Source organism: Ursus arctos, unplaced genomic scaffold (genome assembly GCF_023065955.2).
Source record: "Ursus arctos isolate Adak ecotype North America unplaced genomic scaffold, UrsArc2.0 scaffold_23, whole genome shotgun sequence".
In the NCBI taxonomy this organism is placed as follows: domain Eukaryota; kingdom Metazoa; phylum Chordata; class Mammalia; order Carnivora; family Ursidae; genus Ursus; species Ursus arctos.
Genome location: NW_026622908.1, coordinates 36,342,152 through 36,414,240, shown reverse-complemented (window position 1 = coordinate 36,414,240; position 72,089 = coordinate 36,342,152). Strand labels below are relative to the sequence as shown.

General features: G+C 39.2%; 5 protein-coding genes and 1 pseudogene across 5 annotated transcripts; 5 read left to right on the top strand and 1 right to left on the bottom strand.

The window, feature by feature from the left end:
* Positions 1 to 8,172: 8,172 nt before the first annotated feature.
* Positions 8,173 to 9,117, bottom strand: LOC125282273 (olfactory receptor 5B3-like). The gene has a single exon (XM_048216564.1). The coding sequence runs from the start codon at positions 9,115 to 9,117 to the stop codon at positions 8,173 to 8,175; it is 945 nt and encodes a 314-aa protein (XP_048072521.1).
* A 16,435-nt stretch (positions 9,118 to 25,552) lies between these two features.
* On the top strand, positions 25,553 to 26,500 carry LOC113246423 (olfactory receptor 5B2-like). The gene has a single exon (XM_026487033.2). The coding sequence runs from the start codon at positions 25,556 to 25,558 to the stop codon at positions 26,498 to 26,500; it is 945 nt and encodes a 314-aa protein (XP_026342818.2). The 5' UTR covers positions 25,553 to 25,555.
* Positions 26,501 to 31,240: 4,740 nt separating this feature from the next.
* LOC113246422 (olfactory receptor 5B2-like) lies at positions 31,241 to 32,188 on the top strand. The gene has a single exon (XM_026487032.2). The coding sequence runs from the start codon at positions 31,244 to 31,246 to the stop codon at positions 32,186 to 32,188; it is 945 nt and encodes a 314-aa protein (XP_026342817.2). The 5' UTR covers positions 31,241 to 31,243.
* Positions 32,189 to 41,363: 9,175 nt separating this feature from the next.
* LOC113250112 (olfactory receptor 5B3-like) lies at positions 41,364 to 42,307 on the top strand (annotated as a pseudogene).
* Positions 42,308 to 51,956: 9,649 nt separating this feature from the next.
* LOC113249822 (olfactory receptor 5B2-like) lies at positions 51,957 to 52,898 on the top strand. Its single transcript, XM_026491266.3, has one exon. The coding sequence runs from the start codon at positions 51,960 to 51,962 to the stop codon at positions 52,896 to 52,898; it is 939 nt and encodes a 312-aa protein (XP_026347051.3). The 5' UTR covers positions 51,957 to 51,959.
* Positions 52,899 to 61,802: 8,904 nt separating this feature from the next.
* On the top strand, positions 61,803 to 62,750 carry LOC113249826 (olfactory receptor 5B17-like). The gene has a single exon (XM_026491269.3). It carries the CDS (start codon positions 61,806 to 61,808, stop codon positions 62,748 to 62,750), a length of 945 nt encoding a protein of 314 aa, XP_026347054.3. The 5' UTR covers positions 61,803 to 61,805.
* Positions 62,751 to 72,089: the final 9,339 nt, after the last annotated feature.

Here is a 72,089-nt window from a genome sequence, read left to right as displayed (position 1 = left end):
TTATCTCACTCTTGCAGCTTTTTGTTTGTTCTGGTTTGTTTATGTCCAATGAGAGGCCCGCTTTTTGTAAACAGGATGAAATCATCTCTTGGTCAATTAGAGAATCATCTGTGGTTATTTTCTTCATATCTTAGGGAAGTAGAAAAATGTTCCATAAGTATCAGTGAACTCCCTTTTGATGGAAATGTTTACAGTTATACCCTAGTCTCACCTCAGTATTTTGGAAAAACTTGGAAAATATCTATTTCTGTCCTCAAAGAACTCAAAGTTGGCAGAGCTGTCCCACCACTTCTGCATGGACTACACTTCTTGTTAAAAATGTTTATGGAATATGGATGCTTACCTGTCTGCTGGGAGAGCAGGAAGAGCCAGTTCTGAGTAGTGGGTCTGAATCAGAATCCCAGCTGCAGAATAATGCATAAATACTACTCTTAGGTCACGGTCATGAGGCTCTAAGGTCTCTAAGGCAGGGGAAAATGGAAGAAAGAACATTGACATGGTTCCATTTCTGTATCTACCATGCATTCCTTCTGTGTCCTTATCGGGACCCCTTACCTCCTCCTTACTTGTAAAATGAAGATAAGTTTACCTCTTACATCATTCACAGACTTGTGTCTGTAAATAAGAAGCAAGGGAGGGTCTGTAAAACGTCTCCATAGAAGTTATCATTTTTAAGTCAACGAGTGTAACTTTTATCTTGGGTGTTTCCCCTGAATATGGTTGGGGGCTCATAGCAAATCCTGGGGTAAGGCCTCTGTGCACTAGCAAGTATTAACATTTAAATGAATAAATGATCACAGAGTGGGCTCAGCATGTAGACTGGTGTCTCTCTACAATGGTGGCATGTGGAGTCATATTGGGATTTCAATGGCTAGTGCGTGGGGACGTGCAGAGAATTATAGAGACACAGAGCTCTCTGGGAATTTCCCTCGGGAGAACATTTCCAACACCTCATCCCACTTTCCCAGGACGAAGGCAATTAAGCTGCCTGTGGGGGCCATGCTGGTTATTTCATTAACATACGTGTTTTTGTATTACTCATTATTTCTTGTGATTTTTGTCAGTTTATAATTAAGTATAATTTCCATACAGTAGTATCCACAATCCCAGTGGACAGTTGTAAGATTTTGTCAATTAATGTCCAATAAGCACTATCACCTAAAAACCTTCATACAGACCTCTTCTGAGAAACCCATTCTCCCACCCACTGCCCCAAACAACCAATACACTGTTTTGTCCAAATAAAGTTGCCTTTCCTACAGTGTCCTTAACTGCAATCCTAGAATATGTACTCTTTGAGTCTGTCATCTTTCACTTAGCATCTGAGGCCCATCCATATTGTTTCCTGTGTCAGGGTGGAGTATTTTTCCTGCAGAGTAGTAATTCACTCTACGGTCGTTACCGACTGTTTATCCTGTTCTCAGCTGAAGAACATTTGTATTGATTCCGGTGTTTGGTGATTACAGATAAAGCTGATCTAAACATTTGCCTAAAGACTGTTTCCTGGTTGCCACGATGGCTTATGCTCAGCATGTGGTTGTGTAAGCCCTTACATTACACCACCGCTCTGACCACCAGCAAATGTGTGCAGGAATGGCAATGGGCTGCTGTGTCTGGGCTTTGTGAAATCCGTCATCTGCACTGGATTTACCTTCTCCTCTCCTTCTGCCATTCTAACGTGGCTCCTCACTTTTTCTGGGATAGTCCCCCAATCCTGGCTCTTTCCTGCTCTGATGTCTACATAAAGGAGATTGGGCTCTTTATCTCTGTAGATTTCAGTGTCTGTTTTGCCCTTATAGTTATCTTGAGCTCTTATCTGTTCATCTTCTTTGCATCCTAAGTACGTGCTCAGCACGGGGACAGTTACTCTGCTGATGTCACTTGGCTCACTCATGAGGTTGCACACCTTCTGCATGGTCAGCTGGGCTGAAAGCTTCAAGATGGACTTACATTTCTAACTGTTGATTCAGGTTACTCTCTACCTCTTGTCTACAAGGTCTTTCATCCTCCAGAGAATGGACCAGATTTCTTACATGATATTTGCAGTATGAAAGTACAATTTAATGGTTTCGTGAAGTCTAGACTCTTAGCTCTCCCAACATTTTTTCTGCCATGTTATACGAATCAATGATGTCCAAGGGCTGGCCCAGATTTGAGTATGAATCAAGCATGAAGAGTGACTCCACCTCTTGAGGAAAACAGCTGCGGAGAATTCGTACCCATAGTTAGTCTAACACAATTAGAAATCAGGTTAAACTGCTCTAACCACGAAAAACAAAATTCAGTGGCTTAAATAAGACAGCAATTTATTCTCAAACAGTGGAAGTTAATGAACTTCTGTAAGAACTATCTGTACGGCTGGTGTGTCTTGGTCATTCTGGGGCCAGGTTCAGGCCCTATGGTCTCTCTCTCCCATCTCCTAGAGTGTTGAAAGTCTGTCCTCATCATAACTATTCTATCTGGAGGAGAGGAGAAAGAGTGAGTGAAGGATAAATAATTTCTTTTCAAGAAAATGATATGGTAGCTGTATGCAATACTTCTGAGTACATTCCATTGGGAAGAATTCAGTCTTAAGGCCACAAAAAACAATTGGATAAACCAAGTTCAGAATTTTATCTCTAGCTGAAAGGCAATGTGCTTAGATGAAATCACAATACTCTGGAAAAAAAATTATGTTTTCTGAGGAAATCCAGGTTACTCCTACACAGTTAGTAACAATCTGAGCTTCTGAAACCTGTAACTTTCTCAATATAAGGTCAGAGAGATGAGTAGCCAGTGAAGATAAGTGGTGTCTAAGAGACCAAGTGATGAGAAATGCATCAAGAGGGAATGGATGTGTCAGAGGTGCTGGTAGGTTAAGCAATATCAAGACTAAGAACTGGCAATAAGCCATAATGATAGGAAGTTGGTGGGTGACTTTGAGTAGTTTGGGTTGGATGGTCAGGCACAAATCTCATTAAATATATACTCTACAGTCTAGTTCATGATTATTCTTTGTTTTACATAGTTTCTAAGTATTTTCCCAACCTGCACGGTAGAGTAAATGTATGTCGTCTTTTCCCAGAGTAGCTAGGGAGAGAGGGCTTTGAGATTTTCAACTTTGAGAAGAGAGATGAACAGAGCTTAACAACATGATGGGAAGCCAAGGTTTTAGGAGATGGCTGATAAGAGCTGTTTTGGCAGCAGGTGATGCTTCATGAACCTGAGGGTCAGTTACACAGAACACCTACTTTGTAGCAATCCACCATTCTGGGCTTCACTTCTGCTCCATTTTGTCGGAGTACAAGATCATGGTGTAACTGGTTCTTTGGCAGAATGAAGGAGAGGGAGTGTTTTCTGTCACCCTGGGGAAAAGCAGCGTAGAGTCAGGAAAAGAAGAGGCACAGGAGGTGGTGTGGTGCTTGAAGTCATGGACAGGTGAGACAAAAGCAGGGATTTGGAACAGGAACAGAGAGACAAAAAGAAAACTTATACACACATGATCCCTACTCAAAGCCACCTCAAAATCGTTTAGGAAGGTACTCAGCCTCCTGTAGCAGTTGCTATTTAATTTACCAGTTAAAGGAAAGAAGGCTGGAGGATTTGGGTTCATATGAGTTACAACTGAGAGTGAGATGGGCTCTTTGAAGAAAGAGCTGAATATCAGGTTGGGACAGGAATGGCACAAGACGAACCTGGAGCATCTTGCAGTCCAGGAAGTAAGGAGGAGCCCAGAAAACAAGAGGCTTGGGTGTATCAAAGGGAAACAAGAGTAAAACTGAAAGTGCTTCCAATGGCCAAAGATGCAACAATTTGAACAATAAAGTAAATAACATAGGACTACATTGTATCCCAAAGCATAAAGCACATATATGTAAGTCCATGCTGATAAGTAGAAAGAAACTAAGTAAGTAAATAAACAAATCTTTCTTATAAAAAAATTCTAAATAATATGTTTAGCCTCCCCTAGGAGGTGGAGTGTAGTCCCTTCCAACTGAGTGTGGCCTGAACTTAGTGTGATGTTTCTAAAGTGTACAGCACGCAGGGGAAAATGGTAGCATTACACTGAAGCACCTGGCAAACATACCTGTTTTAGGTGATAAAGGTGAAGATCCCGTCACAAGTCATGTTGGTAATATGTGTCCCCAGATCAGACATGATGAGAATGGCTCTTGTTATTTTTCTGAAAAGCTATTAAGGTGGTGAAAATCCGGGAAGGACTGAGACACTGTCACAGATCAGAGGAGACTAAGGAGACAGGACAATACATTCAGGGCTGGATACTAGATCAGACCCTGTAAGATGAAATGACATTAGTTGAAAAATAATAATCTGCATGAATTCTTGAAGTTTAGAGAATAGTAATGTATCAATCCTGGTTTCTTAGTTTTGACTAGTGTATTATGATAAAGTAAGATGTTAACACTAGGGGAAGCTGAGTGAGAGGTATGTGGGACTTGTCTATAATATCTCAGCAAATATTCTGATAATCTAAAATCATTTTCAAATTTAAAGATATATTTAAAGTAATTATTAAAAAATGGCTCCAGAAGAGAAATCATTTTCATAGACTTCAGAGCAGATATTTGTGTTTGTATCACACAGACCCCACCAATGTCAGCATGACCCTCTTAGGACATTCAAGAACAGGTTTGCAAATCTTGAGAAGTTGAATGCTTTTGAAATCATAGACATGGGAGCACCTGGGTGGCTCAGTGTGTTAAGTGCCAGACTCTTGGTTTTGGCTCTGGTCAAAATATCAGGAGGGTGAAATTGAGCCTGGCATAGGGCTCTGTGCTCAGCGAAGAGTCTGCTTGGGATTCTCTCTCTCTGTCCTTCTGCCCCTCCCCCTGAGCTCTCTCAATAAATAAATAAATAAATAAATAAATAAATAAATAAATAAAATCTTTAAAATAATAAAAAAACAGAATAAATAAATTAAAACCATGGATATAGGAAAAAGAAGATGGGTAAAAATTCCTTTGGATAACTTTATCATAAAATTGAGCTCACCTGGAAGTCAGATAAAATACACAATGGTTGTATATTATATTAGCATATTGAGGTAGGTTATGTTTATTGTTGTAAAGTGTTGTCATACCTACATTTTGTATGGATGTTTAGAGTCACTGGAGTTGATTGAATAACCATTATTTATGAAGGACTTTTGCAAATTGAGTCATTTAGGAAACTTTTTGCAGTCTCAAATCTTTTTTGATTATTTATTATGATATGTTAGTCACCATACAGTACATCATTAGCTTTTGATGAAGTGTCTTGTGTTTTTACAATTTACTAAATAAAATGTATTTCATGTGTTATTTTTCATTTAATGAGAAATTCCTAACAGAAAAGAATTAAGATGGTTTGATATGATTCATGTGATAGCATGACTTCCGAAAGTTATTTGTACGAAAGCAGGAAATGAAAATAGCGAGTGAGAGAATATAGAAAGTAAAGAGCCACATCTCCTAAAATGCTCTCAAATTCTTTTTTAAAGGATTGCCTAATGGGTAATCAACTATAATTATCAGTAGTTCAAATATATTGACTTCTGGATTCAAAGTTTAATTTATCTATTCATTAATTTAACAACTGTTTATTGAGAGATTAGTATGAACCATGGTGTAACTTCTGTTCGGGGATAAAGTTGTTAATAAAGAAGACAAAGTCACTCTTCTTGTGTTGTGTATGTGTTAGGTAGACAGGTAAATGAATAACAAGCTAACGAACAAGTAAACAGAAATACTTGAGTACTGATCAGGACTACGAAGAATAAAGCAAGTTGGGAACAGTGTCCATGGGGGGCGGGGAGACTGTGATATGGTAACACTTCAGCGAAGACCTGAGGGACGTGAGGGAGCTTTCTGGGCGCTGGCAACAGCAAGTACAAAGACCCTGAGGCAGGAGGGAGCTTGGATCGTCCAGGAACAGCAGGGCGCTCAGTGTGAGTGAAGTGCAAGGAGCAAGCAGGAGAGCAGCTGGACGTGGTGTAGCTCATCGGAAACCAGTGTCTCTGAATGAGGAGCACTAGCCGTCTCACAGTGTTCCCAGAGAGAAAAATAGCTCACGTGATCATTACTCCATGCCCTTATTTTTTCACAAATTATAAGAAAGGACAATTATAAACAGAAAACTTAGAAAATTCCTTTATTATATACGGATCAACTTTCTTTCTTCTGGCCTTCTTTCTTTGAAAATTGCTCCGTGATAAATCTGTTTCTAACAAATACCGAAGACAGAATATTAATCCCTTTAAAATAGAAGATCGGTAGGAGAAGAAAGGGATAAAGAAAGGGGGGGTAATCAGAAGAGGGAACGAAGCATGAGAGACTATGGACTCTGAGAAACAAACTGAGGGCTTCAGAGGGGAGGGGGGTGGGGGAATGGGATAGGCTGGTGATGGGTGGTGGGGAGGACACGTATTGCATGGTGCACTGGGTGTTACACGCAAATAATGAATCATGGAACATTACATCAAAAACCAGGGATGTACTGTATGGTGACTAACATAATATAATAAAATTTTTTTAAAAAAATAAATAAAATAGTGTATGTTGTAGCTCTGAATAAAATGTGCCACAAAAGGCATATATCTTTATTTAAAAACTTATGTCATGTATTTGGGCATCTGGGTGGCTCAGTTGGTTAAGTGTCCAACTCTTAATTTCTGTTCAGGTCATGATCTCAAGGTTGTGACATCAAGCCCTCATTAGGCTGTGAGCAAGCAGACTCCATGCCCAGCTCACCGCCTAATGCAGGGCTTGATCTCACAACCCCTGAGATCATGACCTGAGCAGAAATTAAGATTCGGACACTTAACCAAGTGAGCCACCCAAGATTCCTGAATCTGGGAAACAAACTGAGGGTTTTAGAAGGGAGGGGGGTAGGGGGATGGGTTAACCCGGTGATGGGTATTAAAGAGGGCATGTATTGCATGGAGCACGGGGTGTTATATGCAAACAATGAATCATGGAACACTACATCAAAAACTAAGGTTGTACTGTATGGTTACTAACGTATCACAAAAAAGAAAAAAGATTCTCTCTCTCCCTCTCTCTCTCTCCTCTGTCCCTCCCCCTGCTCTCTCTCTCTCTCAAAAAAATCATTATGTCATGTTTTACTTCATTTGGGACTTTTTTCCTCCATCTTAAATCATTTTTTTCTTATTCAAGTATAATTAACATACAGTGTTGTATTAGTTTCAAGTGTACAATATATTGATTCAACAATTTTATACATTTCTCAGTGCTTATCAAGATACTGTACTCTTAATCCCCATTTTGGACTCTTGTAAATTTTTCAACTATGGAAATAAATAATGTCGGACATAAATTTATATTCTAATATTTAAATGTTATTTTAACTTTTTTATTAAGAATTAGTCACACTACATTCAACTCCTTTAACTAATTTCCCCCTCCTGTGTGTGTGCACATATAGGATTCTTACACATGCTTCCATTCGTGGATTTGTGTGTGCCATGGTTTACATGGAGGCTTGCATTGCCACATGGTAGAAAAAATAATGGATATATAATTAATAAAGATTACTACAAGCAGGGCCCCCAAATTCTTAAGATTCCTCTTGGCCATCCCTCTTCGGATGTCACATATTTGGACATACATTTTCTCTTCTAGATGATAAATTTATTTCATTTTATTTTTTAAGATTTTATTTATTTATTTGACAGAGAGAGACAGCCAGCGAGAGAGGGAACACAAGCAGGGGGAGTGGGAGAGGAAGAAGCAGGCGTCCCGCTGAGCAGGTAGCCTGATGTGGGGCTCGATCCCAGGACTCGAGGATCATGCCCTGAGCCGAAGGCAGATGCTTAACGACTGAGCCACCCAGGCACCCCAAGATGATAGATTTTTTTTTAAGATTTTATTTATTTATTTGACAGAGATAGAGACAGCCAGCGAGAGAGGGAACACAAGCAGAGGGAGTGAGAGAGGAAGAAGCAGGCTCATAGCAGAGGAGCCTGATGTGGGGCTCGATCCCATAATGCCGGGATCACGCCCTGAGCCAAAGGCAGACGCTCAACCGCTGTGCCACCCAGGCGCCCCAAGATGATAGATTTTTGAACAAGAAATGGCATCACCTCAGTAATTTAGGTGCAGTGTGAGCATTAAAATGGTTATTGCATGTTAGAGACCTGACAGCAATGACACAGGTCACTGTGGATCCTACACTTTAAGAGGCAAAGCCTAGAGACAATTTTGCCTTCTCAACCACCTTCTTGAATGCAGTTTTAACCTCTTTGTTCCTCAGGCTGTAGACCAGGGGGTTCAGCATGGGGATGACCATAGTGTAGAACATGGATGCGATTTTGTCTGTGTCCATGGAGTGGCTGGAGCTGGGCTGCACATACATGAAGATGACTGTCCCATAGAAGATGGACACTGCAGTGAGGTGGGAGGCACAGGTGGACAAAGCCTTCTGATATCCCTCAGCTGAGTGCATCGTCAGGATGGTGATAAAAATGAACAGGTAGGAAATCAAGATAATGAGGAGAGCAAAAAAGATGTTGAAACTTGCTACAACAACAAGAACCAGCTCACTGACATGTCTATCAGAGCAAGAGAGAACCATGACTGCTGGAACATCACAGAAAAAGTGATGGACCAGACTGGACATGCAGAAAGACAGACTGAACGTGTCCCGAATGTGGATGGAGGCATTCAGGAAACCATAGATGTAGGAGCCTATGGCCAGACAGGCACATACAGTTGTTGTCATGGTCGTGGTGTAGTGGAGGGGTTTGCACACTGCTGCAAAACGGTCATAAGCCATTGAGGCCAAGAGGAAATTTTCCACGGTGGCCAAGGCTACAAAAAAGAACATCTGAGCAGCACATGCATTGTAGGAGATGACCTTGTCTCCCACAAGGAGCCCAGCCATCACTTTGGGAGTGACAGCCGTAGAGTAACAAAAGTCCACCAGAGACAGATTACTGAGGAAAAAGTACATGGGCGTGTGGAGACGGGAGTCCAAGAGAATCAAGACAATCATTCCCATGTTTCCAACCAGAGTGATGAGGTAAATGAGAGTGAACATGATAAAGAGGGGGATCTGCAGCTCTGGGGCATCGGTTAGTCCCAGCAGGATGAACTCAGTCACTTCCGTGTTGTTTCCCATGGGTGTTGTTGGGGAATCACAGGAAGCCCTGTAGGGATAAGAAGTAAAGAAATAGAATAAAAAACAAACAGGTAATCTAAGTGAAATTGAAAGAGATACATAGAAAGATGATAGACACATAGATAGATGTGCATGGTTTCGTTATACCAATAATGCTTACTTCATATTACTCAGATCTCAAGTGTGAGCTTGACACAAAATTTAATGCATGAATTATCTATATAGTTATACATTGCTAAAACTGAAGGATCTTCATGGATCATGTCCCACTTTCTAAATTTTGTAAGTTTGTAAACTGAGATGTGGAAAAAAGAATGTCTTGATCAAGATTGCTTGTCTATACCTTGGCTAACTGAATTTAAAGTAAAAAAAAAAAGTAAAAAAAAAAGATGGCATGTCTGGAATCAAATATATCTGTCATTTCAGTTCCATGGGTCATTAAATGTTTATACTTGTATGTTGCTCTAGACAGAAACTATTTTAGACACTATGCATATATTCATTCTTTTTTTTTAACAACCCTATGAGATTGACTGGTTACTACCCCCATTTAATTTATGAAGCACAGAGATTATGTCATGTATTTATGTTTACAACATTATACTGCCAAAGCCAAGTTTTGTACCCAAGCGTGTTTCTTCAGTCCACTGGTCTTAACTCAGGTAAAATTGAACTTAACTCAATTTGCAATTACTCATTGTCTCCATTGTCCCCAAATCAGCGTTTGGGGCTTTATACTTGGGTAACGGAGGCATACAAGCAGAGTAGATGTAGTGGGGTGACTGGAGCAGTAGGTAGGGGCATATACAACCAGCAGAGGCAATTCAGAGAACAAGGCACAGCGTCGGGTGTAGAGCTTGGGCTCTGGGAAGAGGGGCACATCAGCCCTATCCCTGACTACCGAAGGGTCGTTGGTTCCAACCTCAGTACCTGGACCTGATTTTCTCCATATACAAAATGAAGATTGTCATGAGATCTACCTCAAGGTATTGTTGAGGGAAATAAAGACATCATGCCTTATAAACAATGGGAACAATGGGAAATTCAAATCAAAACCACATTGAGATACCACCTTACGCCAGTTAGAATGGCAAAAATTGACAAGGCAAGAAACAACAAATGTTGGAGAGGATGTGGAGAAAGGGGATCCCTCTTACACTGTTGGTGGGAATGCAAGTTGGTACAGCCACTCTGGAAAACAGTGTGGAAGTCCCTTAAAAAGTTAAAAAGTGAGCTACCCTATGACCCAGCCATTGCACTACTGGGTATTTACCCCAAAGATACAGACGTAGTGAAGAGAAGGGCCATATGCACCCCAATGTTCATATCAGCATTGTCCACAATAGCTAAATCGTGGAAGGAGCCGAGATGCTCTTCAACAGACAAATGGATTAAGAAGATGTGGTCCATATGTACAATGGAATATTACTCAGCCATCAGAAAGAATGATGACACAACATTTGCAGCAACATGGACGGGACTGGAGGAGATTATGCTAAGTGAAATAAGTCAAGCAGAGAAAGACAATTATCATATGGTTTCACTCATTTATGGAACATAAGAAATAAGATCAGTAGGAGAAGGAAGGGAAGAATGAAGGGGGGGTAAACAGAAGGGGGAATGAACCATGAGAGACTATGGACTCTGGGAAACAAACTGAGGGTTTCAGAGGGGAGGGGGGTGGGGGAATGGGATAGGCTGGTGATGGATATTAAGGAGGGCACGTATTGCATGGTGCACTGGGTGTTATACGCAAATAATGAATCATGGAATATTACATCAAAAACTGGGGATGTACTGTATGGTGACTAACATAACATAATAAAAAATTATTATAAAAAAATAAAAAAAAACAATGAGCAAAATGCTGGGTGGTTAGCATGGCCTAACATATACGGTAGCTGTAGTATTATTTATTGGATGGAATGATAGCCCTTGTGTTTGTTTGAGAACGGTGGGTTGTAACATGTAGGGATTCGGGGCAGTGGGGCAGGGGGGATCAGTTCTGAAACCTTTGAGCCTCTCTTTGATTTCCTTGTTCTCACACACTTGGTCCACTGATGATTTTGTCCCTTCCAGTGTTCCTCAGTCTGTCCGTCCTCTGCCAGCTCGAGCAGCTGTTGTAGCCATTCCAAATGAGCCATTCTTTTGATTAATTTCTTTCTTAAAATCCATATTGTAGCATGAGTCAAAGAATGTCCTTTCTGAAACTCATTCTTCCTCTCCTTACTATCATCCAGGATCAAGGGCTGAAAAGTCCTCGTCTGTTGGCTGTCTTTGGCCGGCAGGTCTGTTTTGGTGGTGAGCTCCACATTTAAAACTTTTTTTATGTGATATGTTCTTGCGGAGGAACAGTGTCTTAAATCTTTTTAATTTGAGTTTGAAGCCTTTAGGAAGACATCTCTCTTCTGCTAATCATCCTCTCCCACTGTCCTCCCGCTTCTGCACATCTTCCCTCCAGAAGCCCAGGGTCCAAAGTCATTAGGTTTGTCAGCCTCTGACAATCGTAACCACTCTTAGAAAGTGGCGTGTTCTACAAACAGCAAGAGCTACATGCATATATGTTTTCTTTATGCATGTCTGTACATATATATATTTATGTGTGTGTGTATGTGAACACATATCATTTCATTTAAATTCAGGGTAATATTGTGAGGTATGTAGAATTATCACTTCCACATTACCATTAAGAGAACTGAGGATCTGAGGAATTAGTAAAGCTCTACAACTACTCGGCTCCGATGAGGAAGAGTCAAGATTCAAACGCAGCCATGACCAAATCAAAAGCCTGAGCTTTTAGTGACCTTATCATTGGCCTTCGCAGATGTGCCAGCAAGAATAATAAGGAGGACACTATGCAGGAAAGATTACAGTGGAGTACAGATCTGGTTAATCTAACACTTCTGTAGTTTATAGAATGTTTATTTCACTCTCTTCTGTTTTTCTTAACCTCCAGTGAGAGGAGAGAGAGAGCAGATAAGAGGAATTTAAAACTTACCGAATAAGAGCATCACCTATCTTTTTTTGTTTGGCTCATCCTTCTAAAGACAGCAGCATGAATACATTCCATAAATATCACTAAACTCCCCATTGATGGAAGTTTTGATATTTAAATCCCAGGCTCAGCTCACTACTTTAGAAATAATGTTCAAATCATCTATTTCTGTGCTCAAATAATTCATAGTAGATAGAGTAGCCCCACGGATTTCGCATGAATTATACTTCTCAGTAAAAATACATTTGCAGCGACATGTATGGAACTAGAGGGTATTACGCTAAGCGGAATACATCAGTCAGAGAAGGACAAATGCCATATGATTTTAGTCATATGTAGAATTTAAGAAACAAAACAGATGAACATAGGGGAAGGGAAGGAAAAATAAAAGAAGATAAAAACAGAGAGGAAGGCAAACCATAAGAGACAATTAACTCTAGGGAACAGGCTGAGGGTTGTTGGAGGGGAGGTGGGTGGAGGTATGGGGTAACTGGGTGATGGGCAATAAGGAGGGCACTTGATGTAATGAGCACTGGGTGTTATATGCAACTGATGAACCACTAAATTCTACCCCTGAAACTAACAATACAGTATATGTTAACTAAATTGAATTTAAATAAAGAAATATACATATGTATATATGTATACATAGACCGACATACATATCCATACACACATATCCATATATATCCATATATATACATATACATACATATGTATGTATACGTATAAATATACATATGTATATATATATATATATGTCAGTCTATGTATACATATATACATACACACACACACACATATGGATTATAGAAGCTTACCTTACTGCTGGAAAAGAAGGGACAGGAAATCCGGAATAGTGAGTCTGAAATCAAACTTTTCACCATGGAATAATGCATATATACTGTTAGAGACATTCTCTACCAGGTACTAGTCAAAATATTCCAAGACCTCTAAAGCAGGTAAAGATGGAGGAAAGACTCCAACAGGGAGTCATAAACCTGATCCATGTCCTCAATCCACCATTGATTCTTACCAGGCTTTTGGAGGAGTCACCTGTTCTCTCCTGATTTGGAAGATAAAGAATAAAATGACCTCTCCTACATCATTCACAGAATTGGGTCTGTGATAAGCCAAGGACGGAAGCTCAATAAAACACCTCGCTGAGGGGTTATCCCTTTAAAGTCAAGCAATACAACGTTCATGTTGAGATGTTTTCCCTGCCCATGACCACAGGCTTGAAGCAAATTCTCAGGGTCAGGGAGGAAGGTCTGCGTGTACTAGCAACTATTCACAGTCAGATGAATACATGATGGTCAAAGGGGCGCATGAATACATGGTCTGGTCCCTCTACAAATGATGTCATGCTGAGTCATGTTGGGATTTCAGGGCCTAACTCATGAAATCAGGAGGGAGTCATGTAGGCACGGAGATCTCTGTGCCTGTCCCCCAGGAGGGCATCCGGAGCTCTCATCCAGCTTCTCAGGGCGAAGCAATTAAGCAGCCTGTGGGGCCCTAGCTGCATTTGATTAAGGTGCACGCATGTTTTCATATCACTTGTTATTTCTATTTTTTCCCACTTTCTAATTAAAGTAGAATACAAACAATAACATCCCCAGTTTCTATTGTATAAATGTCGAGTTTGGTCCCATTTACAAGGTCATGTAACCGCTAGCACAATCGCGATACAGAGGAGTTCCATCACCTAAACCAAACCCCGGCTTCTTTGCAATCAGTCCCTTCTCCCACCTGCAGCCCCTGGCAACCACTAAACTGCTTTTGTCCGTGTAATTTGCCTTTGCAAGAATGCCCTGTAAGTTGAATCCCAGTGTGTGTAGACTCTGGATTCCTTCACCGAGCACGTTCTGTCTGAGGTTCACCCATATCGTTACCTGTACTAATTCCCTAAGATTGCCATTAAAAAGTACCCCAAACAGGTGGCTTAAACGACAGAGATTTATTGTCTTACATTTCTGGCCCTAGGAGTCTGTGGTCAATGTGCCGATGGGGCTGGTTCTGCTGGTGGCTTGTGATTTCTGAAAGGGAGAATTTGTTTCACATCTGTCTCTGAGCATCTGGGCGATGCGTTGGCATTCTTTGGCATTCCTTGGTCTGCTACATCTTCCTGACTTCTATCTTCGTCTCTACATGGTGTTCTCCCCTTATGCCTGTGTCTGTCTACATTTCTCTTTTTAAAGGGACATGAGTCCTATTAGAGGTGTGGCCCACTCTAACACCAGTACGACCTCATTTTAAGTAATTAAATTTGCAACAATTCTGTTTTTAGATAAAATCACATTGTGAAGTACGGTGGGTTAGGACTATAACAAATGAGACATTGAACTGGACTTTGGACTTCTCATAAGAGCATTTTGTTACTTATAGTGTTAAGTCTGGCTTTCTGTATAGGAACGTGGATTTGGACTTTCTATTCCTCCATCCTGCTTCTCTCACTCTCTGGTCCTTTATTATATGTTTAATAACTTGGCAGGACTGATTCTGCAAAGCATGTTTCCCCTGTAGTATGCAAGCTCTGATGTCCCGGCTCTAATTTTTTTCTTTCATTATCTTTTAGCTTGCCTTCCCGGGGATTGCTCTTGGGTCCGAATGAACCATTTACACATCAAAAATTATTCTTAAATCCCCTTAACCAAAGAGACACCAATTTTCACATTTTTACCATTGGATGTTTGTATGAGTTGGATACTGCTTTCACAGTTCAGGGACATTATAATTTTGCCCTACCTTTAGCCAAGGACTCGTGCCTCAGAAAATTTCCTTCCTATGCCTCCCGAGACGGTGTGGCCCTGGGAATGCACAACATCTTCCAGACCAACAGGGAGAAGCATGACTTTATGTTTAAGACTACTTATTTAGAGTCATGCATAGGTTAGAGTAACTCATTCTTTAGCCAGTGTTTGGTTGAAGATTGTGCTCACGTGTGCTTAGGGTTCAAGGCCCTTTGCTAATGGAACACTGTGTGATTTGGTAAAACTTTCATGTTTCCCCCCTTCCTGCTTTCACGGCTCTTAAGTGGATGAAGTCTAGGGTATGTATACAAGCTTCAGGCATGAGTGTGATTTTAGAAGGACTCTTCTTGACTCTCTCTTGCTCCTGTTCTCTCTTTGAATCTACTGGCCGCTCTACCATTTTACTTTTTGCTACTAGTATCATGAAATTTTCCAGCCCCCTTCTAATTGCTCCTCACCAAATCCTCCGTGGTTTTCCATAATACTCTCAGGCACGAACTTCTCACTTGCTCTAACTGAAGTCGGCCACCTCAGGCAAAGATTTGCAGCTCTATGTCCTTACGGACTGCTTAACCCCCTGGATAGAAACTCTGTGCCACTGTACTGGGACTAGGGGAAAGGACAGCATTCAGCTCCTCCCAGAATGATTCTCCTCTTTGTTGAGTAAGTGCTGGTGGGAAGACCGTAGGTTTCTTGGCTTGCCCCTCCCAATGTGGAATCACTGCCTATAAAATAAATGGAGGCAGGGGCGCCTGGGTGGCACAGCGGTTAAGCGTCTGCCTTTGGCTCAGGGCGTGATCCCGGCATTATGGGATCGAGCCCCACATCAGGCTCCTCCGCTATGAGCCTGCTTCTTCCTCTCCCACTCCCCCCGCTTGTGTTCCCTCTCTCGCTGGCTGTCTCTATCTCTGTTAAATAAATAAATAAAATCTTAAAAAAAAAATAAATAAATGGAGGCAGAGGCCACTGGGTCCCCAAATTCTCAGCCTTCTTTATGTTGGGCAAAGCTATTACCCTACAAATGGGATGGGAGATGACAACCCCTGCCTACCCAGCCTTGCTGAATGGGAACAGTGCTTCTGCAGGATGGACCTGGGAAGGATGAGAGATGCCAGTGTCTTGCTCCTCATAGAGGGATACTGTAGCCCACTGGAACCTGGAGTTAGAAAGTTCCCCTGCCTTCTTCGACATGTTTTCCTGGAATATAACTTCGACCACACATAACTGGGGAAGGTGATGGAAGCGGGTCATGGCTTAAATGCCATAGATTGCTGTTCGTAGTAAGATTGAGCGGATCTCCTTGAATAAATATTTCTCCATTTGCTATATGTCCTTAAGACAAGTTTAAAGGATTTCAAATTGCTGTTTTTTAAAAAAAATAATTTTCACCAATTACGTTGTTTCACCAAAGAGAAGGTCTGTTGAGCCCTTTGCAGGCTGTCTAGAGAACCCACCACTAAAATTATTTTTCATAAACTTTTAATGTTGGAATTGTTTAGAATTTACACAAAAGTTTCAAAGTCAGTACCAAGAACTCCTGTATAACCACTCACCTAGTTTCCCTTAAAACTTGCATCTGAAGTTTTATCATCTTATATTATCGTGCTGCACTTTTTAAGACGCAGAATCCAACATTGGTACTTTACTGTTAACTGAAGTTCAGAGTTTATTCAAATTTCACTACTTTTTCCACTAACGTCCTTCCCCCACTCCTTTGGTCAGGATCCAATCTTGGATACCACAGAAGCCAATAAAAATTGTGTTATTTTAAGCCATAATCTAGTGTGTCACCAGCAATGTGTCATTCAAGGAGACATTATTTATTTATTTTTAGCAGTTTCAAGTTTTTATTTAAATTCTAGTGGGTTAACATACAGTGTAATATCAATTTTAGGAGTAGAATTTAGTGATTCATCACTTCCATATAACACCCAGTGCTCATCACAACAAGTACCCTCCTTAATGCCCATCACCCATTTGACCCATTCCCTGCCTGGCTCCCCTCCAACAGCCCTCAGTGTGTTCTCCATAGTTAAGAATCTATTTTGTGTTGCCCCTCTCTTTTTTTCCATGATATTCACGTTTTGTTTCCTAAATTCCACATATGTATGAAATCATATGGGATTTGTCTTTATCTGACTGACCTATTTTGCTTAACATAATACACTCTAGCTCCATCCACATCATTGCAAATGGCAAGGTTTCATTCTTTTTTATGGCTGAGTAATATTCCATTGTGTATATATACCACATCTTCTTTATCCATTCATCAGTTGATGGACATTTGGGCTCTTTCCATAATTTGGCTATTGTTGATAATGTTCCTATAAACACTGGGTGTCTATGTCCCTTCAAATCACATACATTATTAAGTTACAAGAGAAAGGTAAGGGAGTATGGAGGAGAATAAATAAAGCAATCTGGAGAGTTATATCTAGAAAATAATTCAGAATGGGGTGACCAGAATATCAGAACAAACTGATAAGAAATGTCCAGGTTTTTTAAGGCACTGCCTCTCTAGGAAGGCTGTGCCTTCATTGAAAAAGTCTTAAACCACCTGTGGAAATTAAGAATTGCATAGATGGAAGTTGCCAAATGGTGTTCCTCAAGGAGACTAGACCCTTCAACACCACTTCAGAAGTTGTAAATAAAGAATAATGGATAAGAAAGCAACGTCCAAAAAATTAAATCAGGTTTTAAGAAAAAGAATGGCAAGTGCAGCTCTTCACAAAAAAAGAAAAACTAAGATCTAATGAAGAATTCACCTCCATCGTCATGGTTGAGGAGCCTTTGTAATGCCAACTCAAAAAAATTCTGGAATTGACTATGTCTTCCCCTCTTCACTTTCAAGAATCAGTTGGAGTTTTTTTCCTTCTTATCTTTACCCTATTTCAATATTATATATTGGTCGTGCATATGGGATGAGCTGCTTTCTTCTTCGTTCATAAGTTGTTGGATCAAAGGGACCCACACTTGAAGTGGATGGAGGGGACAAATTTGTCCCTTAGATACACTGATAATCGAGCTTCTCTACTCACTATAATCGCTGGAATTTCAGGTGCTCCTTCCCAGGAATTTTGATTGGAACTCTAAAAAGCTTTTATGTCCTTAATGTATTCAGAAATGTCCAGCCCAGTCCCTTAGCACCTCACTCCATTACCTTCAAAAGATGGATATATCCTGTGAGTGATATCGTCTTGATGCTTGAGACAGACTTCCTTCCCCTAGCAGTTATTTATTTTCTTTGTATAATGAAACCACCGAGGATTTTATTCCAGCTCTGTAGAAGAGTTTGTCCCAATGCTCCAGCCTCTCAGGTAACCCCAAACTCAAATACTACCCACAATGTATGAGGACTCTCATTTCACCACAGCTGTACAAACACCTGTCATTATCTGTTTATTTGAATGCAGCCATCCAAGTGTGTGTGAACTGGTGTCTCTTTCTGGTTTTAATATTTATGATTAATGATATTTTGTATCTTTTCATGTGATTATTAGCGTTCATACACTTTCTTTGTTAAAATGTCTCCTTAAATCTTTCCCCACATTTTTTTTATGTTCAGTTAGCCAGCATATAGTACAACATAAGTTTTTATTGTAGTGCTCAACCATTCATTAGTTGCATATAACACCCAGTGCTCATCCCAACACGTGCCCTATGAAATACCCATCACCTGGTTACCCCATCCTCCCACCCCTCCTGTCTGTGATCCTCCCCACTTTTTAATAGAGATGTTTGTTTTCTCATAATTGAATTGTAAGATTTCTATATTCTCAAAATAAACTAGTAAATCAGATATTAGATTTGCAAATATTTTCTCCCAATTTGTTATGTGTTTTTTTTTTATTTTACTAAAGGTGTTTCTTGATATAGAAAAAAATTGAATTTCGATGCAGTTAAAATTGCGACTCCAAAATAGCTGCGTGTTCCTTTTTTATAACTTCCATCTTTTTACTGATAGTCTTTATTAGGTGAATCATTGGCACCATATTTTACTTTCCGTGTTTTCTTCAGTTCTTTGAACAAATGTAAACTCCTCCGAGGGTTTCTATCGACTGCCTTCCCCTTTGTTTGGGTCACATTTTCGTTTTTATGTTCATGCCTCATAATTTTTTTTTTTTTTGCTAAAAAAGTGGACACTTCAGATTATATAGTATAGAAACTTTGAATTCTGACCATACCAGGAGTTTGTTTGTGTGTTTTAAGATTTTATTTATTTGTCAGAGAGAGAGAGACTACAAGCTGGGGGAGGGGCAGGCAGAGGGAGAAGCAGGCTCGCCACTGAGCAAGAAGGCCAATGCAGGACTTGATCCCAGGACCCTGGGATCATGACCTGAGCCAAAGGCAGACGCTTAACTGACCCAGGCATCCCCCAGGAGTTGTTGTTTGATACTCATTTTTGTGTGATTGATTGAACTATCCTGATCTTATTTTATTTTATTTTTATTTTTATTTAATTTTAATTTTTTATTATGTTCAGTTAACCAACATATAGTACATCATTAGTTTTTGATGTAGTGTTCAACGATTCATTAGTTGCGTATAACACACAGCGCTCATCACAACACGTGCCCTCCTTAATATCCATCACCCGGCTACGCCATCCCCCCAATCCTGATTTTAGAGTCTGTTTCACTCACCTTTGGCCAGTGAAGTCACAACTCCGTCTTTTTTTAGTCTTGCTTTTATTTATAAGCCTGTGTTCTTGGGGGCAGTCACTGTATCAGTAACCAGCCAATGATGCGTCAGAAGTTTTCCTTAGACCCATTTTGATGGAAGGGTCTATGTATGGTCTGGGAAATATATTCAAAGTTTGGACAACTTGACAAATCAGCCCTGGCTTCTGCTTTCTTCTTGGGTGGGACCGTAAGAGCCTGGGAATGAGGGACTGGCATCTGCTCTGTTTTACCTGGGTGCTTACATAGTGTTGAACAGGTGCGTACCCGGGAATATGTCAGAGCTTTTCTTTCCTTTTCTTTCCTTTTCTTTTCTTTTCTTTTCTTTAAGATTTTATTTATTTATTTGACAGAGGTAGCCAGCCAGAGAGGGAACACAAGCAGGGGGAGTGGAAGAGGAAGAAGCAGGCTCCTAGCGGAGAAGCCTGATGTGGGGCTCGATCCCAGAACAACGGGATCACGCCTGAGCTGAAGGCAGACGCTCAATGACTGCGCCACCCAGGCGCCCCTTGTCAGAGCTTTTCAAAGCCCACATGGCTGAATGATTTCCTAAATATCCCTTTAAAATGTCTGACTTACTTTCCCCAAACAGCATTACAGCTCTTGGCATCTGTGATTTATCTTCTGCAGTAGTTCCGCCAAATGCTATTGCCAGGCTAATGGACCTCTCTTAGCTCTGCAAGCAATGTAACTTCTCGTAGCCATAGGATTCTCAGGCTCTTCATGCTGTCAGGACTACTCTACCCTGGCGTAGACAGTACTAAGGGTTGGCAATGATGTGAAGAAATTGAGATTATCATGCACTACCAATGGAAATGCAAAATGGTGCATTACTCGAAAAAAATAACTTTTGGCAATATCTTATAAGGTTAAACATAAACTTACTATATCAGCTAACAATATCACTTCAAGGTATTTACTCAAACCTATGTTCATACACAGTTCTCTATGCAAACGCTTATAGCAGATTTAACTGTAATCAATATAAACTAGAAATAAACAATGTGCTTAGATCCACGTAGTAGAATACAGCTTAACAATAAAAGGAAACAAACTAAGGATACATGCAACAAATGGATGATCTCACGAATGCATTATGCTGAATGAAACAAGGCCGACTCAAAAAATTAGATCATGTATAACCTCATTTATATAACATTTCTTCCATAGAAAAAGTCATAAAGACAAAATCAGTTCCAGGATTGCAGGTGGCAAGGGGGAGGTTTCACTAAAAAAGAACACAGGGAATTTTGGGGGGCAAATGGGACTATACTTTATTTTGATTGTGTTGGTGGTTCCACGATCATACACCGTTTGTCCAAACTCTCAGAACTATACACTAAAATTCATGAAATTTGCTGCAATAAATTATACCCAAACTGAAAAAAAAGGAAGAGATGGCAACAAAAAATGTGAATACATCTGTGTGTTCACTCAACACACTAAGCTAGGTCTTTGCAGACAGTTTAATTGCTTTTTCGTTAAGTAGTAGGAGAAGGACCTGTAGCTGTCTTCACAGGGGCCCGTTCCCCTGAGGTCTCCAGGTCTCTAAAACTCCCTTCTGGTTCTCATTCATTATCTTTTAAAATCCCAACGCAGTTCCTCTGTTTGACATCATTTGGAAAGGGACAGACTATATACTAAGCCGCTTTGGTAATTTATTTACTCATGTGAATGTGAATAGTTTTAGTACACGTGCTGGCCTTCCCCTAAATTGTGGATTTTCTGTAAGTCTGCAACCATTGACAGGAAAACCTCCAGGATGAAAATTATATTGAGCGCAGTCAAAATGACAGCCCTTTACTGAGTTGTTTTATAGCCTTTTTATCTGCTATTCACAGCCACAATTCTATGAATTATGCCCATGTGTTCATAATTTTCTGTCTATTTCACAAACAAAAAAACTAAGTGTGGCATAAGTGACTATTCTAAGGGCACCTTTTGATTAGTGCCCAAGAGAGAGTGTCTCCAACTGGATTGATATACTCTTCCCTGGCAGAGATTTAGATCAAGGACTAAAAATTCAGGATTTCCAGCACCTGTTTTCAAGGGCCTGGTGAGTAAGCTTCTGTATTCTGTACACATTTTCAGTGAGAAGTATAATACATGTAAAAGTAGCAATGAAGCTGATGCTATGAGTTATTTGAGCTCAAAATACAATGTCATGAACATTTTTCTGAAACAGTTGGGACTTTATGTCTAATTACAAAATACTTCCCTTAGTAGGAAGTTCAGTGACACTCATGAAACGCTATGTTATGTTCCTTTATGGGCAAAGACATAAGATGGATGACATTCTGATTGAGCAGATGGTAATTTCCTCCCATTTATTATCTTTCCTTTTCATTGTAGGGGATGCTTAAGAGCAAAGTTTAAATGGACAGTTCTTTAGATTCCAGAAGGATCCTCATGAGATTATTTAGATCTGTATTCCCCTTTAATACTATTTTTTATTATATATATATATTTTTAATTTCAGGGGTAGAGTTTAGTGATTCATCATTTGCAAATAACACCCAGGGCTCATTCCATCAAGTGCCCTCCTTACCTCTCCTCCAGCAACCCTCAGTGTGTTCTCTAGAGTTCTGCATCACTTATGGTTTGTCTCCCTCTCTATTTTCATTTTTATTTTATTTTTCCTTCCCTTCCCCTATGTCCATCTGTTTTGTTTCTTAAATTCCACATATGAGTGAAATGACATGGTATTTGTCTTTCTCTACTGATTTATTTCGCTTAGCATAATACCCCTTTAATACTCTTTAACCCAAAGTCTCACCCTTTTCATGACATCTCAAAAAATTGACAGGGCAGTCATTCAGAGCCATAAATTGTGAAATTAACCATAGAAACATTTGAATCTTGAATCTGCTTCATACTAGACATGTAATTTTAGCAAGTAAATTTTCAGTTTTCTTATCTGTTAAAATAGTGCCAAATTTTAATATTGTTATGACGATTAAGTGAAACATATCAATATCTGAATATATAATTCCCGTATTAGTGAACACTGGACATTCTATTTGTTTTAAAAGTTATAGGTTGTATTATCATGTGTGTCAGAAACTTATAAACACAAATGCCTTTAGGGACAGGAATGTAAAGTGAAGTTGCAAAATGGCCAGGAGGAAAGAGAAGGTAGATAGGAGGTCCAGAAAAGTAGTTACCAGAGAATGGACATACTTTCAAAAGTTCCAAATTCGAATTAAAAATTAAAAAATCTGTTCTTACCACAGAACAGATCTGGAGTCTAGAATTAAACCTTTGGACCATGACTTTGAACCCTCCATCTCTGTAATTCCACTGAGGAACGAGAGTAAAGTGAGGAAGAATGGGTTTTATAGAATGAAACACCTTCAAATATGGGCCAGCAGGAAAATTAAACAAGATAGGCTGAACTACCCTGGATTCTCATGAAATGGCTGGCATAGAGTGAGGAATACAGGAGGGATTGGAGAAGGTTATGTGAACCCAATGTGTGAGGAAAGGCCAATCGAGGATGTAGCCTGCCAGACTTTAGATTCACTCCAGAAGAGTGAATCTAAGAAGAATCTAGAAGCCCTGCATCTCATCCCCACCTTTCCTGAACCAGGATGGAGACAAATAATAACATAGTAATTCCATCCTAATAATAACATAGTAATTCATCAGGATTGTGCTGAATACCCATGTTGTGCTTTTTTATTTTTTTTAAGAGAGGGAAGGGGGAGGAGCAGAAAGAGAGGAAGAGAGAGAGAATCTTAAGCAGGCTCCACACCTTCAAAGGGCTCAATTTCAGAGCCCTGAGATCATGACCTGAGCTGAAATCAAGAGTCCAACACGTAACTGACTGAGCCACCCAGGCGCCCCCCATGTTGTGCTTTTAAAAAATGCATTCTCTCATTTAACTATTATAATAATCCCTTTTAAGTCATCCCATTGCCATCTTTGTTTTATAAAGAAAATGAGGCTCAAAGAAGTTATGTTAGGACCAGTATGTCTCTGGTTGTAAATGGTAGGATTGCTATTTGAATGAGTATGCATTTCTGGCCAGGGCTCAAGCTCTAACAGTCAAGGCCATACCTTCTTAAGAATTGAATTTAACCAGAATTTCTGGTTGTACATGCCTCTGCTGCTGGTGTGCTAGTATCCCACTACATCTAGTATAGATATACTTAGCTGCTCTGCTGTGCACCTGTCAGCATTGACTTTGGTCTAATGGACACAATGAATAAATGTGAACTCAGTTAAAATAAATTCAATTAAACTTCATATCCCTTGGCATCAGGGAAATACCAATCAAAACCACAATGACATACCACCTCACACCAGTCATGTGTGTGAGGCTAAAATTAACAAGTCAAGAAACAACAAATGTTGGCGAGGATGTGGAGAAAGGGGAACCCTCTTACACTGTTGGTGGGAATGCAAGCTGGTGCAGCCACTCTGGAAAACAGTATGGAGGTTCCTCAAGAAGTTAAAAATAGAGCTACCCTATGACCCAGCAACTGCACTACTAAGTATTTCTCCAAAAGATACAAATGCAGTGATCCAGAGGGGCACCTGTACCCCAATGTTCATAGCAGTAATGTCCACAATAGCCAAGCTGTGGAAAGAGCCCAGATGTCCATCAACAGATGAATGGATAAAGAAGATGTTTCATATATATATATGTATATATATATATATATATATATATATAAAACATATATCTGAATGTGTGTATATATATATATAAAACATATATCTGAATGTGTATATATATATATATAAAACATATATCTGAATGTGTGTGTGTATATATATATATAAAACATATATCTGAATGTGTGTATATATATATATAAAACATATATCTGAATGTGTGTGTGTATATATATATATAAAACATATATCTGAATGTGTGTGTGTATATATATATAAAACATATATCTGAATGTGTGTATATATATATATATATAAAACATATATCTGAATGTGTGTGTGTGTATATATATATAAAACATATATCTGAATGTGTGTGTGTGTGTGTATATATATATATATATATATATATATATATATATATATATAGTATATACATATGATGGAATATTACTCAGCCGGCAGAAAGGATGAATACTTGACATACCATTTACAATGAGGTGGATGGAACTGGATGGTATTATGCTGAGCGAAATAAGTCAGTCAGAGAAAGACAATTATCATACAGTTTCACTCATGTGGAATATAAGAAATAGAGCAGAGGATCATAAGGGAAGGGAATGGGAAGTCGTCAGAGAGAGAGAGATAATCCATGAGAGGCTCTTAACTATAGGAAACAAACTGAGGGTTACTGGAGGGGAGGTGGGTGGGGGGATGGGGTAACTGGGTGATGGGCATTAAGGAGGGAATGTGATGAGATGGGCATTGGGTATTATATGCAACTGATGAATTACTGAACACGACATATGAAAATAATGATGTTGGCTAATTGAATTTAAATTAAAAAAAAGAAAGATACTTCCTACACAGAAAAAAAGTTCAGTTAAGAGCATAGGCCTAGGAAATCACATTACCTGGGCCCAGAGCTTGACTTTGTCCATTAATACTGTGTAAACTTGCACAAACACTTAATCATTTGTGGATTTGTTGAGAAGATTAAACATATTTTAACATATTAAGTGTGTGTACTTGAAATGAGCAGTATATAAATGGAAGCTGTCTAGACACTTGGGTGACCTGATTTGGGAAATGTATGTGACCTTGGATAAATCATCACCTCTTTCTGCACCTCAGTTCGTTCATTTGCACAGGTAAGATGTTGGCTGTGAGACCTGTAAGGATCCTTTGGTTTCAACAGCATGCAACCATGTAGACCATTTATCTACTAAGTACTTTGTTCAAATATTTGCTTTAGATCAGAGAATCATGAAGAATGAACTATTGCTATAGTGAAATAAACAGGGTATTTATATATTCAAATTTCAGTCCAACCTATTTTCTGTTTACCAAATGTTCCTTTCTTTCTTGTTACTACAGAGAATTCAGTAATTCTCATGGAGAATAATACAGAAGTGATGGATTTCTTCCTGGTGGGTCTGACCGATAACCCAGGACTTCAAATTCCGCTTTTTATTGTGTTCACCCTCATTTACCTCATCGGTGTTTTGGGGAACCTGGGGATGATCGTGCTGATTCTCTTGGACTCCCATCTCCACACCCCCATGTACTTCTTCCTCAGTAATCTGTCTCTGGTGGACTTTGGTTACTCTACGGCTGTCACTCCCAAGGTCATGGTTGGATTACTTATAGGAGACAAGGTCATCTCCTACAATGCGTGCGCTGCTCAGATGTTCTCCTTTGCAGCCTTCGCAACTGTGGAAAGTTACCTCTTATCCTCAATGGCTTATGACCGCTACGCGGCCGTGTGCAAACCCCTCCATTACACCAGCACCATGACGACAGGTGTGTGTGCCCGTCTGACAACAGGCTGCTATGTCTGTGGCTTCCTGAATGCCTCCATTCATGTTGGAAACACATTCAGTCTTTCTTTCTGTAAGTCCAATCTGGTCCATCACTTTTTCTGTGATATTCCAGCGGTCATGGATCTCTCTTGCTCTGATAAACACGTTAGTGAGGTGGTTCTTGTGTATGTGTCAAGCTTTAATGTCTTCTTCGCTCTTTTGGTTATAATCATATCCTACCTATTCATATTTATAACCATCTTGAAGATGCAGTCAGCTCAAGGGCACCTAAAGGCTTTGTCCACCTGTGCTTCTCACCTCTCTGCAGAGTCCATCTTCTATGGGACAATCATCTTCATGTATGTGCAGCCCAGCTCCAGCCATTCCATGGACACCGACAAAATGGCATCCGTGTTCTATACCACGGTCATCCCCATGCTGAACCCTGTAGTCTACAGCCTGAGGAACAAAGACGTCAAGAATGCTTTCAAGAAAGTTTTGGACAAGGCAAAATCATCTCTAGGATTAGGATTTTAATATTGTATTAAGCATAATAATCTAGTTTCCTTTCTCTTGGGTCATCCCATTTACATTTTAAGACTTACACCGCATTTAATTCCTGAAGTTATATCCTTAATGCTTGAAAAATCTGCTGCCTTGTAAAAATAATGTTCAAAAATCTAGTACTTGAACTAGTATGGCTCAAAGAAAGCCATAAAAAGCGTGAGTCCTGCTTCTTGAAAAACTTTCTAATGGTATTTGATTTATTCACCTGTTCCATGCCCATTTTCTCTACCACTTGCCTGTGTGAACATACATGTAAATCAGTGGGAAAACCAGCCCATGAACAGAGACACATAAAAGTGTAAAAAAGTGGTAAATTTGGAGGTCAACGAAGTGTAAGCAGTTTTTAATAAAATGATTTAAAATAATTTTGAGGTTAGAATATAAATTTATGTCTAATATTATTTGTTTCTTTAGCTGAATAGCTGCTGTAAAATCTTGAAGAAAGAGTTACGTAATTCTAAATAAAAATGTGTTTTATTGGCATATTTTATTTAAAGACACAAAAATACTGCATTTAAATGGAGTTATTTCTTTCTTTCTTTCTTTCTTTCTTTCTTTCTTTCTTTCTTTATGTGTGTATGTATTTATTGAGAGAGAGAATGGGAGTGTCTAAGAGGGGAGAGGGAGAGGAGAGGGAGTGGCAGAATCTTAAGCAGACTCCACGACCAGCCTGACACGGGGCTCAATCTCACAACCCCGAGATCATGACGTAAGCTGAAACCAAGACTCGGACGCTTAAGTGACCGAGCCTCCCAGATGCCCCTAAATGGAGTTATAGTTTTGCCTGAGTCATTTTGTAGAATCAACAACATGTTCACACTATCGTTTTTAAAAGGACAAAAGATCTAGAATACAAAAAAGGAGGAAAATAAAAGCATTTTCCATTATTGACATGTAACCTCAAACTTTCATAATGTTCAAAAAATGCACAGAAAATACCAATAATGCACACTTTTCTGCCTGAAAATGCTTTGAAATGGTTAATGCTTCCCATTTTTTCATACTTCAGTGGTGTTAGGTGATCTCTTTCCCTCCCCCAGAATTCTCCCCCGCTTTATTCAGGCTGACTTCCTTGCTATTTCTTTTTTTTTTTTAAGATTTATTTATGTATTTATTTGACAATGAGAGAGACAGCTAGAGAAAGAGGGAACACAAGCGGGGGGAGTGGGAGAGGAAGAAGCAGGCTCCCAGCAGAGGAGCCCGATGTGGGGCTCGATCCCAGGACCCTGGGATCATGCCCTGAGCCGAAGGCAGACCCTTAATGACTGAGCCACCCAGGCGCCCCTTCCTTGCTATTTCTTGATGACTCAAGTGTGCTTCCCCCAAGGGTCTTTGTACTTGCTGTTCCCTCTGAATGGAATCATCCCTTACTCCATTCAGGGTCTCCTTAAATGTTACCCTATCACAGAGACCTTCTCTGACAACCTTTAAAAAATAGTCAATTTAAGAAACAAAATGGATGAACATAGGGAAAAGGAAAGAAAAATAAAATAAGATTAAAAAGACAGGGAAGCAAACCATAAGAGATTCTTTTTTTTTTTAAGATTTTATTTATTTATTCGACAGAGATAGAGACAGCCAGCGAGAGAGGGAACACAAGCAGGGGGAGTGGGAGAGGAAGAAGCAGGCTCATAGCAGAAGAGCCTGATGTGGGGCTCGATCCCATAACGCCGGGATCACGCCCTGAGCCAAAGGCAGACGCTTAACCTCTGTGCCACCCAGGCGCCCCTCCATAAGAGACAATTAACTCTAGGGAACAGGCTGAGGGTTGCTGGAGGGGAGGTGGGTGGGCAGATGGGGTAACTGGGTGGTGGACATTAAGGAGGGCACTTGAAAGTAATGAGCACTGGGAGTTACATGCAACTGATGAATCACTAAATTCTATACCTGAAACTAATAATACAGTATATGTTCATTAAATAGAATTAAAAAAAAATTTTTTTAAAGATTTTATTTATTTATTTGACAGAGAGAGACAGCCAGCGAGAGAGGGAACACAAACAGGGGGAGTGGGAGAGGAAGAAGCAGCTAGAATGCAACTCAATGAGAACGGTGACTTTATCTGTTTCATTCACCACATGATCACCAATACCTAAATGAGTATGTGATTCATTGTAGATCTTTAATAAATAATTATCAAACAAATGAATAAATTAAGTTTGAGTCCAGTTGTACCATATGTTAAGTCTTTGAGGCTTTGATGATTGTAGTTTATTCCCTGAAGTAACCCTCTAGATATACTTCCAGAGCATTTCCAGAGTTATAGCTTGTTTTCTGCTTTGCTGAAATATTTTAATAGACATTCTCACTCAGTGCCTGCACTCCTCACTTTGGGCTTGATTTCCTGGAAATCTCAATAGCTGCATGACCTCAAATCATTTTATAATTTTTAGTCAGACGTAATAGCTTGTAAATGTCAAGTAAACATCAGACAAGGGCTTATTTAGTAAATTGCAGAAATACATTAATATGAGATTATATAAAAGTTGGCTGTCTGATTTAATTTGGAAAATTACTTCGTACACACTGATTATACACCGAATTGAAATGATTCAGAATGTCCATGTAGAATCTAAACCAGAAAATATCTGTCAGTAATAAACGTAATGTGCTTCCCAAATCCCAAAGCAATACACAATCTTTATGCATTTAATTTGTTCCTCAAGGAGCCCCATTCTATACTAAAGCTACCCCTGGGAATGGGCACTCATGGCTCCATTTTTTTGTCTCTGTCTAATTATAAGCTTCAACATTTCCTGTTCGTAAGGTTTTGCTTGAATGTACTAGGATGGTCATGCTACTATTTGTGGGACGGTGTAGTGGATCAAAAGACTCCCTTCTGTCTTTATAGTGATGTTTCTCCTACTGAAATTTAATTATTTAATTTTATTTTTTTAAGATTTTATTTATTTATTTTAGAGAGAGAGAGACCATGAGTGGGAGGGGCAGAGGGAGAGGGAACCTCAAACAGACTCCACACCGAGCGCAAGCCTGATGTGGGACTCCAACTCAGGACCCTGAGATCACAACCTGAGATGAAACCGAGTTGATCGCTCAATGCACTGCACCACCCAGGTGCCCCTAATTATTTAATTTTATAATTTCTTCAGAATTACAGAAAATTTTCAAGGACAGTGAGAAATGTTCCCATATGAACTGCGTAGGCTGAATAATAGCTAAATCACATATTTAGGGAAAAAAAGAAATACCAAGAAGCTGTGCATGTCCACCCAATACAGGTAGCTCGGTCCCCATCAGTAGTTTAATTGCTTCTTCCAGAAGAAGTTGGGATGAGAAGCTGTAGAGGCTCTCAAGGGAGCATCCCCTGAGCCCCATATCTCTATAATTCACTCCAGGTGCCCTTATATTAGCCTCTGAAAAAGCAACAGCTGTCCACATGGCATCATTTGAGAGAGACCAGATCGCACCCTGGGCTCCGTGGTCATCATACACTCTCTGAATGTTAATAGTCGTCATTGCACTCAGGCCTTCTCCCTACCTGAGGAATTGCTGCGAGCCTGCCACCATGGCCAAGGAACTCACCTCAAGATAAAAGTTGTATTGAGTGGCTTTAAAATGGTAACCCCTTCCTGAGTTATTTTATAGATCTTCCCTTATTTGCTATTACAGACACAGTTCCGTAAAATACGTGGGGGAAGTATTTTGACTATGTTTATCTTACAAATAAAGAGAAGGGAAGTGACCTCTCTGAGGGCACAGTAGGAATTAATGGTAGATTCTGAACTTGAGCCCAGGTTCCTGGGTCCTTGTTAGCGTGTTTTCATCCATCTTTTCCTGCCTTAGAGAACTTGAATCCTTTTGACCACTACCTAAGATATAGCTTCTTTACGTTATTTATGGGTTATTTCATGGATGAATTTCTCATTTCGCATTCATTATTCAGGACTGACTGGCCCTTCTCTTCAAGGAGCAAGGTAAGCCACTATATTCCATATATGCTGCTAGTGAAAAATGTAATTCATGCAAAAGGAACTATACATACCATGAGTTGTTTGAGCAGGGAAATAGATGCTTTGAACATTTTTTTCAAAAATAGTAAGTTGAGGCTGGAGTATAAGTGTCAAAAATTCCATTAGCAGGGGGTTTAATGATACTCGTGAGATATCCTGCTACTTCCCTATAAAACATAAGATAGATGACACTCTACTTGAGTACATGATAATTTCCTTTTGTTCACTATAGTTGGTCTCTCACTGGAGGTAAAAGAAAGGGGGACGGTAAGTGTGAAATGACTCTTCTTTAAGCTACACAGGAAACTAAATGAATTAGCAAGATCGAACTGAAGTTTAACCTTTGTCCTATAATCTCATCCTTATTATCACTGGCACCTTTAAATATGCTGTTGTTGAGGGGGCTAAAAGCACACAGATTCTGATCAAGTCAAAACTGAGTTTCAAACTTGAACCCTCTTCATACTAGTGATATAATGATAAAATATCATATAATTTCTCAAATCCCTAATTCCTTTAATGGTAGAGTAAAAACAATAATACTATCACTGTATACAAGCACACACACACATTTATATGCAAATTATTAACATTAGACCAGGATCATTTTGAAGCACAGATTATTAATGAAATAATGCACACAGTATTTACACATATCAATTTCACTAGAATTTCCTTTTTGTTAGTTTTCTCCTTTATTTCTCATTGCTACAGGACATCTCATAATTCCCAAATAACATTGATGGATAACAGCACAGAAGGGACACAGTTCATCCTGCTGGGACTAACCGATGCCCCAGAGCTGCAGATCCCCCTTTTTATCATGTTCACCCTCATTTACCTCATCAATGTGGTTGGGAACCTGGGCATGATGGCGCTGATTCTCCTGGACTCCCGTCTCCACACGCCCATGTACTTCTTCCTCAGTAACCTGTCTCTGGTGGACGTTGGTTACTCCACAGCTGTCACTCCCAAGGTCATGGCTGGATTACTTATAGGAGACAAGGTCATCTCCTACAATGCATGTGCTGCTCAGATGTTCTTTTTTGTAGCCTTTGCCACTGTGGAAAATTACCTCTTAGCCTCAATGGCCTATGACCGCTACGCGGCCGTGTGCAAACCCCTCCATTACACCACCATCATGACAACAGGTGTGTGTGCTCGTCTGGCCATAGGCTCCTATGTCTGTGGCTTCCTGAATGCCTCCTTCCATGTTGGAGACATATTCAGTCTGTCTTTATGTAATTCCAATCTGATCCATCACTTTTTCTGTGATGTTCCAGCAGTCATGGCTCTCTCTTGCTCTGGTAAACACATTAGTGAGGTGGCTCTTGTTTTTATGTCAAGCTTTAATGCCCTTTTTGCTCTTCTGGTTATATTGATTTCCTACCTATTCATATTTATAACCATCTTGAAGATGCAGTCAGCTCAAGGGCACCAAAAGGCTTTATCCACCTGTGCTTCTCACCTCTCTGCAGTGTCCATCTTCTATGGGACAGTCATCTTCATGTATTTACAGCCCAGCTCCAGCCACTCCATGGACACAGACAAAATGGCAGCTGTGTTTTATTCTATGGTTATACCCACGCTGAATCCTGTGGTCTATAGCCTGAGGAACAAAGAGGTCAAGTGTGCATTCAAGAAGGTGGTGGAAAAGGCAAACTTTTCTATAGGATTAGCAATTTAACATTACACAAAGCATAATAATTTTGTTTAATTTCACTCAGACTTCCTCATGCAATGAGCTACTTTCTATGTCCCATGCTGCATGTAAATTCTGAAGTAACATCCTTATCTCTTCAAAAGTCTATTGTCTTGTAAAAAGAAAACATACTCAGAAATATAATACTTGAGTAAGAGTAGCTAATGGGAAGCATTAGAAATTTGGGGACCCGCTTGTCAAACCTGGCTAATATTTGATTTGTTCACTTGTTGCACTTATTTTTTCTCTGCCACAGGCCAACGTACATGTCAAGCAGGAGCCCAAACAAGCCCCATGTACCCCATGGAGGCATATACGCACTTGCAGTGGGAAATTTGTCAGGGGCAAATGGAGTGTGGCTAGTTTTTAATAAAAATAATTTAAGTAGTTAATTGAAATATTAAATATAAAGTTAGGTCTAATTATAATTATTTCTTTCATTGAACAATTGTTTTAAGATTCTGAATAGGAGAAGAGTCATGTACTTTCAAATGAGAGTGTGTACTTTTTGGTCACATTTTATTGAGTGATACAGATCAGATGTAAAGGAATTAATATTTCTGTCTTGACTGACTCATCTTGCAGAATCAACATGTTCACATTATAATTTTCAAAAAGATAAAGAATAGAATCACCTAAATTCCATAGCTTACCTTAGGGTTCTTTCTTGGTGTTACATATGCTATGACTTTGGACAAATGTATGGTGGATGAATCCACCATTATAGCATCATACAGAGTATTTTTACTGCTCTAAAAATCATCTGTGCTCTGCCTAGTCACCCCTCTCTCCCCAAGCCCCTGGCGGTTACTGATCTTTTTGTGTCTCCATAGTTCTGTGTTTACCAGAATCTCATATAGTTGGAATCATACAGTACATAGCCTTTTCAGATTGGCTTCTTTCATGTAGTACTATGCATTTAAAATTCCTCCATCTCTTTCCATGGCTTCATAGCTCGTTTCTTTCTAGGGCTAATTATTCTACAGTTTATTTACCCATTAACCTAATGAAGGACATCTTGGTTCCTTCCAGTTTTGGTAAGTATGCATGAAGCTGCTGTAACATTCATGTGCAGGTTTTCATGTGAACATAAGTGTTCAACTCACTTGGGTAAATACCAAGAACAAAGATTGCTACATCATATGGAAAGGGTATGGTTAGTTTTTTAACAAACCTCTATACTGTCTTCCAAAGTGACTGTCCCATTTTGTATTTTGGCCAGCAATGAATGAAAGTTCTTGTTGTCCCACCATCACTGTATTGTCAGTGTTCTGGATTTTGGCCATTTTTACTAGGTGTGTAGTGAAATCTATTGGTGTTTTAATTTGTATTTCTCCAATGACATAGGATATAGATCATCTTTTTTTTTTAAGATTTTATTTATTTATTTGACAGAGAGAGACAGCCAGCGAGAGAGGGAACACAAGCAGGGGGAGTGGGAGAGGAAGAAGCAGGCTCATAGCAGAAGAGCCTGATGTGGGGCTCGATCCCAGATCACCGGGATCACGCCCTGAGCCGAAGGCAGACACTTAACCGCTGTGCCACCCAGGTGCCCCTAGATTTGGAGAATTCTGATGACAAATTATTGCTGTAGTAAAATTATGCTTCTATATCTGAAGCATAATTATTTTTTTTTATTAATTATTCTGTTCCTTTACTTTCCTTCACTATGGAGAATCTCATGATTCTCAAATCACATTCATGAAAAATAGTATAGAGGCAAATGAATTTAGCTTGGTAGGACTAACCAATGGGGCCGAACTTCAGGCCCTACTCTTTCTTCTGTTCACCCTCATCTATCTCATTGCTCTGGTTAGGTACCTGGGGATGATCATGTTGATTCTGTTGGGCTCTTGTCTCTACACGCCCATGTACATTTTTCTCACTAACCTGTCACTAGTAGACTTTTGTGACTCCTAGACAGTTATTCCAAAGATGACAGCTGGGCTCCTACTAGGAGAGACAAGGTCACCTCTACAATGTGTGTGCTGCTCAGATGTTCTTTTTTGTAGCCTTGACTCTGTGGAAAATTTTCTCTTGGCATCAATGGCTTATGACTACTACACCACAGTATGTGACCCCTTACATTATACTACCACCTGTGTCCACCTGTGCATCTCACTTCACTGCAGTCTCCACCTTCTATGGCACAATCATTCTCATAAACTTACAGCCCAGGTCCAGTCATTCCATGGACAGAAACAAAATCCCATTCATGTTCTATACTAAGTTCATTCCCATGCTGAACCTTCTTGTCCTAAGTCTGAGGAACAAAGAAATCAAGAGTGCATTCAAGAAGGTTGTTAAGAGTTAAAATTGTCTTTAGAATTGGGATTTTAATGTTGGAGATTGTGCAATAATCTCGTTCCATTTTTCTCAGAACTTCCCCATACTGTGAGTCACATTTTAAGTCCAACTCTACATTTAATTCCTGAAATTATACCCTTTCCCTTCAAAAATACATTGGCTAGTAAAAAGTAAATGTCCACAAATGCAATAGCTGGACAAGGAAGGCTCAGGGAACTCATAAGAAGCTTTGGATCCTGGATATATAAAAACTTCCTAATGGCATTTGGTTTATTCACTTGTTCTACATGCGTGTCCTCTACTTCATGTCAATGCAAATATACATGTTAAACAGGAACACAAACAATCCCATGGACAGAAACACATGCATGTGCTCCATATGGGCATGTGGGCACATACTCATGATGGTGGGAAATTTGTCAAAGGTAAATGGAATATATGTAATGTCTAATAAAATAATTTAGAATAATTAATTGGGTTATTGCCAATATTATTGATTTTTTTATTTGGATAACTTTTCTAAGAGTCCTAATTAAAGAAATGAGTCATGCTTGCCACTTGTATTCAGCATAGCACTGGAAGTCCTAGTCATAGCAATCAGACAAGAAAAAAATAAAGGGCAACCAAACTGGTAAGGAAGAAATTGTCACTATTTGTAGATGAAATGATACCATACATAGAAAACCCCAAAGACAACACTAAAAAAACATTAGAAGTAGTAAATGAATTCAGTAAAGTTGCAGAATGCAAAATTAATACACAGAAATTGACTGCATTTCTATACCCTAATAATGAAGTAACAGAAAGAGAAATTAAGAAAATAATTCCATTTACAATTCCACCAAAAAAAAAAGAACACTTAGAGGGGCACCTGGGTGGTGCAGTCAGTTAAGCATCTGACTCTTGATTTCAGGTCAAGTCATGATCCCAGGGTTGTGGGATTGAGCACTGTGCTGGACTCTGTGCTCAGTGCAGAGTCTGTTTAAGACTTTCTCCCTCCCGCTGTGCACCATCCTCCCCGACTCTATCTCTCTCTCTCTTTCTCTCTAAAATAAATAGTCTTTTTAAAAAAATACCTAGGAAAAACTTAACCAAGGAAGCAAAAGACCTATACTATGAAAATTATAAAACATTGATGAAAGAAGTTGGAGACAAAAATAACAAATGAAAGATATTGCATGCTCATGGATTGAAAAATTTATTGCTGAAATGTCCATACTACCCAAAGTAATCTACAGATTCAGTGCAATCTCTATCAATATACCAAAAGCATTTTTCACAGAACTAGAACAAATAATACTAAAATTTATATGGAACCACAAAAGACTCCAAATAGTCAAAGAATCTGGAAAAAGAACAAAGCTGAAGGTATCACAATCCCAGATTTTAAAATATACTATAAAGTTGTAGTAAGCAAAACAGGATGGTACTGGCACAAGAATAGACACATAGACTACTAGAACAGAACAGAGATGCTTTTATGCTTTTATGGTCAATTAATCTTTGACAAAGGAGGAAAGAATATACAATGAGGAAAAGACAGTCTCTTCCATAAATGGGGCTGGGAAATTGGACAGCTACATGCAAAAGAATGAAACTGAACCACTTTCTTACACAAGACACAAAAATAAACTCAAAATTGATTAAAGACCTAAATGCAGACCTAAAACCATAAAACTCCTAGAAAACACATACACAATAAATTCTTTGATATCAACCTTACCAACATTGTTCTAGATATGTTTCCTCAGGCAAAGGAAACAAAAGCAAAAATAAACTACTGGGACTACATCAATATAAAAAGCTTTAGCACAGTGAAGGAAACCATCAACAAAACAAAAAGGCAACTACTGAATGGGAGAAGATATTTGCAAATCATATATCTGATAAGGGGTTAATATGCAAAATACATAAAGAATTTATGCAATTCAACGCCAAAAAAAATTAGTTGATTTAAAAGTGGACAGAAGACCTGAATGGACATTTTTCCCAAAGAAGACATACAGAAAGCCAACAGACACATGAAAAGATCTTCAACATCACTCATCGTTGGGGAAATGCAAACCAAAACCACAATGAGATATAACCTTACACCTATTATAATGTCTAAAATAAAAAAGACAGGAAATAACAAGTGTTGGCAAGAATGTGGAGGAAAATGGGAAAGTGGGAAAGTGAATTTGTGCAACTACTGTGTGAAACAGTATGGCACTTCATCAAAGTAAAATGTTTGTTGCAGCATTATTTACAACAACCAAGATATGGAAGCAACCCGGGTATCCACTGATAGAGAAATATTTCATTATAGTACTCATCCATAAAAGAGGATGGGATCTTGCCATTTACAACAACGTGGAGGAACCTAGAGGGTCCTTTGCTAAGTGAAATACGTCAGTCAGAGGAAGACAAATACCATATACTTTCATTTGTATGTGAGATCTAAAAAACAAATGAACAAACAAACAAACAAATAAAAAGAAGAAACAGACCCACAAATGCAAAGAGCAAACTGATGGTTGCCAGAGGGGAGGGGTGTACAGGGATGGGCAAAATGGGTGAAGGGGAGTGAGAGATACAGACTTTTACTAATGGAATGAGTAAGTCACAGGAAAAAAGGTACAGCATAGGGAATACGGTCAACGGTATTGTAATAGCATTGTATGGGGTCAGATGGTAGCGACACTTATGATGAATACAACAGAACATATAGACTTGTCTGATCACTATGGCCTATGCCTGAAACTAACGTAACATTGTGTGTCAAATTATACTTCAGTTTATAAACAAAATAAACAAATAAATGACCACAAATTGAGAGAAGCAGGATTGAGGAATAGGAAGTCCAAATTCATGTTCCCTTAAAGAAACACAGATTTAACACTATAAGTAACATAATGCTCTTATGAGAAGTCCAAAGTCCAGTTCAATGTCTCATTTGTTGAAGTCCTAACCCACCGTACTTCACAAAGTTATCTTATTTGGAACTAGAATTGTTGCAGGTTTAATTACTTAAAATGAGGTCGTACTGGTGTTAGAGTGGGCCACACATCTAATAGGACTCATGTCCCTTTAAAAAGAGAAATGTAGACAGACACAGGCATAAGGGGAGAACACCATGTAGAGACGAAGATAGAAGTCAGGAAGATGTAGCGGACCAAGGAATGCCAAAGAACGCCAACGCATCGCCCAGATGCTCAGAGACAGATGTGAAACAAATTCTCCCTTTCAGAAATCACAAGCCACCAGCAGAACCAGCCCCATCGACACATTGACCACAGACTCCTAGGGCCAGAAATGTAAGACAATAAATCTCTGTCGTTTAAGCCACCTGTTTGGGGTACTTTTTAATGGCAATCTTAGGGAATTAGTACAGGTAACGATATGGGTGAACCTCAGACAGAATGTGCTCGGTGAAGGAATCCAAAGTCTACACACACTAGGATTCAACTTACAGGGCATTCTTGCAAAGGCAAAATTACACGGACAAAAGCAGTTTAGTGGTTGCCAGGGGCTGCAGGTGGGAGAAGGGACTGATTGCAAAGAAGCCGGGGTTTGGTTTAGGTGATGGAACTCCTCTGTATCGCGATTGTGCTAGCGGTTACATGACCTTGTAAATGGGACCAAACTCGACATTTATACAATAGAAACTGGGGATGTTATTGTTTGTATTCTACTTTAATTAGAAAGTGGGAAAAAATAGAAATAACAAGTGATATGAAAACATGCGTGCACCTTAATCAAATGCAGCTAGGGCCCCACAGGCTGCTTAATTGCTTCTCCCTGAGAAGCTGGATGAGAGCTCCGGATGCCCTCCTGGGGGACAGGCACAGAGATCTCCGTGCCTACATGACTCCCTCCTGATTTCATGAGTTAGGCCCTGAAATCCCAACATCACTCAGCATGACATCATTTGTAGAGGGACCAGACCATGTATTCATGCGCCCCTTTGGCCATCATGTATTCATCTGACTGTGAATAGTTGCTAGTACACGCAGACCTTCCTCCCTGACCCTGAGAATTTGCTTCAAGCCTGTGGTCATGGGCAGGGAAAACATCTCAACATGAACGTTGTATTGCTTGACTTTAAAGGGATAACCCCTCAGCGAGGTGTTTTATTGACCTTCCCTCCTTGGCTTATCACAGACCCAATTCTGTGAATGATGTCGGAGAGGTCATTTTATTCTTTATCTTCCAAATCAGGAGAGAACAGGTGACTCCTCCAAAAGCCTGGTAAGAATCTTTGGTGGATTAAGGGTTACCTGCGTAGAGGTCTTGAAATATTTGACTGATACCTGATAGAGAACATCTCTAACAGTATATATGCTTTATTCCATGGCGAAAAGTCTGATTTCAGACTCACTATTCGGGATTTCCTGTCCCTTCTTTTCCAGCAGCAAGGTAAGCTTCGATGTTCCATATATACTTTCAGTGAGAAGTATAATTCATGCAAAAGCTGTGGGGCAGCTCTACCTACTATATATTCGAGCACAGAAATAGATGCTTTGAACATTATTCCTAAAGCAGTGAGCTGAGGCTGGGATTTAAAAATCAAGACTTCCGTCGGTGGGGAGTTTCATGCTGCTTATGGAATATATTCATGCTGCTGTCTTTTTTTGCTGTCACCAAAAAAAGATAGGTGATGCTCTGATGCTCTTATTCGGTAAGGTTCTTTTTGTTTTTTTTTTTTAATAAAAAATTTTTATTATGTTATGTTAGTCACCGTTTTAAATTCATCTTATTTACTATCTCTCTCCTCTCACTGGAGGTTAAGAAAAACAGAAAACATGAAATAACCATTCTATAAACTCCAAAAGTGTTCTAATTAGATTAACCTGACCCGTACTCCAGTGTAATCTTCCCCACATAATGTCGTCCTTACTCCTCTTGCTAGCATGTCTGCAGATGCTGATGATGAAGTTGATTGGGTCACAGCTGGATTTGAATCTTGAATCTTCCTCATCCGAGGAATTGTAGAGCTTTACAAAACTCCTCAAATCCTCAGTTCTCTTCATGGTGATGTGGGAGTAATAATTCTACTTATCTCACAATAGTACCGTGAATTTAAATGAAATGATATGTGTTTACATACATGTATGTGAACACATGCAGAAATACATATAGATATACAGATGTGCATGTAGCTCTTGCTGTTTGTAGAACACGCCACATTCTAAGAGTGGTTACGATTGTCAGCGGCTGACAAACCTAATGACTTTGGACCCTGGACTTCTGGAAGGAAGATGTGCAGAAGCGGGAGGACAGTGGGAGAGGATGATTAGCAGAAGAGAGATGTCTTTGTAAAGCCTTCAAACTCAAATTAAAAAGATTTAAGACACTGTTCCTCCGCAAGAACATATCACATAAAAAAAAGTTTTAAATGTGGAGCTCACCACCAAAACAGACCTGCCGGCCAAAGACAGCCAACAGACTAGGACCTTTCAGCCCTTGATCCTGGATGATAGTAAGGAGAGGAAGAATGAGTTTCAGAAAGGACATTCTTTGACTCATGCTAAAATATGGATTTTAAGAAAGAAATTACACTGAAGAATGGCTCATTTGGAATGGCTACAACAGCTGCTCGAGCTGGCAGAGGACGGACAGACTGAGGAACACCGGAAGGGAGAAAATCATCAGTGGACCAAGTGTGTCAGAACAAGGAAATCAAAGAGAGGCTCTAAGGTTTCAGAACTGATCCCCTGCCCCAAATCCCTACATGTTATCCCACATCTTTCTCAAACGTAAGGGCTATCATTCCATCTATTAATAATACTACAGCTAACATATATGTTAGGCCATGCTAACCACCCAGCATTTTGCCCATTGTTTATAAGGCATGATGTCTTTATTTCCCTCAACAATACCTTGAGGTAGATCTCATGACAATCTTCATTTTGTATATGGAGAAAATCAGGTCCAGGTACTGAGGTTGGAACCAACGACCCTTCGGTAGTCAGGGATAGGGCTGACGTGCCCCTCTTTCCAGAGCCCAAGCTCTACACCCGACGCTGTGCCTTGCTGTCTGAATTGCCTCTGCTGGTTGTATATGCCCCTACCTACTGCTCCAGTCACCCCACTACATCTACTCTGCTTGTATGCCTCCGTTACCCAAGTATAAAGCCCCAAACGCTGATTTTGGGACAATGGAAACAATGAGTAATTGCAAATTGAGTTAAACTCAATGTTTTAAAAATTAAAACTAGTGGACTAAAGAAAAAATCTTTGGGTATAAAACTTAACTTTGGCAGTGATAATTTTACAAATTAGATACATTATTCAACCTCTGTGCCTCATTACTTAAACGGGCTTAATTACTAGTCAGTCTCGTGGGGTCATTGAGAAAAATGAATGAATACACACACACTGTCTAGAGCAGTTCTTGACACATGAGCAACACAGAAGTGTCAAAATTTACAAGCTCATGGAACTGAAATGACATATATTTGATTCCAGACCTGCCATCTTGATCAAGACATTCCTTTTTCCACATCTCAGTTTACAAATTTACAAAATTTAGAAAGTGGGAGATGATCCACAAGGATCCTTTAGTTTCATCTACATATAACTATGTTGGTAATTCATGCATTAAATTTTATTGTCAAGTTCATAGTAGAGACTTGAATAATTTTGAAGTCCGAATTACTGCTCTGATGAAAAAATACATATCTATCATCTTTCTTTCTTTCTTTTCTCTCTTTCTTTCTCCTCTCTTTGTCTCTCTCTCTCTCTCTCTCTCTCTCTCTCTCTTTCCCTTCAGGAATCTGTTTAAATTACACTTAAATTGCCTTTTTGTTTTTGACTCTGTTCCTTTATTTCTCATTGCTACAGGGCTTCCTGTGATTCCCTAGCAATACCCATGGAGAACAACACGGAAGTCACTGAGTTCATCCTGCTGGGACTAACCAGCACCCCAGAGCTGCAGATCCCCCTCTTTATTGTGTTCACTCTCATTTACCTCATCAATGTGGTTGGGAACCTGGGGATGATGGTGCTGATTCTGTTGGACTCCCGTCTCCACACGCCCATGTACTTTTTCCTCAGTAACCTGTCTCTGGTAGACTTTTGTTACTCTACGGCTGTCACTCCCAAGGTCATGGCTGGATTACTTATAGGAGACAAGGTCATCTCCTACAATGCATGTGCTGCTCAGATGTTCTTTTTTGTAGCCTTTGCCAGTGTGGAAAACCTACTTTTGGCTTCAATGGCCTATGACCGCTACACAGCCGTGTGTAAACCCCTCCATTACACCAGCACCATGACGACCAGTGTGTGTGCACAACTTGCTATAGGTTCCTACGTTTGTGGTTTCCTCAATGCCTCCATCCACATTCGGGACACGTTCAGTCTGTCTTTCTCATGTCCAATCTGGTCCATCACTTTTTCTGTGATGTTCCAGCAGTCATGGCTCTCTCCTGCTCTGATAGACATGTCAGTGAGCTGGTTCTTGTTGTTGTAGCAAGTTTCAATATTCTTATTGCTCTCCTCATTATCTTGATTTCCTACCTGTTCATTTTTATCACCATCCTGACGATGCACTCAGCTGAGGGATATCAGAAGGCTTTGTCCACCTGTGCCTCCCACCTCACTGCAGTGTCCATCTTCTATGGGACAGTCATCTTCACGTATTCTCAGCCCAGCTCCAGCCACTCCATGGACTCAGACAAAATCGCTTCTGTGTTCTACACTATGGTCATCCCCATGCTGAACCCCCTGGTCTACAGCCTGAGGAACAAAGAGGTTAAAACTGCATTCAAGAAGGTGGTTGAGAAGGCAAAATTGTCTCTAGGTTTTGCCTCTTAAAGTTATAGGATCCACAATGACCTATGTCATTGTTGTCAGGTCTCTAACATGCAATGACTCACATTTTTTTAATCAAAGTATAATTAACATCTAGTGTGATATTGGTTCAGGTGTACAAATAATGATCCAACAATTCTATACACTACCCAGTGCTCACCACAATAATTACAGGCACCATCTGTCACCAAGCACCATTATTACCATCTTATTGACTATATTCCCTATGCTGTACTTCTCATCTCCATGACTTATTTCTTTTGTAACTGGAAGTTTGACCTCTTAATTCCCTTTATCCCTATCACCCATCCCCACACCCAACTCACCCACTGGCAACCACAAATTCTCCGTATTTAAGATTCTGTTTTCTGTTTGTCACTTTTTTCTTTGATCATTTGTTTTGTTTCTTAAATTCCACATATGATTGAACCACATGACATTTTTTAATGCCTGCACCGCACCTAACTTACTGAGGTGATACCATTTCCTATTCCAAAGTCTATCATCTAAAAAAAGAAAATAGTATTCCAAACATGTCATATCTGAACAATGATGACCAAGAGGGACCTTAAGAATTTTGGGGCCCTGCTTATAATAAACCTTATTAATTACATGTTATATGTACTCTACCATATGGCAACGCAAGCCTATATGTAAACCATGGAATACACAAACCCGTGAATAGAAGCATATGCAGGAATCCCATATGTGCACATAGACACAGGAGTGGGGAATTTGTTCAAGAAGTTGGATGCAGTATGCCTAGTGTCTAATAAAAAATTTCAAATAATCAATTTGAGTATCAGAATATAAGTTTAGGTCTGACATTTTTTTCTCTAGTTGAAAACGATTTCGAGAGACCAAATGAAGAAAAACATTACATAAACTTTTAAATAAAGATACATGTTTTTTGGGCACATTTATTCAGAGCTACAAACATATAATATTTCAAGGGAATTAATTTTTCTATCTTCAGTACTATTTGGCAGAATAAGTATGGCCACAGTATAATTTTCAAAAGCAAGAAGACGAGAGTACAAGAAAGCATGATCAATTGATAACAAAGAAATTTTTCAATTTTTCTGTATAAGACTACCAACTCTTCAACTGTGTACGATGAATGCAGTATGATAATATTATCTATATTTCTCTCTGGAAGTACTACAAAATGACTAGTGCCCCTCATGCAGGGACACTTTACTTTCAGATGAGCTACGTCATGTCTTGCCACTCTCCTGCTTGCCCCTTGCACTTCACTCACACTGAGCACCCTGCTGTTCCTGGACAAACCAAGCTGCCTCCTGCCTCAGGGTCTTTGTACTTGCTGTTGCCAACGCTCAGAAAGCTCCCTCACGGCCCTCAGGTCTTTGTTGAAGTGTTACCATATCACAGTCTCCCCGCCCCCCATGGACACTCTTCCCAACTTGCTTTATTCTGCATAGTCCTGATCAGTACTCAACTGTTTCTGTTTACTTGTTTGTTAGCCTGTTTATTCATTTACCTGTCTACCTCGAATGTACACTACATAAGAAGAGTGACTTTATCTTCTTTGCTAATAACTTCATCCCCAGTAATTAAATTATGGCCTGGTTCATACTAATTTCTCAACAAACATTTGTTAAATTAATGATAGTTGTTGAGTCCAGCATATATACATAAATATATTGGAACCACTGGTAATTAGAGTTGATTACCCCTTATATAATTCTTTTTTTTTTCATTATATAATTCCTTAGAAAAGAATTTTAGAGCATTTCATAAGATGTAAAAAAAGTATTCTTTTATTCCCTATTTACATTTCCCACTTTTGGACAAATAACTTTTTGGAAACCACACTATCAAGCAGATCATATAATATTTTTAAAAAATTTTTTATTAGAAATTTCTCATTAAATGAAAAATAACATGTGAAATGCATTTTATTTAGTAAATTGTAATAATACAAAATATGAGACCGCAAAAAGTTTCCTGATTCAATTTGCAAAATTCCTTCATAAATTATGATCATTTAATCAACTCCAATGACTCTAAACATCCATAGAAAATGTAAGCATGACAGAGGCGCCTGGGTGGCTCAGTCAGTTAGGTGTCCAACTCTTGATTTCAGCTCAGGTCATGATCTCAGGGTTGTGAGATTGAGCCCTGCATCAGACTCCACACGGCATGGAGCCTGCTTGAGATTCCCTCTCTTTCCCTCTCTCTCTGCCCCTCTACTGCCCCTCACTCTCTCTCTTACTCTCTACAAAAAAATTAAAAATGTAAGCATGACAATACTTTACAACAATAAACATAACATACCTCAAGATACTAATATAATATACAATCATTTTATTTTATTTGACTTTTAGGTGAGCTCAATTTTATAATAAAGCTACCCAAAGGAATTTGTACCCATGTTCCTTCTCTAACTCTCTAACTTTAAAAACATTCAACTTCTCGAGACTTGCAAACTTGTGCTTGAATGTCCTAAGAGGGTCATGCTGACAATGGTTGGGTCTGTGTGATACAAAAACAAATATCTGTTCTGAAGTCCTATGAAGTCTGGAGCCTTTTTAAAATAATTACTTCAACTATATCTTTAAATTTGAAAGTGATTATAGATTTTCAAAATATTTGCCGAGATATTATAGACAAGTCCCACATACCTCTCACCCAGCTTCCCCTAGTGTTAACATCTTACTTTATCATAATACACTAGTCAAAACTAAGAAACCAGCACTGATACATTACTATTCTCTAAACTTCAAGAATTCATGCAGATTATTATTTATCAACTAATGTTATTAGCTCTTACAGGATCCAATCCAGGATCCAACCCTGAATATATATATTGTCCTATCTCCTTAGTCTTCTCTGATCTGTGACAGTATCTCAGTCTTTCCTGGATTTTCACCACTTTAATAACTTTGAGGGCTACTGCATGGGTATTTTGTAGAAGGTCTTTCAATTTACCTTTGTCTGATTTTGTTGGTCATGGTTACACAGCGGTTTAGGTGTTGAGAGAGAGTGAGAAGTGCTCTTCTTATCATGTCTGATCAGGGGACACATATTACCAACACGACTTGTCACTGGGGATCTTTACCTTAATCACCTAAACCAGATATGTCTGCCAGGTGCTTCAATGTAATGCTACTCCCCCCCCCACATGCTGTATATTTTAGAAACTAAGTTCAGGCCACACTCAGGTGGAAAGGACTACACTCCACCTCCTAGGGGAGCCTAAATATATTATTTAGAGTTTTTCTATAAGAAAGATTTGTTTATTTACTTACTTAGTTTCTTACTTATCAGCATGGACATACATACATGTGCTTTATGCCTTGGGGTACAATGTAGTCCCATGTTATTTACTTTATCGTTCAAATTGTTGCATCTTTGGCCATTGGGAGCACTTTCAGTTTTACTCTTGTTTCCCTTTGACACACCCAAGCCTCTTGTTTTCTGGGCTCCTCCTTACTGCCTGGACTGCAAGATGCTCCAGGTTCCTCTTGTGCCATTCCTATTCCAACCCAATAATCAGCTCTTTCTTCAAATAGCCCATCTCACTCTCAGTTGTAACTCAAATGAACCAAATCCTCCAGCCTTCTTTCCTTTAACTGGTAAATTAAATAGCAACTGCTACAGGAGGCTGAGTACCTTCCTAAATGGTTTTGAGGTGTCTTTGAGTAGGAATCATGTGTGTATAAGTTTTCTTTATGTCTCTCTGTTCCTGTTCCAAATCCCTGCCTTTGTCTCACCTGTCCATCACGTCGGGCACCACACCACCTCCTGTGGCTCTTCTTTTCCTGACTCTACGCTGCTTTTCCCCAAGGTGACAGAAAACACTCCCTCTCCTTCATTCTTCCAAAGAACCAGTTACACCATGATCTTGTACTCCGACAAAATGGAGCGGAAGTGAAGCCCAGAATGGTGGATTGCTACAAAGTAGGTGTTCTATGTAACTGACCCTCAGGTTCATGAAGCATCACCTGCTGCCAAAACAGCTCTTATCAGCCATCTCCTAAAACCTTGGCTTCCCATCATGTTGTTAAGCTCTATTCATCTCTCTTCTCAAAGTTGAAAGTCTCAAAGCCCTCTCTCCCTAGCTACTCTGGGAAAAGACGACATACATTTACTCTACCACGCAGGTTGGGAAAATACTTAGAAACTATGTAAAGCAAAGAATAATCATAAACTAGATTGTAGAGTATACATTTAATGAGATTTGTGCCCCACCATCCAACCAAAACCACTCAAAGTCACCCACCAACTTCCTATCATTATGCCAGTTCTTAGTCTTGATATTGCTTAACCTACCAGCAGCTCCAACATATCCATTTCCTCTTGATGCATTTCTCATCACTTGGTTTCTTGGACACCACTTATCTTCACTAGGTACTCATCTCTCTGACCTTATATTAAGAAAGTTCCAGGTTTCAGAAGCTCAGATTCAGTTACTAACTGTGTGGGAGTATCCTGGATTTCCTCAGAAAACATAATTTTTTTCCAGAGTTTTGTGATTTCATCCAAGCACATTGCCTTTCAGCTAGAGATAAAATTCTGAACTTGGTTTATCCAATTGTTTTTTGTGGCCTTGAGACTGAATTCTTCCCAATGGAATGTCCTCAGAAGTATTGCATACAGCTACCATATCATTTTCTTGAAAAGAAATTATTTATCCTTCACTCACCTCATTCTCCTCTCCTCCAGATAGAATAGTTATGATGAGGACAGACTTTCAACACTCTAGGAGATGGGAGAGAGAGACCATGGGGCCTGAACCTGGCGCCAGAATGACCAAGACACACCAGCTGTACAGATAGTTCTTACAGAAGTTCATTAACTTCCACTGTTTGAGAATAAATTGCTGTCTTATTTAAGCCACTGTATTTTGAATTTCGTGGTTAGAGCAGTTTAACCTGATTTCTAATTGTGCTAGACTAACTATGGGTACAAATTCTCCGCAGCTGTTTTCCTCAAGAGGTGGAGTCACTCTTCATGCTTGATTCATACTCAAATCTGGGCCAGCCCTTGGACATCATTGATTCGTATAACATGGCAGAAAAAATGTTGTGAGAGCTAAGAGTCTAGACTTCATGAAACCATTAAATTGTACTTTCATACTGCAAATATCATGTAAGAAATCTGGTCCCTTCTCTGGAGGATGAAAGACCTTGTAGACAAGAGGTAGAGAGTAACCTGAATCAACAGTTAGAAATGTAAGTCCATCTTGAAGCTTTCAGCCCAGCTGACCATGCAGAAGGTGTGCAACCTCATGAGTGAGCCAAGTGACATCAGCAGAGTAACTGTCCCCGTGCTGAGCACGTACTTAGGATGCAAAGAAGATGAACAGATAAGAGCTCAAGATAACTATAAGGGCAAAACAGACACTGAAATCTACAGAGATAAAGAGCCCAATCTCCTTTATGTAGACATCAGAGCAGGAAAGAGCCAGGATTGGGGGACTATCCCAGAAAAAGTGAGGAGCCACGTTAGAATGGCAGAAGGAGAGGAGAAGGTAAATCCAGTGCAGATGACGGATTTCACAAAGCCCAGACACAGCAGCCCATTGCCATTCCTGCACACATTTGCTGGTGGTCAGAGCGGTGGTGTAATGTAAGGGCTTACACAACCACATGCTGAGCATAAGCCATCGTGGCAACCAGGAAACAGTCTTTAGGCAAATGTTTAGATCAGCTTTATCTGTAATCACCAAACACCGGAATCAATACAAATGTTCTTCAGCTGAGAACAGGATAAACAGTCGGTAACGACCGTAGAGTGAATTACTACTCTGCAGGAAAAATACTCCACCCTGACACAGGAAACAATATGGATGGGCCTCAGATGCTAAGTGAAAGATGACAGACTCAAAGAGTACATATTCTAGGATTACAGTTAAGGACACTGTAGGAAAGGCAAATTTATTTGGACAAAACAGTGTATTGGTTGTTTGGGGCAGTGGGTGGGAGAATGGGTTTCTCAGAAGAGGTCTGTATGAAGGTTTTTAGGTGATAGTGCTTATTGGACATTAATTGACAAAATCTTACAACTGTCCACTGGGATTGTGGATATTACTGTATGGAAATTATACTTAATTATAAACTGACAAAAATCACAAGAAATAATGAGTAATACAAAAACATGTATGTTTAATGAAATAACGTGCATGGCCCCCACAGGCAGCTTAATTGCCTCCGTCATGGGAAAGTGGGATGAGGTGTTGGAAATGTTCTCCCGAGGGAAATTCCCAGAGAGCTCTGTGTCTCTATAATTCTCTGCATGTCCCCATGCACTAGCCATTGAAATCCCAATATGACTCCACATGCCACCATTGTAGAGAGACACCAGTCTACATGCTGAGCCCACTCTGTGATCATTTATTCATTTAAATGTTAATACTTGCTAGTGCACAGAGGCCTTACCCCAGGATTTGCTATGAGCCCCCAACCATATTCAGGGGAAACACCCAAGATAAAAGTTACACTCGTTGACTTAAAAATGATAACTTCTATGGAGACGTTTTACAGACCCTCCCTTGCTTCTTATTTACAGACACAAGTCTGTGAATGATGTAAGAGGTAAACTTATCTTTATTTTACAAGTAAGGAGGAGGTAAGGGGTCCCGATAAGGACGCAGAAGGAATGCATGGTAGATACAGAAATGGAACCATGTCAATGTTCTTTCTTCCATTTTCCCCTGCCTTAGAGACCTTAGAGCCTCATGGCCGTGTCCTAAGAGAAGTATTTATGCATTATTCTGCAGCTGGGATTCTGGTTCAGACCCACTACTCAGAACTGGCTCTTCCTGCTCTCCCAGCAGACAGGTAAGCATCCATATTCCATAAGCATTTTTAACGAGAAGTGTAGTCCATGCAAAAGTAGTGGAACAGCTCTGCCACCTTTGAGTTCTTTGAGGACAGAAATAGATATTTTCCAAGTTTTTCCAAAATACTGAGGTGAGACTAGGGTATAAATGTCAAAATTTCCATCAGAAAGGAGTTTACTGATACTTATGGAACATTGTTCTACTTCCCTAAGATTTGAACAAAATAGCCACAGATGATTCTCTAATTGACCAAGAGGTGATTTCATCCTGTTCATAAAAACTAGCCTCTCATTGGACATAAGCAAAATAAACAAAGAGATAAGAAACTGCAAGAGTGAAATAATCCTTAACTACAAAATCTCTAATATGGATTAACAAGATCCAAATGGCATTTTCAACTTTCCCTACAATCTCAAGGTTATCGTCACCAGCACATCCCCACACGGTGACAGTGAATGGCCAAAAGCTGAGTCTTTTGATTACACAGAAAGTGGATTTACCTCTTGAATCTTGACTCCTTCCCAGGCTCGCTGTGTAATTTTAGAGCGTCATGTAACTTCTCAAGTCCTCATGCTCCACAATGGCGAAGAAGGAGTAACAATACTACCTACCATATGCACACACACATTGACATATCTTATTGCTTATAGAACATAGACTAGGCTCCAACTGGACATGTGTGTTAAGGTTGGCAATGTCGTCAAGGGACAGGCTTGTACAGGGAAGTTGCCAAAGCGTAGGAGGAAGATGCTAGTAGTCAGCAGACCAGGGACACCCTTCCAAGGCTTCAAGTGCAAATGAGCAGATTTACAGTACTGTTCTAAGGAAGGACAGATTCAAATGAAATATTTTCTAACACAGCGCCTGCCACCAAAACAGATATGCAGGCTGAAGAGAGCCTACGGGCGAGGAACTGTCAACCCTTGATCTCTGATTCTGCTGCGAGATGGCAGTCAGGAGAGAGAGAGTGAGTTACCCAGGGGAGGATGTCATCCAATCTAAGGTATAGAATTCATGGAAGATTTTAAGCAAAAGAAGGCTTGCATGGACCTGTTGCGGCAGCTGATTGCGAGGGTGAAGTGAAAACAGGCTGAGAAATCCTGGAGATCACAGAAACCTCCGAGGCCCTCGTGTGTGTGAAAGGCAAATTCAAGAGATTCTTCACGACTTCATACCTCACACACACCTGAAGCCCTACAGGGCGCCAACCGTTTTCCCCAAGGCAACATAAAGACGATCATCCCACCCTAACAAAAGCATTTAGCTCATCAGACTGTGCTAATCCCCCAGAGTTTATGGTTTTTTAAGCATTACCTTATTTAATTCTCATAACAATGCTGTACTTTAGGTCTTGTTACTGTCTTATTTTTCTGCAGATGATGATCGGAGGTTCAGGTACGTTAGGTTAGGATTAATGACTCCCTGTTAGTAAATGGTAGTAGGGCTGCTATGCACCTCATGCAACAGCCGATTCTGTCTTCCTCAGATTGTCTCTGCTGGCTCTCCAGGCCCCTCCTGCTCCAGATCCCACCACATCTACGATGCATGTGTCTCTTGGATACTTCACTGGAAACTCAAACAGTGAATTTTGGCCAATGGAGACAATGAACGATTGTACAGAGTTAAATTCAATTTGATTCAAATACAGTTTAGACTATCACCTTAGGAACCACTCAGTGTGGGTTCAAAGGTTGGCTTGGCCCCAAGCGTGGCTTGTCAATTAATACTCATTTGAAATATGAAAAATTTTTCATCATGGTTTATTTTTCTCCCATCTTTTTTGTTAAAGGTTTTAAGTAATCTCTAGACCCAGCATGGGGCTAGAACTCGCAATCCCAAGAGCAAGGGCTGCAGGCTCTACCAACTGAGCCAGCCAGGCACCCCTCTGTGCATCATAATTTAAATTAACATAATAACAAATCAAACTCATAATGTTCTTGAGAGGATGTGATGAATATACAGATGTTCTTGTACTTACAATGGGGTTATGTCCCAAGAAACCCACTGTACATTGAAAATATCATAAGAGGAAAATTCACGTACTGCATCTGACCTACTAAACATCGTAGCTGAGCCTCTCCTACCTTACGCATGCTTCCAGCACTTAACATTTCTGTACAGTTGGGCAAAAATCATCTCACACAAAGCCAACTTGATAATAAAGCATGGAATATCTCAGGAATTTGTTGAACACACTACTGAAAGTGAAGCACAGGATGGCTGAGCTGGTCGGGATGGTTGTAAATGTATCAGTCGTTGACCCTCGTGATCACCTGGCTGACCTGGAGCTGTGGCTCACTGCCCTGCCCGGCACCAGGAGAGAGGATTGTATCCGCTATCGCTAGCCTGGAAAAGGATCCAAATTCAAAATTTGAGGTATGGTTTCTACTGCATGTGTATCACTTTTGCAGCATCGTAAAGTTGAAAAATCATGAAGTCAAGTCATCGTAGGTTGGGGACTGTCTGTATACCCCCATTGTCTACAGCAGTTCCTGGCAAGTACCTGCTTTCACTAGGCTTGGGAAAAGTGACCTGCCAGATGTATTCATTCTGGACAAGCCATCCTGATCAAGTTAGTTAATTTTCTACATCTCATTTACAAATTTATGAAATTTTAGATTGAGGAGATGCTCCACATTTCGGAGTCAACAGTCTGTAATATACATATATCACTTTTACACTAACTTTTGATGTCAAACTAATGTGTTATCTGGAGAATCTTGAAATACAAGTTATTGCTCTAATGAAATAACACATACTGTAGGTACACTTGTTAATATAAATTTTTTTGTTTATCACCCATTTCTCCCTTCTTGTAGCCACAGAGCATTTGGGGTTCTCATGTTGATGGATAACAGGACGGAAGTGGCACAGTTCATCCTGCTGGGACTAACCACTGCCCCGGGACTGCAGCTTCCCCTCTTCACGATGTTCACCCTCATCTACCTCATCACTCTGGTTGGGAATTTGGGGATCACCGTGCTGATCCTGCTGGACTCCCGTCTGCACACGCCCATGTACTTTTTCCTCAGTAACCTGTCTCTGGTGGACGTTGGTTACTCCACAGCTGTCACTCCCAAGGTCATGGCTGGATTACTTATAGGAGACAAGGTCATCTCCTACAATGCATGTGCTGCTCAGATGTTCTTTTTTGCGGCCTTTGCCACTGTGGAAAATTATCTCTTGGCCTCGATGGCCTATGACCGCTATGTAGCAGTGTGCAAACCCCTCCATTACACCAGCACCATGACGACAAGTGTGTGTGCTTGTCTGGCCATGGGCTCCTACATCTGTGGTTTCCTGAATGCCTCTATCCATATTGGAGACACACTTAGTCTCTCTTTCTGTATGAACAACGTAATCCATCACTTTTTCTGTGATGTTCCAGCAGTCATGGTTCTTTCCTGCTCTGATAGACATGTCAGTGAGCTGGTTCTTGTTTATGTAGTGAGTTTCAACATCTTTTTTGCTCTCCTGATTATCATGATTTCCTACATATTCATATTTATCACCATCCTGCAGATGCACTCATCTACTGGATATCAGAAGGCTTTGTCCACCTGTGCCTCCCACCTCACTGCAGTGTCCATCTTCTATGGGACAATCATCTTCATGTATGTGCAGCCCAGCTCCAGCCACTCCATGGACACAGACAAAATGGCATCTGTGTTCTACGCTATGGTCATCCCCATGCTGAACCCTGTGGTCTACAGCCTGAGGAACAAGGAGGTCAAGAATGCATTCATGAAGACTGTTTTAGAGTCAAAATTGTCTCTAGGATTCTGATTTTAACATTGTACAGTGTGCACTAATCTAGTTACAATAAGGTCATAGTGAAATTAAGCTCCCGACGTGGTATGCTAACTTATCCAGAAGTCTCTTGTCCTGAAAAAAAGCAAACATTATGTGTAGAAATATAAACCTGAACAAGAATGGCTAAGATGTCTTGGGCTTAATTGTCCAAATTTTACTCAGGATATGGGTTTATTCACTTCTTCTACATGCATTTCTTTTCTACCACATCAACGCAGAGACACATAAAATGGGGGCACACATGAGGCCATGAACAGAAGTGCCTGCGTGTGCCCATGAGGATACATACACACTGGAGTAGGAAATTTCTCAGAAATAAATGGAATGTTGCTGGTTTTTAATAATAATAATTTAAATGTTTAGTTATGTATTAGATAGAAATTTATGTCCAATATTTTTCACCCCTTTAGTTGAATTCTGAGAGTCCTAACTTCAGAATGAAAATAATATACTATTAAATGAAAGGATCTAATTTTGGAGGCTCATTTTCCTGGGAGAGACATACATATAGCATCTTAAGTGAATTAATATTTCTCTCTTAACTGAGTCATTACATAGAACTAACATGCTCATATTACAATTTCATAAGGTAAAAAACAGGCAGGATATGAGAAAACAGAAAAAGGCTAAAAGTATTTTTCAATTTCTTCCAATATTATTACCAATTTTCATACTACTTAAAAATTCACTGAAAACCAGTAATGTACATTTTGCTTCTGGAAATGTGTTGGAATGATTAATGCTGATATTTCATGTTTCTTTTGTTGATTTAAATTATTTTTTTTACCTCTTCATTCTTTTACCCTACTTCATTCACATGATTTTCTAAATATTTATTCACAATCTGACAACTTCAAGCATGTTCCTGATCAGGGCATTTGTACTTGCTTTTCTCTGTGTAGAATGTTCCTTTACTCCTTTAAGGTCATTGCTCAAATGTTACTCTATTACAGAATGTTTTCCTGACCACCTTTATAAAATAGTCCCCTTTTACTCACCATGAATACCGTTCTTTCACTCTGTGTTATTCTTCGTATCATTATAAACTCTCATCTCTTGTCTATTTATTTGTTTTTTTGTTTATGATCCATGTCCCCCAACTAGAATTTAAACTCTGTGAAAACAATGGCTTTATTTGTTTTGTTTACAACACAATCTTTAGTACCTAAATTGGTGCCTGTTTCATAGTAGATTCTCAATAAATGAATGAATAAAATAATTAAGCTTTGAGTCAAAATGTATCAATATGATGAATCTTTAAGCACTAATGGTTTTAGAATATCATCCACAACATAAACTTTCTAGATAGATGCACAGGGCATTTCAAGAAGCACAGTTGATTTTCTGCTTTGTTGAAATATTTTTATCTACATTTTCCCCAAGCACTTGCACTCCAATATTTGGACACAATGATTTCTTGGATCCCCTAATCAAGTGAATCATCTGAAACAATCTCATAATTTTCACTTAGCAGTGATGTCTCATTAAATGGCAAGTAACACATCAAATAAATGCTAGTTAGTAAATCATAAAAAAAGACACTAAATATGGATGATTTAAGGGTTAGCTTCTGATATTTGGAAATTACTTCATACATATGAAATATTGGACAGCTATATGCAAAAGAATGAAACTTGACCACTCTCTCGCACCGTACACAAAGATAAACTCCAAATGGATGAAAGACCTCGATGGGAGACAGGAATCCATCAAAATCATAGAGGAGAACATAGGCTGTAACCTCTTTGACATAAGCCACAGCAACTTTTTTCATGACACATCTCCAAAGGCAAGCGAAACAAAAGAAAAAATGAACTTGTGGGACTTCATCAAGATAAAAAGCCTCTGCACAGCCAAGGAAACAGCAAAAAAAAAAAAACCTAAGAGGCATCCCACAGAGTGGGAGAAGATATTTGCAAATGACACTACAAATAAAAGACTGGTGTCCAAGATCTACAAAGAACTTCTCAAACACAATACACAAGAAACAAATAAACAAATCAAAAAATGGGCAGAAGATATGAACAGACACTTTTCCAATGAAGACATACAAATGGCTAACAGACACATGAAAAAATGTTCAAAATCATTAGCCATCAGGGAAATTCAAATCAAAACCACATTGAGATACCACCTTAAGCCAGTTAGAAAGACAAAAATTGACCAGACAAGAACCAACAATTGCCGGAGAGGATGTGGAGAAAGGGGATCCCTCCTACATTGTTGGTGGGAATGCAAGTTGGTACAGCCACTCTGGAAAACAGTGTGGAGGTCTCTCAAAAGTTTAAAAATAAAGCTACCCTATTATCCAGCAATTGTACTACCAGGTATTTACCTCAAAGATACAGACATAGTGAAGAGAAGGGCCATATGCACCCCAATGTTCATAGCAGCATTGTCCACAATAGCTAAATTGTGGAAGGAGCCGAGATGCCCTTCAACAGATGACTGGATAAAGAAGATGTTGTTCATATATACAATGGAATATTACTCAGCCATCAGAAAGAATGATTACCCAACATTTGCAGCAACATGGACGGGACTGTAGGAGATTATGGTAAGTGAAATAAGTCAAGCAGAGAAAAACAATTATCATATGGTTTCACTCATTTATGGAACATAAGAAATAGCAGGAAGATCTGTAGGAGAAGGAAGGGAAGAATGAACGGGGGGTAAACAGAAGGGGGAATGAACCATGAGAGACTATGGACTCTGGGAAACAAAGTGAGGGCTTCAGAGGGGAGGGGGGTAGGGGATTGGGCTAGGCCGGTGATGGGTATTAAGGAGGGCACATATTGCATGGAACACTGGGTATTAACCGCAAATAATGAATCATGGAACACTACATCAAAAACTAAGGATGTACTGTATGGTGACTAACATAACATAACATAAAAATTATTATAAAAAAAGAAATATAATTAATTGAAATGATTCTGAGTATCTATGTAGAATATAAACAATATAGAAGGGAGGGAGTAAGAGGATGGGGTAACTTGGGGATAGGTATTAAGGAGGGCATGTGTTGGGATGTGGCACTGGGTGTTATACTCAACTAATGAATCATTAACATCAAAAACTAATGATGTACTATATGTTGGCTAGTTGAACATAATAAAAATAAATAAATAATTATTTAATTTTAAAACTATTTTAGAGTTATGGAGAAAATTTTTAAATGGTACAGAATATTCAATGTAACTCTGTGGCAGTCTGATTAATGGCCTGCCAAGAGATCCACATCCTAATTCCTGGGACTTTCCAAGGTTACCTCATATGGCCTAAAAGGACTATGCAGGCTGGTGATGGGTAGTAAGGAGGGCACATATTGCATGGTGCACTGGGTGTTGTACGCAAGTAATGAATCATGGAACTTTACATCAAAAACTAGGGATGTACTGTAAGGTGACTAACATAATATAATAAAAAATATTATTAAAAATAAAATAAAAGGACTATGCAGATGTGATTAGCTTTAGGATTTTATCACAGATTTTCTGTGTGGACCATGAAAGAAATCCTACATATACTTTTAAGAGGTTTAATTGCAGATAAAAGAGGAGTAAACAATGTGGCCTTGGAAGTAGTTGAAGTGATACGACAACAAACTACGGATGACAACAGCCATCAGAAGATGAAAGAGGCAAGAAATGGATTTTCTCTTAGAGCCTATGGAGGGAGCATGGCTCTTCCAACACACCGACTTTTTCCCAGGGAAACTGTTTTGGATGTCTGGATTCTAGGCTGTGAAAGAATGAATATATGTTGTTTCAGCTTCCAAGTTTGTGGTCATTTGTTCTAACAGCCACAGAAAGCAAATCAACTCTCACCTAGTTTCCTCTAAAGAGTAATCTTATGTTACCACGGGACATTTGTAAAACTAGGAAACCAGGATTTGTATGTATTAATTTTACTCTTTTCTATGTAAGTTTTAAGGGTTTTAACAAATGCAGAGTCATGTGTTCCCCAGCACTGTAGCATGGAGAATACTTTATCATCCTAAAATTTCCCTTTCCACTTCTGTTATAGCCTGCCAGTCCCTGCTCCCCCATCTCTTGGAAATCTCTGAGTCTTCCTCCAATCCTATGTTATATGAATGGAATCTCACAATGTGGAGCCCTGAGAAGGAAAAAATAAAAACTGTTTCGGTTCACAGATGAAATGTTTGTCTATGTAGATATATGGAAGAATGGGGAAAAAAAACCTCCTGGAACTAATGAAGGATTATAGCCTGGTTGTAGAATGCAAGGCTAATATACTAGATTCTATCACTTTCCTAGATACTGGCAATGAACAAGTGCAAGTTGATATTAAAAATACATGGCCTTTCATATTAGCACCCTCAAATCAAATAGTTATAAATCTAACAAGATAACAAAAGAAAAAATGAAATAAAAAACATTACTAAACCCTGATGCTGATGAATGAAACCAAACAAAAGTTGAATAAATGGGGAGACATTCCATTGTCATGGATAGGAAGACTCAACGTTGTCAAGATGTCAGTTCTTCCCAACTTTATGTACAGATTCATTGACGTCTCGGAGTCCCAGTAAGTGATTTTGTGGATCTGGACAAACTGATTCTAAAGTTTATGTGGAGAGGTAAACACCCAGAATAGCTAGCACAATGTGTAAAGAGAGGAACAAAGTTGCAAGACCAACACTACTCAACTTCAAGACTTAATTCTCCAAAGAAGGGATACAGATACATGAAAAGACGCTCAACATCACTCATCACCAGGGAAATGCACATCAAAACCACAATGAGATAGCGCCTCACATCTGTCAGAATGGCTAAAATCAAAAAGGCAAGAAACCACAAGTGTTAGGGATGTGGAGAAAAAGGAACCTTGGTGCACTGTTGATGGAAATGTAAATTGGTGCAATCACCAATTTGGAAAATTGTATGGAAGGAAAATGGTATGAAGGCTCCTCAAAAAATTAAAAACAATATTACTTTATGATCCAGTAATTCCACTACTGGGTATTTACCAAAAAAGTACAAAAACAATAATACAAAAAGATGTATGCACTCCTGTGTTTATTGCAGCATTATTTACAATAGCCAAATTATGAAAGCAGCCCCAGTGTCCACTGATGGATGAATGGATAAAGAAGAAGTTGTATATATCTGTACATAAACGAAATATTACTCAACCATAAAAAAATAAAATCTTGCCACTTGCGACCACATGGATGGATCTAGAGGGTATTAAACATGTGATACACAGAAAACAAAATTAATTTTCAGAAATAGACTGAACATAATTAAAAAATTAAATAAGTAAATAAATGAAATAGAGCTAAAAGGTACAATATAGGGAACATAGTCGGTGATAGTGTAATAGTGTTGTGTGGTGACAGACGGTAGCTACACTCGTGTTGAACATAGCATAACATATACAATTGTTGAATCAGTATGTTGCACACCTGAAACTAATTAACATGGTGTGTCAACTATACTTGAATAAAAAAGATGCATTTCTAATATCAAAGATAACAGTAAATGTAAATTAAATAAAACCACTCAATGTATGTAAAAGTCACCCTAATTTTTAAAAAGATTTTATTTATTTATTTATTTGACAGAGAGAAAAAGAGAGAGAGAGTGAACACAAGGGGGGAGTGGCGGAGGGAGAGGGAGAAGCAGACCCCAACCTGAGCAAGGAGCCCAAGGCTGATGGACCCCAGGACCCTGAGATCATGACCTGAGCTGAAGTCAGGCGCTTAACAGACTGAACCACCCAATTGCCCCAAAAGTCACCTTAATTTTTTAAATGGGGGAGGGGAGAGAGACGAGAGCAAGACTGCAAATATCATATGTGCTACACAACATACCAAATTATCCCCCTGCATACACTTTAATTGCTTCTGCCTTATATAATTGCGATGAGGAGAGGTGTTTGCCCTCACAGGGGTCTTTTCCCCCAAGAGTTCCACGCCCATACAATTTTCTCCTTGTTCTTGTTCATTACACGCTGAAATCCCATCATGATTCCAGGAGGTTATTTAAAAGGGCCAGACTCTGACAGAGCCCATTTGGTCAACATTTATTGAACTGGGAGCTAAACTTGTATAGACACCAGCTTCTGCCCCAACTGGGTATTTGCAGTGAGTCCGCAATGACAGGCAGGGAGGATGCCCTGAAATAAAAATTAAACTGATTCATGCTGAAAAGTTAAGCCCTTACTAAGGTCTTTTGTGCATTTGCCCTCGTTTGCTAGTCACAGATACAATTCTGGAAAGTCTGTGGGACAGATAATTTTATTATCTCTTTATCATAAATAAGGAGACTGAGATCAGCAGAAGGTAAATCATTTTCTGAGTACCTCGAAAAATCCATGGTAGGTGCACTACTTAAACCGCAGGTTTCCTAGGAAGCCCCGTGTTAATGATCCCTCCTCCACGTCTTCACGCTTCAGGGAACTCGGAACGTCTTGACCAGAACATGAGACAGAATTTCTCCTACGTTATTTATAACATTCTTCTAGGGCTGAATTTCTGATTGCAGACTCACAATTCAGCACTGTCTTTCCTTTCTTTTCAAGAGCCAGGTAAGCTTCTAGATTCAATCTCCACTTGCAGTGAAATGTAACTGATGCAGGAGCAGTGGGGTGTCTACATCTTCTGTGAGGTTTGAGCTCCTACCTGGTTGTGTGAACACTACTTCTGAATATTGGCATAAGTACAGGAGTCAGGGCAAAACATTGTAATCAGTGAAGTGCAGAGGAGTAGTTCTGAAATTCCATGCTGCTTTTCTTAAGAGGTTAAGAAAAGCCTGTGATAGATGGTACTCTGATTGGGTTGGTGCTGAATTCCTCCTGTTTACTGTGTGTTTTGTCACTGAAGGGATAGCTAACCAAACAGGGTGAAACGACACTTCTTTCCTTTCCAGAAAGAGCATCAGGGAGCTACCAAGATCCTTACATATTTTTCACTATTATTTCCCTACAACCTACCCCGTTATTACCTGTTCATCTAGAAAATCTGACAGTTCAATGATTTAAGCCACAAGCATTAAGATCAGTTAGACACGGGTCTGTATCTTAAATATCTAGTACTAGGTGAAGAATTTTAAGAAATCTCATCGGTCCTATGAGTCCTCATGTTCTTAGCAGTAAATTAGTTATATGTACAGGTGTGTGAGTGTGTGCACATACCTGATTTATATCCCTTCCTCTCCTGCTGTATCTACTTATCTATCATCAGGACCATGATCGTTATCATTATCATCAGTATCATCTATTATCCAAATTATTTTTCTCTTGATCTATGAGACCAACTACACATAAGCAGGAATTTTAAGCTCGGGAGAGCTATTAGTCATCAGAGAACACAGCAACTGACACAGGTGTGATATCATAACAACACATTATGTGGATGAGGTGTTGACAAACACAAACACGTTAAGGGGAAGACGTGTAAGAGAGTGTGTTCAGGAGCCAGGAGGAAGATGGTAGAGAACAGCGGTTACCGAAGAAGGCGTGTCTTTCACAAAGCTTCAATTAAAAATGCAAAGATTTGTGCTTTCTCATGAACGGATCTGCAGAGTAGTATCAGCCCCCATGCCATGAATTCTCAGCCTTCAGTGTCCGTGATCCAGCTCAGTGTTGTGAGGAATGACAGTAAGAATGAGTGTAGGATAGAGAGGAAAGGTAAACCGTGGATCTCAAGAAAGAAATTAAGAAAAGGAAAACCTGAGGATCCCTGGGTTCTCACACAAAATGATTGACTCAGCCATGAGCACAGAGTGAGAAATAGGGGGAAAACAAAATATCTGTGTAGACAGCATGTAGAAAAAGGCAAATCAAAGGTCAAGGCCAACAGACTTAAAACCCAGCCCCCTACATCTGCCACCTGACTGTCCTACAACAACGTAGAGACCACTGCTCTATGCTGATGATATTATAGCTCGTACTCCTCCGGATTGTGCTTGGCACCCTCATCGTGCTAACTCTTTTTATACACTGTGTCTTTAAATTCTTACAATAATCCTTTGAGGTAGGTTCCAACAGCACCTTCATTTTGCTGGTGGATAGAGACTTAGAGAAGTTAGGACCAAAGTCTCCCAGTTGTAAACGGTAGGGGTGATATGTGATTGCACACACGTGCTTCTCAGAGTCCAAGCCTTTACATCCAGCGCTGTACCTTCTGTTCAGAATTGGCTTTGCTGACTGCACAAGCCTCTAACGCTGCATTTAGCCCACTGCATCTACCATGCATTTATTTGTGAATTATGCAACTATGCTACGCCATGCATTAAGTACAATAGAGACAAGTAAGTGTAAACTGAATGAAATTAAAGGCAATTCAAATTCATTCACAACATTTAGGTTGGGAACCCTTTTGATCGGGTCTAAAGCTTGGCTTTGTCCATTAATACCTAACTAAACTTAAATAAATTCCTTGATCTCTAAGTTGCCAAATTACTAGGTAACTATAGGGGAGGAATAGGACTGATAGGACTGATGAGAGGATTAAATAAATATATTCATATAGAGCACCTGGCCCGAGAGCACTGCAGAAGTGTAATCTATTAGACTTTAAAGATATGATATAGGAGATGGATTCATTCCAGGCATGTGAATTTGGACAACTCGTTAGCCTTTCCTGTGACTCAGTTACTCATATGCAAAATCTAGAAGTTGGGAAGATGATCTGTAAGGACACTTCCCATCCAAAAGCTTATTCCTGTAGAGATAAGTTGTCACTAAATTGTGTCGCCATCGCATGCTTCAGAAATGGAGTACATTAAAGAGCAAACTGGTGCTCTAATAAAATAATGCTTGTACATTTCCATTTCTGGGCAACCGGTTTCCATTCATCAGTGTGTTCCTTTTCTTTGCAGCAGAGCATCTTGTGATATGCAAATCCCATCCATGAAGAATAACACAGAGGTGAAAGAATTCATCCTGCTGGGACTAGCCACTGCCCCGGAACTGCAGGGTCCTCTCTTTCTAATGTTCACCCTCATCTTCCTGATCACGCTGCTCGGGAACCTGGGGATGATGGCGCTGATCCTGCTGGACTCCCGTCTCCACACCCCCATGTACTTCTTCCTCAGTAACCTGTCTCTGATGGACTTTGGTTACTCCTCAACAGTCACTCCCAAGGTCATGGCCGGATTACTTATAGGAGACAAGGTCATCTCCTACAATGCATGTGCTGCCCAGATGTTCTTTTTTCTATTCTTTGCCACTGTGGAAAATTACCTCTTAGCCTCAATGGCCTATGACCGCTATGCAGCAGTGTGCAAACCCCTCCATTACACCACGACCATGACGACAGGTATGTGTGCTCGTCTGGCCATAGGCTCTTATGTCTTTGGTTTTCTAACTGCTGCTTTTGACATTGGAAACACATTCAGTCTCTCTTTCTGTATGTCCAATGTGGTCCATCACTTTTTCTGTGATAGTCCAGCAGTCATGACCCTGGCTTGCTCAGATAAAGACATTAATGAGCTGATTCTTGTGCTTATTTCAAGCTTTAATATCTTTTTCGCAATTCTTATAATCTTGATTTCCTACGTGTTCATATTTATCACCGTTTTGAAGATTCAGTCAGGTGAGGGATACCAGAAGGCTTTATCTACCTGTGCTTTTCACCTTGTTGCAGTTTCCATATTTTATGGGACAGTCATTGTCATGTACTTACAGCCAAGTTCTAGTCATTCCATGGACACAGACAAAATTGTATCTGTGTTCTATACTATGGTCATCCCCATGCTGAACCCTATGGTCTACAGCCTGAGGAACAAAGAGGTCAGGAATGCCATCAAGAACATTGTTGAGAAGGCAAAATATTTTCTAGGTGTAGTCTTCTAGTGATCTAGAATCCACACAAGTTATTTCTTCCCACTCAGATCTACTCCATGCCATAACTCAATGTTCACGGCCATATAGGGTATTTAAACATTAAATCACTCAAATGTTATTTTTTTCTTTAATTTTGTAAGAGGTCCAAGATCCAAAATGGAGAACAAATATATTTTTTAATGAAAGCAGTTTATGAATAAACCTTCCTTGTTACTATTGTGTTAGACATAGTTTTTCCTTGATGTACTTCAGTAATGGTAAGAAAAAATAATGGATAAGAAAAAAAAAATATTAAAGAGATTGGACCAGGTAGTAAGGAAACAGTGGATAATGGAGTTTTCCCCTGAAACAAAAATCAGGGTCTCCTGAAGAAATATATCCCATCACCAGGTTGAGGGGCCTTGGTATTGTCAATTCCATAAGATTTCTAAACTGGGTGTTATACGCAAACAATGAATCATGGAACACTACATCAAAAACTAATGATGTACTGTATGGTGACTAACATAGCGTAATAATAAAATAAAGATTTAAACTGAAATCCTGTGCATCTTCCTTTGCTTACTGTTCTGAATGGAGGCTCTCTTTTCCCCAATTATCTTTATTCAGGCCCAGCATTATTTATTGGGTCTGGATATGGAATGAATTATGTTTTCTTTTTAGTGTATAATTGCTAGACAACAAGGAGCCACACATGGACTGGGTGGAGAAGACCATTTAACCTGTGCAATAGCCTGGACATTGTGCTTGTATATTAATTAGTTGGGATTCAGGTTGTCTCCTTGGTGGAGGTGGATAATAAATTTTCTGTATGGGAGGAAGTGTAAGATGGATATTTGATGATCATAAGCATTACAATGGAAAAACCTGGTTAGTTGTTTTCCAAACTATGTTTACTCCTGGAGACATACATAGGCTCCATGTCTCCACCCTTCATGTAGTTAATTGTGACCATGTGTTTGTGTTCTTGTGAATGAATGTGAGTACAGGTCATATATGCTACTTCCAAGTCTGCCCATGAATCTCCCCATGTGATGTCCTGTTCATTCTTTTTGTCACCAGCTGGATGGAGACGATCCAGACCACAAGAGATGACAAAACCTCAAAATAGAAAAAAACCTAGCACCATTGAATCTCTGTATAAGCTCCCTCAGAACAGCTAATGGAACCATATGCAACCAAGAAAAACCTCACTGGTCATGCCGCTGCCATTCTGGAGTTTGCTTGTAGGACAGCTGGTATGATTTATCCTAACAGATAGAGAGAGCTTCTCATTACACCATCTGGATGTTGTTGTGGGAGTGGGGAGGATATATCCTGGAAAAACTCAAATTTCTACAATACAGTTTGATTCTACAATGCTTTCTCTGTGAATCCTCACCCAGCCTCCATTTCATAACCAAAGTGGCTAGCCCCAATAAAATTAACACAGGTTTTGGAGAGGACAAATTCAACGTGAACTCCATTCCAAGCCAAACTTTGTGATACAGGGCAAGTTATTGAGTGTTCTGAGTTTCTAATGGGGAAACTAATGCCTCCCTCACAGACTTACATTAAATCGGTTCTGAATGAGCCAGACCTTAGCACAGTACCCGAAACAGAGTAGCTGCTCAGAGTATATTTGCATCCTTTCCCTTCTGTTCCTTTTCTTATCCTTCTTTCATTCAGCTAATTTGCCAGCCTTCTCCATAGAACTATTAAAACACGTACGGATTATATTGTCTTGTTTTTGTAGGTTTAATTGTAGTACTGAATTGCAAGCCTTTGAGACCAAAGATGTTACCTTCCTTAGGTGTGTGTTCTCAGAATCCAGCCTAATGTCTAGTCCATAGAACTCAAGAGTATCTAATGAAATGTGATCCTGTGTAGGAACAAAGTTACTGGAATAACTCACAAATATTTATCTCTATCATCTTTTCCATCATGATGCTGATCGAAATATTGTCTATTCATTTTTGTGTGTTTATTCCTTTTGTTTGTTTTCCCCATTAAAATAAAAGTTCTGGCTGCCTGGGTGGCTCAGTCAGTGAAACGTCTGCCTTCGGTTCAGGTCATGGTCTCAGGGTCCTGGGATTGAGCCCCGCATTGGGCTGTCCGCTCATCGGTGAGTCTGCTTCTCCCCTTCCCTCTGTGATCTCTCTTACTTTTGCTCTCTCTCAAATAAATAAATAAATAAATAAAATCTTTAAAAAGAAAAGTTCTATGCATGCTGGTACAATTTCTGGTCTGGTCACTAACAAAGACTAGGGCCTAGATCACAGCTGAGGCTCAGTAAAAGATTTTAAGGAATGAACAGCTGCGTGGTAAGAGGAAGCAAACAGAGAAACTCAACATCTGTTTGTAAAAACAGAACACAGACAACAGAGCACGCCAGGTTATGCTGCAGTCACACATGAAATTGAGAACTCACAGTTGAGCACAACAAAGATCGTAAAGATTTTATATCCGTTTCCTATGGCTGCTGTAACCAATGAGCACGCTCTGGGGCCTTCAGACAACACACATTTGTTTTCCCACAGTTCTGGAAGCCAGTTGTTGGAAATCAGTTTCACTGGGATGAAACAAAAGTGTCAGTCTCCAGAGTGGCTGGCGTGACTCCGTCCCTTCTAGATTTCATCTTCAGGTGGCTTCCGCATTCCTGGTTTTAGTCCCATCAGTTCAGTCTCTGCCTTACAAAGTCAAGTTACTTTCTCCTCCTTTTGCCTGTCTAATTTCCCTCTGCCTCTCCTTTTTTAATTTATGTGAGATTAACATAACAAAATCAATTCAAATTGAGTTCAATTTAATTCAATAACAAATAAAAAAATTAAGTGTGCAACTCGCTAGTATTTGGCACATTCACAATGTTCTGCAACCGTCGCATGTATTTCATTCCAAAAGATTTTTTCACTCACAAAGATCCTGCACCATTAAGGCCCTCTGCCCCTGGGAACCAATCGTCTGCCTCAGCTTCTGTGGATTCACCTATTATGGATAGGTCATGTAAATAGAATCATATGTTATGTGATCTTTTATGTTTGATTTCTTTTATTCCATTTAATGTTTTTGAGGCTCATCTGTGTTGCAGTGTGTATCAATACTTCATTTCTTTTTATGGCTGAATAATATTCCATTGTATGTATATACCATATCTTTTCATCCATTTTCAATTGATGGACATTTGGATGGTTTTCACCCATTGGCAATTGTTAATAATGCAGCATAACTATTTGTATTCATGCACAAGTATTGTTTGAGGAACTGTTTTCATTCTTTGGTGATATTACTAAGAGCAGAATGGCTGGTTCATATGGTAATGGTATGTTTAACTTTTGAAGACCACTAACCTGTTTTCAGTAGCAGCTGTCCCATTTTACATTCCCACCAGCAATGTACAATGGTTCCAATTTATGCACATTCTTGCTACAACTTGTTAGTTCCATTTTCTTTGATAATTGCCATCCTAATGGGTGTGAAATTGTATCTCATGGTTTTGATTTACTTTCCCCTAATGCCAATGATTTTGATCATACTTCCATGTGCTTATTGGCTTTTAGTGAATCTTCTTCAGTGAAATGTCTGTTCAAGTACCTTGCCCATTTTTCAAGAAGGCTATTGATTTTTCTGTTGTTGAGTTTTTGGGTTCTTTATATATACTGCATATTATGTCCTTATCAGAAATGTGATTTGCAAATTTTCTCTTGCATTCTGTAGGTTTTCTTTTCACTTTCTTGAAGATGTACTTTGATATACAAAGTTTGAAGTCTGATCTATCTCTTTTTTTCTTTTGTAGCTTGTGTTTGGTGTAATACATGAAAAACCATTTCCAGACCCAACGTCTGGACTTTTTCCCATGTTTTCTGATGGTTTTATGTTTTTAACTCTCGTATTTCGGTCATCAACCATTTTGAGTTGGTTTTTATATATGGTGTGTGGCAGGGTCCAACTTTATTATTTTGCATTTGGGTATCTAGTTGTTCCAGCACCATTTGTTGATGACTTCTTTTCTAATTAACTGGACTTGGCACTTTTGTCAAAAATCAATTGGCAATAGATATATGGATTTATGTCTTATCTCTCAATTCTATTCAATTGATCTATATCTCTATCCTTAGGGCAATATCAAATTGCTTTGATTATTTCAGATTTGTTTTATGTTTTGAAATCAAGAAGTGTGAGTCCTCTTACTTTGTTCTTCCTTCTCGACATTGTTTGGCTATTCATGGTCTCTTGAAATTCCATTTGAATTTTAGTAATTGCGTTTCTATTTCTGGTCATTAAAATTATGATAGGGATAGCATTAATCCTGTAGGTCACTTTGGAATGTATTGCCAGTAAACAATATCATATCTTCCAATCCATGAACATAGACTGTCTTTCCATTTATTTAGGCCTCCTTGAATTTCAGGAATTTATTTGGTAGTTTCAGTGTACAGCCCTTTCATCCCTTGGTTAAATTTATTCCCGTGTTTTAACATAAGAATGCTACTGTAAGTGGATTCCTTAATTTTCTCTGGGATTGTTTATTGCTAGTGTATGTAAGCACAACTTATTTTTGGTTGGCCAATAAGTTTATTAGCTAATAGTTTCTTGTACATTCTTTAGGATTTTCTCTATATGAGATCATATCATCTGAAAATCATATGATTTTTCTTTCCAATTTATATGACTTGTAATTCTTCTTTCCTTGTGTAATTACTCTAGATAGAACTTTCAACATAACTTTGAATAAAAGTGGTGAAAGCAGGCACACTGTCTAGTATGTGATCTTACAGGGAAGGATTTCTCTCTTTCACATTCAAGTATGATGTTAGCTGAGGGTTTTTCATTAATGTTTTTTATAATTTTGAAGAAGTTCACTTCTGTTCTTAGATTTCTGGTTGCTTTTATCATGAAGGCATTGGAGATTTTGTCAAGTAATTTTTCTGAATTAATAAATCAGATAATTATGTGTTTTTTCTCCTCAATCTGGTTAATTACATTGACCAGTTTCAAATTTTGTTTTTTTCTACTTTATTAAGATATAATTGATATATCACATTAAATAAGTTTAAGATGTACAACATAATATTTGAAATGATTGGAACCTCCAATGTTTATAGCAGCAGTGTCTACAATAGACTAGTACTAGAGTGCAGATATTCACTGATGGATGAATGGATAAAGAAGATATGGGATATATATGTATCTCACCTATGTATATATAAGTGTATATATACATACATACTGGAATATTACTCAGCCATCAAAAAGAATGAAAATTTGCAATTTGCAGCAATGTGGATGGCACCAGAGGGTATTATGCTAAACAAAACAAGTCAGTCAGAGAAAGACAAATACCATACGATTTTACTCTTATGTGTAATTTAAGAAACAAAACTGATGAACCTAGGGGAAGGAAAGGAAAAATAAAATAAGATAAAAACAGAGAAGGAGACAAACCATAAAAGACTAATTTCTCTAAAGATAAAAAAACTGAGCGTTGCTAGAGTACAGGTAGATGGGGGTTGGGGTAATTGGGTGATGGGCATTGAGGAGGGCACTTGATGTAATGAACACTGGGTGTTACATGCAACTGATGAATCATGAAAGTCTACCCCCAAATTAATAATATACTATCTGTTAAGTAACTTGAATTTAAATAAAACCAAAAATAAAATAAAATAATGAAATAAAATCACTGGGGAAAAAAGAAACGACTATAACAATGTTTGGCTAGCATCTATTGTACCTCACATAGGTACAAATTTTTTATCTTGTGATGAGAACTTTTAAGCTCTAATGTCTTAGAAACTTTCAAATAGATATATCAGCATCGTTAATTATAGTTATCATGGTGTACATCACATCTGCAGAACTCATTTATCTTAGAACTTGTACCTTTGACTACCTTTACATGTTGTTTTGAGTCCCCAGCTCTCACTTCTGCAGCCACTTGAGTGCCTGGGGGATGTGGATAGAGAACTTGCTGCATCTGCTATGACACAGTAATTCAGGGTAGAAAAGAAGCCCATCTGTCTACAGACCCGAATCAAATTTTTGAATGGACTTCTTAGTATTAAGGCTGAATTTACTCCCCATATTTTTGGCCAATGTGTCATATTGTTGGTTTGTCATAAACACAAGAAAGAAAAACAGGGATTTCATTTATTAATCTCTAAAAATCCAGTAGCCTACAATTTAATTATAACAAGTAAAAGAATGGAAACGGGAAAAAATGAAATAAATAAAATAGACGGCAGACAGAAAGCAAAATGTTTTTAGAACATATTATGAATATCAATATATAAAAAATGTAAATCTATTAAACTCAGTATTTATGTAGTGAATGACAACTTAATAAAATTGAGGGGAGGAAAAATATTTTTTATTTTGTTTATTTTTTATAATAATTTTGTATTATGTTATGTCACCACACAGTACATCCCCAGTTTTTGATGTAATGTTCCATGATTCATCATTTGCTTATAACACCCAGCGCACCATGCAATATGTGCCCTCCTTAATACCCATCACCGGCCTATCCCAATAGCCCACACTCCTCCCCTCTGAAGCCCTCAGTTTGTTTCATTCAGTTAAGCGTCTGCTTTCTGCTCAGGTCATGATCCCAGAGTCCTGGGATCAGGTCCCGTATTGGGTTCCTTGCTCAGTTTTTTAAAAGATTTTATTTATTTATTTATTTATTTGTCAGAGAGAGCACAAGTGGAAGGGGGGGCAGGCAGAGGGAGAAGCAGACTCCCAACGGAGCAAGGAACCCAATACGGGACCTGATCCCAGGACCCTGGGATCATGACCTGAGCAGAAAGCAGATGCTTAACCGAATGAGCCATTCACGCATCCTGGGAAGGAAAAATATTATCACAAATGCATCTGTGTGCTACTCAATGCAACAAAGTATATTCCCATATCCAGTTTAATTGTTTCTTCCCTGGATAGAAATGATTGGCCTCATGGGGGCCTGTTGCTTAGGAATTTTATGCCTAGAGATTTTCTTCTGGTTCCCATTCATCAGGGTCTGAAATCATATCATGACTCCACCTGACAATATTTTAAAAGGACCAGACTTTGAGTAGACCCCTTCAGTCACTCTTTATCGAAATGAACACTAATGCTTTTTAGTACACATACCAGTCTTTCCCCAAACTGAGCGTTGGCAGTGACTCTGCAACCATAGCCAGGGCAAACACCCTAAGATAATAATTATATTATATTATGCTGAAAGGGTAACCCTTACTAAGGTCTTTATAGACCCACGCTTGTTCACAGATAAAATTCTGTGAAATCGTGGGTGAAGTAATTTTATTATTTCTACACCACAAACAAGGAAACAGAGCTCAGTGCAAGGTAAATGACTCTTTTAACACAGAGAAAAATCCATGGTAGATGCAAGATTTGACCCTAGGCTTCCTGGCTCCATGTTTATGATCCTTCTTCATCTCTGCATGTCTCAGGCACCTTGGAATATTTTGACCATATCTGAGATATGTTCCAAAATTGTTTGTACATTCTTGTAGGTCTGAATTTCTGATTTCAGACTCACAGTTCAGGAGTGTCTTTTCTTTCTTCTCAAGAACAAGGTAAGCTTCTATAGTTCATATATACTTTTAGGGAAAAATGTAATTGATGTCGAAGCCCTGGGGCAGCTATCTCTTCTACGAGTTTTTGAGCTCATACCTAGTTGTTTGGACACTTTGTCTGAAACACAGGCTTAAGTATGGGATTCAAATGCAAAAACATTTTAATCAGCAGAGAGTAGTATAGAATGTATGAAATTTTATGCTGCTTTCTGTAATAGGATAGTATAAATGTATTGTTTTGTGCTGGTCTCAGGCTATTGATAACCAGCAGTGTGGCTGGATGGACCCTTGTGGTTCTTATATTGATTGCAAGACGTGCTCAGCCATAACCACCAGGAAGCTCTGAAAGAGACAAGGTTGATTACTCGCAGGTTCTGGAAACCACGTGGTACACCTGGGGCCACACAGGAAGATCATGGATAGAGAAAGAGAGCAGGCCTGGGTTCTGCTTTTATTAGTGTGAAGGATGGGGGCCTAGGGTATCTTGGGTTCACGCTTCAGTAATGAATTTAAAACATAAAAGAGGGAATTTAAAGCATAAGAAGAGAAAAACAAATGGCCCAGATAGTAGGTTATCTAAACCAACGAAGATCTCTAAAACAAAGGAGTCTGTGGGGTCCAGAGCTGGCTCCTTATGTAGTGGCTGGCAATGTGTTTATTCGAGATAGACATCTTTGAAGTGGATGCCTCTCTGAGTGGATTTCTAGGCATCAGAGCTTAAATCAGGCACTTGCATTAGAAAAAAAGAAAAACCTTCTGTTAGAGCTTACTCAGCAATTATGATAGATGGTACTCTGATTAAATAGGTGGTAAATTTCTCCTGTTTACTATGTGTTGACATGTTATTGAAGGGATAACTAACCAAACAGGGTGAAATGACACTTCTTTAGACTCTAGAAGGATCATCATGAAGCCGCCGAGATCCTTACTCCAGTTTTACTACCATTTCCCCACAACCAGCCCTTTTATTATTTGAGCGTCTAGAAAATTTGACAATGAGATGATTAAAGCCACAGGCATTAAATCAGTGAGATATACATTTGTATCTTAAACATTTCATACTAGGTGCAGAATTTTAAGAAGACACATGACTTCTTGAATCCTTCATTTTCTTAGTTGTATATTAAGTTATATGTAGGTGTGTGCATACACAATTTATATTCCTTCCTTTTCTGTTATTTCCATCCATCCATCCATCCATCCATCCATCCATCCCTCCTCCAGCAATGTTCCATCTGCCTGTCTCCGGTGTCCATCTGCCTGCCTGCTTGTCTGTTTTTTCTGATTTCTGTTTATCTGTGAGATACACTAGCACATAGGCACTGCAGGAAAGCTGTTACTAACCCTCAGAAATCTGATTTGGGAACAGATTCATTCCAGATATGTGACCATGGAGAAGTTAATACCTCTTTCTGCTATGCTGTTGATTGTGAAACACAATCCGAGAGTTGGCCATGAGATCTGTGAAGGTGTCTCAGCTTCAGCAATCTCTAAGTCTCTAGATAATTTACCCATTATATATTCTTTTCATCCCTATGTGGCAGGCAGAATATTGCTCCGCAGTATGCCTACCTCCTAATCCTGGGGTTTGTGATTATGTTCTCTTACATGGTAAAAGGTACTGTGCACATAGGAGTGAGTTAAGGATTTCGAGATAGTAATTTTATACTGGGTTAATGATGGGGCCCAATAAGAACGTTCCAGTCATCATAAAACGTAGCAAATGCTAAACAAGAAATTATAGCTTATACTATTACGGAGTGATGGGTTCACAAACACAAACACTATAAAT

Coding starts and splice junctions, on each gene's coding strand:
- LOC125282273 (XM_048216564.1), bottom strand. CDS start 9,117: ATGGGAAACAACACGGAAGTGACTGAGTTCATCCTGCTGGGACTAACC.
- LOC113246423 (XM_026487033.2), top strand. CDS start 25,556: ATGGAGAATAATACAGAAGTGATGGATTTCTTCCTGGTGGGTCTGACC.
- LOC113246422 (XM_026487032.2), top strand. CDS start 31,244: ATGGATAACAGCACAGAAGGGACACAGTTCATCCTGCTGGGACTAACC.
- LOC113249822 (XM_026491266.3), top strand. CDS start 51,960: ATGGATAACAGGACGGAAGTGGCACAGTTCATCCTGCTGGGACTAACC.
- LOC113249826 (XM_026491269.3), top strand. CDS start 61,806: ATGAAGAATAACACAGAGGTGAAAGAATTCATCCTGCTGGGACTAGCC.